General features: G+C 54.0%; 8 protein-coding genes across 12 annotated transcripts in view; 2 read left to right on the top strand and 6 right to left on the bottom strand.

The window, feature by feature from the left end:
• tnnt1 (troponin T type 1 (skeletal, slow)) overlaps nt 1-5,363 on the top strand; it is an 18,196-nt gene extending 12,833 nt beyond the window's left edge. For all 5 annotated transcript variants that reach the window (XM_088923080.1, XM_088923079.1, XM_088923078.1 and 2 more), the window contains 2 exons: nt 1,672-1,712; nt 5,164-5,363. In XM_088923080.1, the coding sequence (XP_088779206.1) occupies nt 1,672-1,712; nt 5,164-5,209 (87 nt within the window). In that variant the 3' untranslated portion in view covers nt 5,210-5,363. The remainder of the gene's footprint in view (nt 1-1,671; nt 1,713-5,163) is intronic.
• Nucleotides 5,364-6,292: 929 nt separating this feature from the next.
• On the bottom strand, nt 6,293-15,078 carry dnaaf3l (dynein axonemal assembly factor 3 like). Its single transcript, XM_088923553.1, has 10 exons — nt 14,997-15,078; nt 14,699-14,811; nt 14,497-14,590; nt 11,569-11,990; nt 9,944-10,066; nt 9,697-9,819; nt 8,854-9,022; nt 8,088-8,202; nt 7,497-7,571; nt 6,293-6,446 (listed from the first exon to the last, which is right to left on the bottom strand). The coding sequence occupies exons 1-10, from the start codon at nt 15,076-15,078 to the stop codon at nt 6,293-6,295; spliced, it is 1,470 nt and encodes a 489-aa protein (XP_088779679.1).
• A 3,869-nt stretch (nt 15,079-18,947) lies between these two features.
• On the bottom strand, nt 18,948-33,690 carry LOC148828975 (synaptotagmin-1-like). Its single transcript, XM_088923074.1, has 9 exons — nt 33,417-33,690; nt 30,050-30,239; nt 22,410-22,585; nt 22,095-22,205; nt 21,736-21,903; nt 21,032-21,199; nt 20,779-20,896; nt 19,885-20,018; nt 18,948-19,319 (listed from the first exon to the last, which is right to left on the bottom strand). Exons 2-9 carry the CDS (start codon nt 30,228-30,230, stop codon nt 19,110-19,112), a joined length of 1,266 nt encoding a protein of 421 aa, XP_088779200.1. The 5' UTR covers nt 30,231-30,239; nt 33,417-33,690; the 3' UTR covers nt 18,948-19,109.
• Nucleotides 33,691-39,656: 5,966 nt separating this feature from the next.
• LOC148828974 (ferritin, middle subunit-like) lies at nt 39,657-41,519 on the top strand. Its single transcript, XM_088923073.1, has 4 exons — nt 39,657-39,928; nt 40,748-40,894; nt 41,017-41,142; nt 41,251-41,519. The coding sequence occupies exons 1-4, from the start codon at nt 39,827-39,829 to the stop codon at nt 41,407-41,409; spliced, it is 534 nt and encodes a 177-aa protein (XP_088779199.1). The 5' UTR covers nt 39,657-39,826; the 3' UTR covers nt 41,410-41,519.
• Nucleotides 41,520-42,860: 1,341 nt separating this feature from the next.
• LOC148828973 (ferritin, middle subunit-like) lies at nt 42,861-45,340 on the bottom strand. Its single transcript, XM_088923551.1, has 4 exons — nt 45,239-45,340; nt 43,489-43,635; nt 43,260-43,385; nt 42,861-43,129 (listed from the first exon to the last, which is right to left on the bottom strand). Exons 1-4 carry the CDS (start codon nt 45,338-45,340, stop codon nt 42,971-42,973), a joined length of 534 nt encoding a protein of 177 aa, XP_088779677.1. The 3' UTR covers nt 42,861-42,970.
• Nucleotides 45,341-48,827: 3,487 nt separating this feature from the next.
• LOC148828972 (ferritin, middle subunit-like) lies at nt 48,828-50,685 on the bottom strand. Its single transcript, XM_088923072.1, has 4 exons — nt 50,414-50,685; nt 49,452-49,598; nt 49,204-49,329; nt 48,828-49,096 (listed from the first exon to the last, which is right to left on the bottom strand). Exons 1-4 carry the CDS (start codon nt 50,513-50,515, stop codon nt 48,938-48,940), a joined length of 534 nt encoding a protein of 177 aa, XP_088779198.1. The 5' UTR covers nt 50,516-50,685; the 3' UTR covers nt 48,828-48,937.
• A 3,700-nt stretch (nt 50,686-54,385) lies between these two features.
• LOC148828971 (ferritin, middle subunit-like) lies at nt 54,386-57,091 on the bottom strand. The gene is made up of 5 exons (XM_088923071.1): nt 56,976-57,091; nt 56,198-56,590; nt 55,203-55,349; nt 54,762-54,887; nt 54,386-54,654 (listed from the first exon to the last, which is right to left on the bottom strand). Exons 2-5 carry the CDS (start codon nt 56,297-56,299, stop codon nt 54,496-54,498), a joined length of 534 nt encoding a protein of 177 aa, XP_088779197.1. The 5' UTR covers nt 56,300-56,590; nt 56,976-57,091; the 3' UTR covers nt 54,386-54,495.
• Nucleotides 57,092-64,327: 7,236 nt separating this feature from the next.
• Nucleotides 64,328-67,075, bottom strand: LOC148828970 (uncharacterized). The gene is made up of 2 exons (XM_088923070.1): nt 66,637-67,075; nt 64,328-66,137 (listed from the first exon to the last, which is right to left on the bottom strand). The coding sequence occupies exons 1-2, from the start codon at nt 67,042-67,044 to the stop codon at nt 65,691-65,693; spliced, it is 855 nt and encodes a 284-aa protein (XP_088779196.1). The 5' UTR covers nt 67,045-67,075; the 3' UTR covers nt 64,328-65,690.
• Nucleotides 67,076-67,131: the final 56 nt, after the last annotated feature.

The following is a 67,131-nucleotide window of genomic DNA, read 5'->3' as shown; positions in this document are numbered from 1 at the left end:
CAGTCAGTGTGTCTGTATTAACCCCTCTCTCTCTCAGTGCAGTGTTAATGTACTGGAGTGTCCAGTCAGTGTGTCTGTATTAACCCCTCTCTCTCTCAGTGCAGTGTTAATGTACTGGAGTGTCCAGTCAGTGTGTCTGTATTAACCCCTCTCTCTCTCAGTGCAGTGTTAATGTACTGGAGTGTCCAGTCAGTGTGTGTGTATTAACCCCTCTCTCTCTCAGCGCAGTGTTAATGTCCTGGAGTGTCCAGTCAGTGTGTCTGTATTAACCCCTCTCTCTCTCAGTGCAGTGTTAATGTACTGGAGTGTCCAGTCAGTGTGTGTGTATTAACCCCTCTCTCTCTCAGTGCAGTGTTAATGTACTGGAGTATCCAGTCAGTGTGTCTGTATTAACCCATCTCTCTCTCTCAGTGCAGTGTTAATGTACTGGAGTGTCCAGTCAGTGTGTCTTTATTAACCCCTCTCTCTCTCTCTCTCAGTGCAGTGTTAATGTACTGGAGTGTCCAGTCAGTGTGTCTGTATTAACCCCTCTCTCTCTCAGTGCAGTGTTAATGTACTGGAGTGTCCAGTCAGTGTGTCTGTATTAACCCCTCTCTCTCTCAGTGCAGTGTTCATGTACTGGAGTGTCCAGTCAGTGTGTCTGTATTAACCCCTCTCTCTCTCTCAGTGCAGTGTTAATGTACTGGAGTGTCCAGTCAGTGTGTGTGTATTAACCCCTCTCTCTCTCAGTGCAGTGTTAATGTACTGGAGTGTCCAGTCAGTGTGTCTGTATGAACCCCTCTCTCTCAGTGCAGTGTTAATGTACTGGAGTGTCCAGTCAGTGTGTGTGTATTAACCCCTCTCTCTCTCAGTGCAGTGTTAATGTACTGGAGTGTCCAGTCAGTGTGTGTGTATTAACCCCTCTCTCTCTCAGTGCAGTGTTAATGTACTGGAGTATCCAGTCAGTGTGTCTGTATTAACCCATCTCTCTCTCTCAGTGCAGTGTTAATGTACTGGAGTGTCCAGTCAGTGTGTCTGTATTAACCCCTCTCTCTCTCTCTCTCTCTCTCAGTGCAGTGTTAATGTACTGGAGTGTCCAGTCAGTGTGTCTGTATTAACCCCTCTCTCTCTCTCAGTGCAGTGTTAATGTACTGGAGTGTCCAGTCAGTGTGTGTGTATTAACCCCTCTCTCTCTCAGTGCAGTGTTAATGTACTGAAGTGTCCAGTCAGTGTGTGTGTGTATTAACCCCTCTCTCTCAGTGCAGTGTTAATGTACTGGAGTGTCCAGTCAGTGTGTCTGTATTAACCCCTCTCTCTCTCAGTGCAGTGTTAATGTACTGGAGTGTCCAGTCAGTGTGTCTGTATTAACCCCTCTCTCTCTCAGTGCAGTGTTAATGTACTGGAGTGTCCAGTCAGTGTGTCTGTATTAACCCCTCTCTCTCTCAGTGCAGTGTTAATGTACTGGAGTGTCCAGTCAGTGTGTCTGTATTAACCCCTCTCTCTCTCAGTGCAGTGTTAATGTACTGGAGTGTCCAGTCAGTGTGTGTATTAACCCCCCTCTCTCTCAGTGCAGTGTTAATGTACTGGAGTGTCCAGTCAGGGTGTGTGTATGAACCCCTCTCTCTCTCAGTGCAGTGTTCATGTACTGGAGTGTCCAGGAAGTAACTGTATCCTCTTTTACTATCTTTGCAGATCAATGTGCTCCTGAATAGAATTACCCACGCCCAGAAATTGTGAGTATAATCTCCACACTACTGATACCACTGACTCTGATACAGTAGTGTATAGAGATTCTGTATCAGAGTCAGTGGTGTATTGATTCTGTATCAGACAGTGGTGGGTGTATTGATTCTGTATCAGAGACAGTGGTGTATTGATTCTGTATCAGATTCAGGGGTGGGTGTATTGATTCTCTATCAGAGAGAGGGGTGGGTGTATTGATTCTGTATCAGAGACAGTGGTGTATTGATTCTGTATCAGAGTCAGTGGTGTATTGATTCTGTATCAGACAGTGGTGGGTGTATTGATTCTGTATCAGAGACAGTGGTGTATTGGTTCTGTATCAGAGACAGTGGTGGGTGTATTGATTCTGTATCAGAGACGATGGTGTATTGGTTCTGTATCAGAGACAGTGGTGGGTGTATTGATTCTGTATCAGAGACAGTGGTGTATTGGTTCTGTATCAGAGACAGTGGTGGGTGTATTGATTCTGTATCAGAGACGATGGTGTATTGGTTCTGTATCAGAGACAGTGGTGGGTGTATTGATTCTCTATCAGAGACAGTGGTGGGTGTATTAATTCTCTATCAGAGAGAGTGGTGGGTGTATTGATTCTGTATCAGATTCAGTGGTGGGTGTATTGATTCTCTGTCAGAGAGAGGGGTGGGTGTAGTGATTCTGTATCAGATACAGTGGTGGGTGTATTGATTCTGTATCAGAGTCAGTGGTGTATTGATTCTGTATCAGACAGTGGTGGGTGTAGTGATTCTGTATCAGAGAGAGTGGTGGGTGTATTGATTCTGTATCAGACAGTGGTTGGTGTATTGATTCTGTATCAGACACAGTGGTGGGTGTATTGATTCTCTATCAGAGAGAGGGGTGGGTGTATTGATTCTGTATCAGAGACAGTGGTGTATTGATTCTCTATCAGAGAGAGTGGTGGGTGTATTGATTCTGTATCAGAGACAGTGGTGTATTGGTTCTGTATCAGAGACAGTGGTGGGTGTATTGATTCTGTATCAGAGACAGTGGTATATTGATTCTGTATCAGAGACAGTGGTGTATTGATTCTGTATCAGAGACAGTGGAGGGTGTATTGATTCTGTATCAGACAGTGGTGGGTGTATTGATTCTGTATCAGATTCAGTGGTGGGTGTATTGATTCTCTGTCAGAGAGAGGGGTGGGTGTAGTGATTCTGTATCAGATACAGTGGTGGGTGTATTGATTCTGTATCAGAGTCAGTGGTGTATTGATTCTGTATCAGACAGTGGTGGGTGTAGTGATTCTGTATCAGAGAGAGTGGTGGGTGTATTGATTCTGTATCAGACAGTGGTTGGTGTATTGATTCTGTATCAGACACAGTGGTGGGTGTATTGATTCTCTATCAGAGAGAGGGGTGGGTGTATTGATTCTGTATCAGAGACAGTGGTGTATTGATTCTCTATCAGAGAGAGTGGTGGGTGTATTGATTCTGTATCAGAGACAGTGGTGTATTGGTTCTGTATCAGAGACAGTGGTGGGTGTATTGATTCTGTATCAGAGAGAGTGGTGTATTGATTCTGTATCAGAGACAGTGGTGTATTGATTCTGTATCAGAGACAGTGGAGGGTGTATTGATTCTGTATCAGACAGTGGTTGGTGTATTGATTCTGTATCAGATTCAGTGGTGGGTGTATTGATTCTCTGTCAGAGAGAGGGGTGGGTGTAGTGATTCTGTATCAGATACAGTGGTGGGTGTATTGATTCTGTATCAGAGTCAGTGGTGTATTGATTCTGTATCAGACAGTGGTGGGTGTAGTGATTCTGTATCAGAGAGAGTGGTGGGTGTATTGATTCTGTATCAGACAGTGGTTGGTGTATTGATTCTGTATCAGATTCAGGGGTGGGTGTATTGATTCTCTATCAGAGAGAGGGGTGGGTGTATTGATTCTGTATCAGAGACAGTGGTGTATTGATTCTGTATCAGAGTCAGTGGTGTATTGATTCTGTATCAGACAGTGGTGGGTGTATTGATTCTGTATCAGAGACAGTGGTGTATTGGTTCTGTATCAGAGACAGTGGTGGGTGTATTGATTCTGTATCAGAGACGATGGTGTATTGGTTCTGTATCAGAGACAGTGGTGGGTGTATTGATTCTGTATCAGAGACAGTGGTGTATTGGTTCTGTATCAGAGACAGTGGTGGGTGTATTGATTCTGTATCAGAGACGATGGTGTATTGGTTCTGTATCAGAGACAGTGGTGGGTGTATTGATTCTCTATCAGAGACAGTGGTGGGTGTATTAATTCTCTATCAGAGAGAGTGGTGGGTGTATTGATTCTGTATCAGATTCAGTGGTGGGTGTATTGATTCTCTGTCAGAGAGAGGGGTGGGTGTAGTGATTCTGTATCAGATACAGTGGTGGGTGTATTGATTCTGTATCAGAGTCAGTGGTGTATTGATTCTGTATCAGACAGTGGTGGGTGTAGTGATTCTGTATCAGAGAGAGTGGTGGGTGTATTGATTCTGTATCAGACAGTGGTTGGTGTATTGATTCTGTATCAGACACAGTGGTGGGTGTATTGATTCTCTATCAGAGAGAGGGGTGGGTGTATTGATTCTGTATCAGAGACAGTGGTGTATTGATTCTCTATCAGAGAGAGTGGTGGGTGTATTGATTCTGTATCAGAGACAGTGGTGTATTGGTTCTGTATCAGAGACAGTGGTGGGTGTATTGATTCTGTATCAGAGTCAGTGGTGTATTGATTCTGTATCAGACAGTGGTGGGTGTAGTGATTCTGTATCAGAGAGAGTGGTGGGTGTATTGATTCTGTATCAGACAGTGGTTGGTGTATTGATTCTGTATCAGACACAGTGGTGGGTGTATTGATTCTCTATCAGAGACAGTGGTTGGTGTATTGATTCTCTATCAGAGACAGTGGTTGGTGTATTGATTTTGTATCAGACACAGTGGTGGCTGTATTGATTCTGTATCAGAGACAGTGGTGTATTGATTCTCTATCAGCGAGAGGAGTGGGTGTATTGATTCTGTATCAGACACAGTGGTGGGTGTATTGATTCTGTATCAGACACAGTGGTAGGTGTATTGATTCTGTATCAGACACAGTGGTGGGTGTATTGGTGCTGTATCAGACAGTGGTGGGTGTATTGATTCTGTATCAGACACAGTTGTGGGTGTATTGATTCTGTATCAGACAGTGGTGGGTGTATTGATTCTGTATCAGACACAGTTGTGGGTGTATTGATTCTGTATCAGACAGTGGTGGGTGTATTGATTCTGTATCAGACACAGTGGTGGGTGTATTGATTCTGTATCAGACAGTGGTGGGTGTATTGATTCTGTATCAGACAGGTGGGCGTACAGAAGCCCCTCTCTGTGCTCTCGGCTGCTGCTCCAGTGTCGCTCTCTCATGCGTTCTCGTCTCCTCCCCCCCATCCCACTCCGGCTGCCTCTCCGGGAGCAGCAAGAAGGGTGCTGGGAAGGGCAAGGTGGGCGGCCGCTGGAAGTAGAGGAAGACGCTCCTCCCCTGGGGAAGATGGGACACCGCCGTCGAGAGCTGCTGCGCTGTCTCTCTCTCTCTCCCCTCCGCCCTGGGCGCGGAGGGCCCCTGCTCTCCCTGTAACCGTCATGTCCGCTCTTCTGCATTAAACTCCGTCATCCTCACGCCCGCGTCTCCCTGGCCTGTATCTGCCGCCCACGGCGCGGGGTTCGAGGAGCACAGGGCCGCCCGCAGGCTCTGCGGCGTGACGGTGTGTTCGCATGTCGGTGCAGAGAGAACCTGCTCGGTCCGAGAGGAACCGGGCCAGGATCCCTCCTCTGTGGGACTGGGACTCGGCGCCTCTCACCCGGACACCCATGGGGCTGTGTCTGCCAGCACCCCAGAGCCACTCTGAAAACCGGGCCAGGAGACAGAAGGCCGGGGGCCGTAGAGAGTTGTTTATTTAGCAGTTTTCTCACACTCGTAGGGGGATAAAACCCGGACGTGTTAGAAAATCGATTCCACACTTTTCCAGCAGGGGATAGAGTGAGACGAGGGAGACGAGAGAGCGAGAGTGAGACGAGGGAGGGAGTGAGACAAGGGAGATGAGGGAATGAAGGAGAGAGATGAGCGAGGGAGTGAGACGAGGGAGAGAGAGAGATGAGAGAGAGAGGGGGAGAGAGGGGAGAGAGAGGAGAGAGAGAGAGAGGAGAGAGAGAGGGGAGAGAGAGAGAGAGGAGAGAGAGAGAGAGGTACAGCTGTTGCCCATGGGGAAGGTGTGGATGGGGAAATCCAGGGTCTTCATTGCTAGGGGCAGTAGGCATACGATACCCACCCTCGCTCACTACAACAGCAGGCGAGAAATGACCCTTTCCAACAGGCAGGTCTGGGTTTGCTCATCTGCTGGCAGGTGGCAGGAGGGAGGAGCAGCCGCCTGGTGTCAACACACACTGCACACGCACTCATCGCCCACTTGGATCCCAGTGGCGCTGTAACTCAACTGACAGACTACCAGTTCCAGTCCGAGTCTGTGTCAACACGTGCCAGGGAACAAGGGGGGAACCACCTGGGGCGTCCCCCCTCGTTTGCGTCCAAGTCCAGCAGGCGACTGACATCACATCCTGCGCGCAGGCTCGGGGTCACGGAGGCGGAACGTGGCGATGACATCACTCTTCTCCCCCGCCGCCTCAAACCCCGCCTCCCTGGCGATGTCAGCCACCCGCTCGGCGAATCCTGTCTCCTGCTCCCTGGACAGGTCCAAGATGTACCTGAGGGGGGGGAGGGGAGGAGGGTTAGACCATGACACCTGAAGTGACAGAGCTTGCTTGGTTGAGTGACTGCAACTATTCTTCTGCAGGGACCACTGCTCGCTGGTCGCTCACTGACTGCTACAACACTTGCACTTCAAGAGACTGAACCCATCCTTCCGTTTTTATAACCAGTTCTTCCAATTCAGGGTCCTGTCCCAGCACGATGGGGTACACCCTGGACGGGATGCTAGCCGATCTCGGGGACACACACAGACACAAACACGCGCAGCAGGGTCAATTCTCCCCGACGCCAGTTCACCTCCCAGCATGTCTCTGGACTGTGGAAGGAGACCCACACTAATACAGGGAGAACATACAGACTCCACACAGACAGCACCCCAGGAACTGAACCCAGGGCCCCCGAGCTGTGAGGCGACAGTTTAACGCCACAAGCCTTGCTGTCCTCCCTCCTGATCGAACATGGAGATGTACACCTGCTGAAAGAGAACGGTTACTTTTTGGGCCTGAGGCGAAGTACGTCTCGCAGCAACACAGAATTTCCGCGGGGGTGGGGGGGGGAGTCAGTTTCGGTCCTGCTGGGCTCCTCCCGTTTGTTAAAACGTTCGGCCAAGGACTCTGCCGAACGCGCTCTTCCCAGAACAAACCGCTTCGGCCTGACTCCCTTGTTCGCGGGGCGCGGGGCCAGGCTGGATCAAACCGAGCCGGTCCTTGAACGATGAGTCCTGTCAGCCCGAGCGCGAGACACACAGATGGCCACCGTGATATTTTTAGCGGAGCAGAGAGACGTGAATTTTTCATGCACACCAGGCCGTGAATAATTCAGCAAGCAGCTGTTTACATTCTATGGGCCATTAGGAAAGTGACAGGTCGTGCTGAACACGCTGTGAGAGGCCCGTGGGGAGGCAGGGGGGCTCTGCAGGGCCCCAGCGCCCTCCCCCATCACTGCACAGGGGCCGCCGCGGAGACGGGGGTCCCAGATTGCGGACGGCCCGGTATGGGACAGCACCAGAGCAGTGCAGGGAGACCTAGAGCTCGGTCTGGACTTACTTGGCCAGCTCCACGACCAGGCTGGCCCCCGGAGCTGCGATCGGCCTCAGCGTCGCCCCCAGCTGGTGCACCATGCTGTGACACAGACACAGAGACGGGCGTGAAGGTCTGGCTCGCCCCCGAGCTCCCGCCACACTCACCCCTCCGAGCCGGAGCGCGGCGGTCCGACATCTTTCACACTCGGCGACACGGACAGATCGTGAGGAACTTCATCATGCAATCCCTAAACACTCATCTGACTCAGGGGTACAGGGGAGCAGGAGTCTATCCCAGCAAGCAACGGGCACAAGACAGGGTACACCTGGACTGGACACCAGTCCATCACAGGACACACACACTCACACCAGGGCCAGTCCATCACAGGACACACACAGACACACACACACTCATACCAGGGCCAATTTTCCCAGAAGACAATTAACCCACCAGCATGTCTCTGAACAGTGGGAAGAAACCGGAGCACCCGGAGGAAACCCACGTGAACACAAGGAGAACATGCAGACTCCACACAGACAGCACCCAGGTCTGGAATTGATCCCAGAGCCCCAGGGCTCCAGCGCCATGAGGCTGAGGGCAGCCAGAGCCACAGACCTGCAGGAGCAGCAGATGATGTGAAACCTCTGTCTGAAGCTCTGCTTCTCGTGCAGCCTGGACACGCTGTCCACTGGCAGGAAAGTGACCTTCACTCTGTCCAGGAGCAGCAGGGCTGGGGCAGAGAGAGAGAGAGGGCATTAACACACAACACAGTGACAGTAACAACAAGAACAGGAGACACACAGTCTGTACAGACACAGCAGGGCTGGAGCAGAGACACACAACACAGTGACAGTAACAACAAGAACAGGAGACACACAGTCTGTACAGACACAGCAGGGCTGGAGCAGAGACACACAACACAGTGACAGAAACAACAAGAACAGGAGACACACAGTCAGTACAGACACAGCAGGGCTGGAGCAGAGACACACAACACAGAGACAGAAACAAGAAGAACAGGAGACACACAGTCTGTACAGACACAGCAGGGCTGGAGCAGAGACACACAACACAGCGACAGAAACAACAAGAACAGGAGACACACAGTCTGTACAGACAGCAGGGCTGGAGCAGAGACACAACACAGTGACAGTAACGACAAGAACAGGAGACACACAGTCTGTACAGACACAGCAGGGCTGGAGCAGAGACACACAACACACTGACAGTAACAAGAAGAACAGGAGACACACAGTCTGTACAGACAGCAGGGCTGGAGAAGAGACACACAACACAGCGACAGTAACAGTAAGAAAGGGGTAACACAGACTCTGTCCAGTATACAACAACAACACAGTCAGAGGTGTCCCCAGCGGCTCACCGTAGTCAGGAGTTTTCCGACTGGCTCCGTGACCGGTTGAAGATTCCTCACCTTCCATGGTACCATCTCGTTGTGCAACACTGGTGTGATCATCAGGGTCACAGACACTCCTAGAGGCCAGAGCCTGGAATAGGGTCTGTACTGTGTGATAGGACACGTCCTGAGCTGTCTGGAGAGGGGGCAAGACAAACACACTGACTGGACACTCCAGTACACTAACACTGCACTGAGAGAGAGAGGGGTTAATACAGACACACTGACTGGACACTCCAGTACATTAACACTGCACTGAGAGAGAGAGAGGGGTTAATACAGACACACTGACTGGACACTCCAGTACACTAACACTGCACTGAGAGAGAGAGAGAGGGGTTAATACAGACACACTGACTGGACACTCCAGTACATTAACACTGCACTGAGAGAGAGAGGTTTTCATACACACACACTGACTGGACACTCCAGTACATGAACACTGCACTGAGAGAGAGAGGGGTTAATACACACACACTGACTGGACACTCCAGTACATTAACACTGCACTGAGAGAGAGAGGGGTTAATACACACACACTGACTGGACACTCCAGTACACTAACACTGCACTGAGAGAGAGAGGGGTTCATACACACACACTGACTGGACACTCCAGTACATTAACACTGCACTGAGAGAGAGAGGGGTTAATACACACACACTGGACGCTCCAGTACATGAACACTGCACTGAGAGAGAGAGAGGGGTTAATACAGACACACTGACTGGACACTCCAGGACATTAACACTAACTACATTAACGACAGTACAATACAAGACGTAGCCACTAGATCACAGCCACGCTGACCTTGGTGTGCTGTCCATTGAATGTTTTGAGCAGTGAGGGCTCGTCAGTCTGGATGCCGAAGGAGATGTAGGGACTGGTCACAATGTCACCCCAGTATCCCCGCACTGGAACACGGTCTCCCTTCTGAGGAGCAGGAAAGGAAAGAGAGAGAGAGAAAGAGGTTGAAATAGACAACTGACACAGCGACATTTTCAGTCACGAGAGAGAAACAAGAGAGGGGAAGTGAGCGCCGATGAAGGCGACCGACATGTCTGAAGACTCTGCCCGACGCCAGGCTGCGGTTGGCCGACTCGTAGATCCCCTCTCTCATCTCGAAGGCCACTCCCTGCTCCCTCCAGCGCACGTACTGCTGCTTACTGATGAGGGAGGCCTGGGACACAACAGAGCACAAGACAGATTACTTCCAGGAGGAGACCGCCAGGCCACAGTCTGATCACAGTCTGATCACAGCCCCAGTGGCGGGGCTGGGGTTACAGCCGTGTCAGTAAGAGTGACTCTATATGAGCCCGCAGTCACGGCCCCAGCGGCGGGGCTGGGGTTACAGCCGTGTCAGTAAGAGTGACTCTATATGAGCCCGCAGTCACGGCCCCAGCGGCGGGGCTGGGGTTACAGCCGTGTCAGTAAGAGTGACTCTATATGAGCCCGCAGTCACGGCCCCAGCGGCGGGGCTGGGGTTACAGCCGTGTCAGTAAGAGTGACTCTATATGAGCCCGCAGTCACGGCCCCAGCGGCGGGGCTGGGGTTACAGCCGTGTCAGTAAGAGTGACTCTATATGAGCCCGCAGTCACGGCCCCAGCGGCGGGGCTGGGGTTACAGCCGTGTCAGTAAGAGTGACTCTATATGAGCCCGCAGTCACGGCCCCAGCGGCGGGGCTGGGGTTACAGCCGTGTCAGTAAGAGTGACTCTATATGAGCCCGCAGTCACGGCCCCAGCGGCGGGGCTGGGGTTACAGCCGTGTCAGTAAGAGTGACTCTATATGAGCCCGCAGTCACGGCCCCAGCGGCGGGGCTGGGGTTACAGCCGTGTCAGTAAGAGTGACTCTATATGAGCCCGCAGTCACGGCCCCAGCGGCGGGGCTGGGGTTACAGCCGTGTCAGTAAGAGTGACTCTAGATGAGCCCGCAGTCACGGCCCCAGCGGCGGGGCTGGGGTTACAGCCGTGTCAGTAAGAGTGACTCTATATGAGCCCGCAGTCACGGCCCCAGCGGCGGGGCTGGGGTTACAGCCGTGTCAGTAAGAGTGACTCTATATGAGCCCGCAGTCACGGCCCCAGCGGCGGGGCTGGGGTTACAGCCGTGTCAGTAAGAGTGACTCTATATGAGCCCGCAGTCACGGCCCCAGCGGCGGGGCTGGGGTTACAGCCGTGTCAGTAAGAGTGACTCTATATGAGCCCGCAGTCACGGCCCCAGCGGCGGGGCTGGGGTTACAGCCGTGTCAGTAAGAGTGACTCTATATGAGCCCGCAGTCACGGCCCCAGCGGCGGGGCTGGGGTTACAGCCGTGTCAGTAAGAGTGACTCTATATGAGCCCGCAGTCACGGCCCCAGCGGCGGGGCTGGGGTTACAGCCGTGTCAGTAAGAGTGACTCTAGATGAGCCCGCAGTCACGGCCCCAGCGGCGGGGCTGGGGTTACAGCCGTGTCAGTAAGAGTGACTCTAGATGAGCCCGCAGTCACGGCCCCAGCGGCGGGGCTGGGGTTACAGCCGTGTCAGTAAGAGTGACTCTATATGAGCCCGCAGTCACGGCCCCAGCGGCGGGGCTGGGGTTACAGCCGTGTCAGTAAGAGTGACTCTATATGAGCCCGCAGTCACGGCCCCAGTGGCGGGGCTGGGGTTACAGCTGTGTACCCCAGAGGGCAGTGTCGTCCGATCTCACCCCCTTGTGGTGCAGCTTCAGCGCGAGGTCCCAGTCGAAGGCCCCCTTCCGGGAGTCGTAGCGGCTGCCCAGGTGCTGCCTGACCCGAGCGTCCCACAGCCGGTCCACGGCGAAGCTGGACGAGCCCCTCCAGAACTGGCACACGCCCTCCAGCTGGTCACGCTCCTTGTACTGGGGGGGACACGGAGGCCGAGGGGCCGGGTGAGAGGCGGGCGGGGAGCTCGCCAGGCCGGCGGACGGGGGGGGCGGGGCCATGCAGACCTTCAGGGCGGTGATGTCCACGTTGGGCAGCAGGGTCCTCGGTCCCGTCTCCATCCCCGTCAGGAAGTGAATCAGATCGGTGCTCCTCTCACTCAGGTACTGAGCTGTCTGACTGCGAACCAGACTGTTGCCATACAGCTCCAGGAACAGCTCTACCTTCTCTGAGAGAGAGAGAGAGAGAGGGGTTAATACACAGACACTCCTAGAGGCCAGAGCCTGGAATAGGGTCTGTACTGTGTGATAGGACACGTCCTGAGCTGTCTGGAGAGGGGGCAAGACAAACACACTGACTGGACACTCCAGTACATGAACACTGCACTGAGAGAGAGAGGGGTTCATACACACACACTGACTGGACACTCCAGTACATTAACACTGCACTGAGAGAGAGAGGGGTTCATACACACACACTGACTGGACACTCCAGTACATGAACACTGCACTGAGAGAGAGAGGGGTTCATACAGACACACTGACTGGACACTCCAGTACATTAACACTGCACTGAGAGAGAGAGGGGTTAATACACACACACTGACTGGACACTCCAGCACATTAACACTGCACTGAGAGAGAGAGGGGTTAATACAGACACACTGACTGGACACTCCAGCACATTAACACTGCACTGAGAGAGAGAGGGGTTAATACAGACACACTGACTGCACACTCCAGTACATTAACACTGCACTGAGAGAGAGAGGGGTTAATACACACACTGACTGGACACTCCAGTACATTAACACTGCACTGAGAGAGAGAGGGGTTAATACAGACACACTGACTGGACACTCCAGTACATTAACACTGCACTGAGAGAGAGAGGGGTTAATACAGACACACTGACTGGACACTCCAGTACATTAACACTGCACTGAGAGAGAGAGGGGTTAATACAGACACACTGACTGGACACTCCAGTACATTAACACTGCACTGAGAGAGAGAGGGGTTCATACACACACACTGACTGGACACTCCAGTACATTAACACTGCACTGAGAGAGAGAGGGGTTAATACAGACACACTGACTGGACACTCCAGTACATTAACACTGCACTGAGAGAGAGAGGGGTTAATACAGACACACTGACTGGACACTCCAGTACATTAACACTGCACTGAGAGAGAGAGGGGTTCATACAGACACACTGACTGGACACTCCAGTACATTAACACTGCACTGAGAGAGAGAGAGGTGTTCATACAGACACACTGACTGGACACTCCAGTACATTAACACTGCACTGAGAGAGAGAGGGGTTAATACAGACACACTGACTGGACACTCCAGTACATGAACACTGCACTGAGAGAGAGAGGGGTTAATACAGACACACTGACTGGACACTCCAGGACATTAACACTGCACTGAGAGAGAGAGGGGTTCATACAGACACACTGACTGGACACTCCAGTACATTAACACTGCACTGAGAGAGAGAGGGGTTAATACACACACACTGACTGGACACTCCAGTACATTAACACTGCACTGAGAGAGAGAGGGGTTAATACACACACACTGACTGGACACTCCAGTACATGAACACTGCACTGAGAGAGAGAGGGGTTAATACAGACACACTGACTGGACACTCCAGTACATTAACACTGCACTGATAAGACCAGTGATCTCTGGACTGTAGGGGTACATTGTGACCCAGACTGGACCGGCAATCTCTGGACTGTAGGGGTACAGTGTGACCCAGCCTGGACCAGTGATCTCTGGACTGTAGGGTTACATTGTGACCCAGACCGGACCGGCGGTCTCTGGACTGTGGGGGTACAGTGTGACCCAGACCGGACCGGCGGTCTCTGGACTGTGGGGGTACAGTGTGACCCAGACTGGACCGGTGATCTCTGGACTGTGGGGGTACAGTGTGACCCAGACTGGACCGGTGATCTCTGGACTGTGGGGGTACAGTGTGACCCAGACTGGACCGGTGGTCTCTGGACTGTGGGGGTACAGTGTGACCCAGACTGGACCGGTGGTCTCTGGACTGTAGGGGTACAGTGTGACCCAGCCTGGACCGGTGATCTCTGGACTGTAGGGGTACAGTGTGACCCAGACTGGACCGGTGGTCTCTGGACTGTGGGGGTACAGTGTGACCCAGACTGGACCGGCCATCTCTGGACCGTGGGGGTACAGTGTGACCCAGACTGGACCGGCCATCTCTGGACCGTAGGGGTACAGTGTGACCCAGACTGGACCGGCCATCTCTGGACCGTAGGGGTACAGTGTGACCCAGACTGGACCGGCGATCTCTGGACCGTAGGGGTACAGTGTGACCCAGACTGGACCGGAGATCTCTGGACTGTAGGGGTACAGTGTGACCCAGACTGGACCGGCCATCTCTGGACTGTGGGGGTACAGTGTGACCCAGACTGGACCGGCGATCTCTGGACTGTGGGGGTACAGTGTGACCCAGACTGGACCGGCGATCTCTGGACTGTAGGGTTACAGTGTGACCCAGACTGGACCGGCGATCTCTGGACTGTAGGGGTACAGTGTGACCCAGACTGGACCGGTGATCTCTGGACTGTAGGGGTACAGTGTGACCAGACTGGACCGGTGGTCTCTGGACTGTGGGGGTACAGTGTGACCCAGACTGGACCGGTGGTCTCTGGACTGTGGGGGTACAGTGTGAGAGTATTAGCCATACCTTGCAGGCCCATCCTACTGGGCGGCTCCAGAGCCAGCGAGAGCAGGAGGAGGTGCCGGGCGATCAGCTCCAGACTGTTCTCTACAACATAGAACTGGAGACCAGGGAGAGGGAGAGGGAGACGTGACCACAGGGCTCTGTGAACTGGGCCTGAGCTGTGTTTGTGGCCACAGATTTGTTCTCGATGTCACCCGCCACTCACATGCAGCGCCGGGCCGCCCGCCCGCCCGGCCACGGTCTTCAGGAGGTGTCGCAGGTCCCCGCTGCCCATCAGCAGGATGCTGACCTCAGCCTGCTGTCCGAAGGCCCCGGGCGCTGGGAGGGAGAGGGAGAGGGAGAGGGGGAGAGTTGGGGGACCGGAGCCACCGACATGACAGCAGGGAGACAGACAGCGGAGCCAGCAAGGAGCCGGAAAGAGAGAGAGAGGATCCAGTAGAGGGAGAGGGAGAGAGGGAGAGAGGGAGAGGGAGAGGGAGAGGGACAGGAAGTGTGTCTCTCACCAGTGTCTATGAGGTCCAGAGCTGGACTGAGGCCCCACCAGGTAATACAGCCAGCGCCCTCTACTGGACTGCCTGCAGACATGCTGACAGCAAACAAAACAAAACAGAGAATCATACAGTGTCCCAGTGTCAGTGACAATGTATGATTCTCTGTTTTGTGTCCACAGCGACACTGTCCCAGACACTAGAAGGTTATTCAGGGACAGAGCTGTGTCCACAGTGACACTGTCCCAGACACTAGAAGGTTATTCAGGGACAGAGCTGTGTCCACAGTGACACTGTCCCAGACACTAGAAGGTTATTCAGTGTCAGAGCTGTGTCCACAGTGACACTGTCCCAGACACTAGAAGGTTATTCAGTGTCAGAGCTGTGTCCACAGTGACACTGTCCCAGACACTAGAAGGTTATTCAGTGTCAGAGCTGTGTCCACAGTGACACTGTCCCAGACACTAGAAGGTTATTCAGTGTCAGAGCTGTGTCCACAGTGTCCACTAGAGTAGAAACACTCAAAGCTTTATCTCTCACACACACACACCTGTGTCCCTTACACTGCCTCCCATCAGCTCACATTGAATTTCTTTTAAGTTTTATTCCATTATAAAAACTATATGTACAAACTACGCTTATATATATATTTCTATTATAAACCATTATATTGTAACGCAACGGGGGCTCAGGCGGGCGCCCTTGCCGCATCTGGTCGGCCCAAAGTATAGGTGGCTCGAACCCGGGACTTCCGCGTCTCTCTGCAGCGACCTAGCCCCGTGAGCTAAAGAGAGATCTCTCTCCAGCCCAGTAGCTGTAGTCCTGCTATCATAGGGAAGGGCGGTGACGTCACCTGCTCTGGTACGCCGGCTCTTACACAGTACCTGACGGCCGTAAGCGTTACACTCTCCCCCGCTTAAATCGCCGTCCCCGGCGAAGGGCTATCCCACCCCGCTTCTGACACCAATGTAACGCAACGGGGGCTCAGGCAGGCGCCCTTGCCGCATCTGGTCGGCCCAAAGTATAGGTGGCTCGAACCCGGGACTTCCGCGTCTCTCTGCAGCGACCCAGCCCCGTGAGCTAAAGAGAGATCTCTCTCCAGCCCAGTAGCTGTAGTCCTGCTATCATAGGGAAGGGCGGTGACGTCACCTGCTCTGGTACGCCGGCTCTTACACAGTACCTGACGGCCATAAGCGTTACACTCTCCCCCGCTTAAATCGCCGTCCCCGGCGAAGGGCTATCCCATCCCACTTCTGACACCAATGTAACGCAACGGGGGCTCAGGCGGGCGCCCTTGCCGCATCAGGTCGGCCCCACACCGTCCGGGGCTCGAACCCGGGACTTCCGCGTCTCTCTGCAGCGACCTAGCCCCGTGAGCTAAAGAGAGATCTCTCTCCAGCCCAGTAGCTGTAGTCCTGCTATCATAGGGAAGGGCGGTGACGTCACCTGCTCTGGTACGCCGGCTCTTACACAGTACCTGACGGCCGTAAGCGTTACAATATCTTAATTGTATCATCTGCTTCTGCGATGGGTTTTGTTTAAATCACTTGTTCCCCTCTTTGTGCGTCTCCTCCACAGGGCTGGCATTAACTTGCGATTTACCAGTAAATAACACGCAATAAAACTTCAGCAAAACTCCACACCACACCTCAGGTCAGTGGATGAAAGCGGGCTGTGCGTGGCACCGGCGTGACTGAAATTAGCCACATACATGGCTGCAGGAAAAATATCACACAAACCCCAAACCTGTTGTTACTCTGGCCACACAGAGAGTTTGGACTTCATTTCACCGACAAACATTAAAAAAAAAAAGCTTCATACAAAATTCACAGGAACACCAGCACGGCCCCACCTCTCCCACGTACAGAGGGGCTTTCAGTCCGGCGAAAATTAACTACAAACACAAAGTCACGAATAAAAACACTAGAAATGACCGCTCACCTGTCGACTCGCTTGTCTTGCGCCCAACGCTAGAGTTAGCGTCTCGCTGCCTGGCAACAACAGGGGGCTTATACTTCCTGAGTGAGGGCGTGACGGGCACGGAGATCGACCAATCATCGTCAAGAATGGGCGAATGCCACGGAACCGGATGGAAATCGCGTTCATAGGAGCGCGGAGATGGGCGGGCTCTGAGGGTCAGCGAAGGTGTGTTACCGTAATTTCAGGAGAAGGGACGCATCTGTAGTGAACTTGAGTCTCAGGGTCTCAAGACTGGCCACAAGGAGGCACTACTGCGCGCTGGAGTTTTTAGTCAAGCAATCCGTCACTTTTTCTAACTGCTTTATTCATTCAGCACGGGGGTCCAGCGTCCATCCCAGCAGGCAAAGGGTTGAAGGTGGGGTACACCCTGGACGCCAGTCCATCACAGGACACACACACCAGGGCCAGTCCATCACAGGACACACACACTCACACTCACACTCACACCAGGGCCAGTCCATCACAGGACACACACACACCAGGGCCAGTCCATCACAGGACACACACACTCACACTCACACTCACACCAGGGCCAGTCCATCACAGGACACACACACACACCAGGGCCAGTCCATCACAGGACACACACACACACTCACACCAGGGCCAGTCCATCACAGGACACACGCAGACAGGGGCCAGTTTTCACAGAAGTCAGTGAACCCACCAGTGTGTCTGTGGACTGCGGGACCAATCCAGCACCATGCTGCCCATTTCTAGTGTCATGTTTTCCTTAAATCCAAGATTCCTGCCCACCACCGCCTGCACAAAGAGATGGTCTTCATTGTTGAAAGGGCTATAGTTTTTGGGGTGCTGTAAAATGTCCTTAGTTAAATGTCACATCTGTGCTCCCAGGCCAGTCTCTATAGCCCACTCTCCTAATCCTGCTCTCCTGTCTGTCCCCCCCGAGCCCGTCCACACTCTAGGGGTGACAGGGCTTCTCCTGCTGAGCCCCCAAGCTCTGGAGCTGTATCCCCAAGGATATCAGAGAGTCTCCTTCTCGAAACTGCTTCTAATCCAGACTCAGCACCTTCTTCTTCAGAAGAGTCTTTGCTGAACTGGTTCTGTTCTTCCTCCCTCTGCTCCTCCTGCACCCACGGCCCCCGTCTCCTCTCCTCCCACCGTGTCGTCTCATCCTGCTCATCTCCTGTATGTTTTTATCGTTGTTGTCGACATTCTGTAAAGCGCTTAGAGAAGCCACCTTTAAAGGCGCTATATAAAATAAAGTTTATTAGTATTATTATGATAGTCCAGCTCTTTCAACAGAGCAAGAGTAAGTCTCCCCTCTGTGTAGTACATATTATTATATGGATGTCTGAGATTGATGACAGGATATTATACAGTAATACTACTATTTGAGATGCCAAGTGCTCTATGAATCAGCTCTTGGTCCACACATGCAGTAAGGCTGCAGGAGGGTGGTCGCTGTGCAGCTCACAGCCGGATGGTGTCTCCAAGGAGACGTGGTCGGACCGCAAGCCCCTTCTCTTGAGGGCGCTCCGGCTCTTCCCCGTTCCGCCTGATTTTCCTGCGCCTGCCTCCTGTTCCAGCCCCTCCCTTTCAAAGCCAGACGCTCCCCCCAGTCTGGGCTCGGCTCTGGGAGACGGGCGCCGGGAGGCCCGCCTACCCGCGAGCCCAGGAGGGGCTTCACCCCGGCGTCCTGACCGTCTGGGTCCGGGGCTGGGGGCGCCTGGCCCCGGTACCCCTTTAATTCCCCCGACCCCTCGCCTGATCCCACTCCGGCTTTTAACTTTGTCTCCTGGCTCTGGACTTCTGCTCCCCCTCTGGGTTTCCCTACGGACTGTCGCCCGGACCACGCCCCCCCCCAGACACCAGCGCACCCTGTTCTTCTCCCAGCCCCACTCCCAGTCCCTCTGGATTCTGCCGTGTGCAGAGGGTCCCGATCGACGAGCTCACGCTGTGCTGGCTGACAGGACAGAGCGTCGTGCAGGAGACAGAGGGAATAAACAGAGGCAGCAGCTCCTGTAGGTCCATAAATAATGATGATATAATATTGAATTACAGGAGGCAAGCAGGAAGTTGGTAATATACAGAAGACTGATACAATGTGATGCTATCGTACTTAAAAAAAAAACACAGGAGTGGAGGAAACCGTTGGCAGGAAGTGGGGGCGGACAGGAAGTGACGTCAGCGGACGTTGCCCTTCAGCGCGACCTCCACTTCCTCCTCGGGCTGCAGCGTGTGCCACTGGGCGATGGGCCGGCGGGGGTTGGCCAGCATGTCCGACCAGTGGCGCAGCTCCGTGCCCGAGGAGTTGCAGCCCACGAACACCTTCCCGATGGCGTCGTTCTTGCCCAGCTTGTCGTAGTCCAGCACGGTGACGACCACCTGCACCTTCTGCAGAGGAGAGAGAGAGAGGGGTGTCAGTGCTCCGGAGAGAGAGAGAGAGAGAGAGAGAGAGAGAGAGGGGTGTCAGTGCTCCAGAGAGAGAGAGAGAGGGGTGTCAGTGCTCCAGAGAGAGAGAGAGAGAGAGAGGGGTGTCAGTGCTCCAGAGAGAGAGAGAGGGGTGTCAGTGCTCCAGAGAGAGAGAGAGAGGGGTGTCAGTGCTCCAGAGAGAGAGAGAGAGAGAGGGGTGTCAGTGCTCCAGAGAGAGAGAGAGAGAGAGAGAGGGGTGTCAGTGCTCCAGAGAGAGAGAGAGGGGTGTCAGTGCTCCAGAGAGAGAGAGAGAGAGAGAGAGGGGTGTCAGTGCTCCAGAGAGAGAGAGAGAGAGAGGGGGGGGGCAGGACTGGGGTGTCAGTGCTCCAGAGAGAGAGAGAGAGGGGTGTCAGTGCTCCAGAGAGAGAGAGAGAGAGGGGTATCAGTGCTCCAGAGAGAGAGAGAGAGAGAGAGAGAGAGAGGGGGGCAGGACTGGGGTGTCAGTGCTCCAGAGAGCGAGGGGCAGGAGTGGGGTTCTGCAGTGTACCTGGATCTGCTCGAAGGGCACCTCGAAGCTGAAGCTCTCGTTGTAGTAGGGGTTCAGCGTGTTCTTCTTGATGGTGGTCTTCTTCTTCTTCAGCCGCTTGCCGCACTGCATGAGGTGGATCTTCACATAGGGGTCTGAGCAGGGAGAGAGAGGGAGAGCATGAACCCCACACCCAGACACACACACACACATACACACCCAGACACACTCACACCCAGACACACACACACACACTCACACCCAGACACACACACACAGACTTCACATAGGGGTCTGAGCAGGGAGAGAGAGGGAGAGCATGAACCCCACACCCAGACACACACACACACACTCACACCCAGACACACACACACACTCACACACACTCACACTCACACAGACTTCACATAGGGGTCTGAGCAGGGAGAGAGAGGGAGAGCATGAACCCCACACCCCCACACACACACACACACCCAGACACACTCACACAGACTTCACATAGGGGTCTGAGCAGGGAGAGAGAGGGAGAGCATGAACCCCACACCCAGACACACACCCAGAGACACACACACACTCACACACACACACACACACACACACACACACACAGTCACACACAGACTCACACAGGCACACACAGTCACACACAGTCACACACAGACTCACAGACTCACACAGTCACACACAGTCACACACAGACTCACAGACTCACACAGGCACACACAGTCACACACAGTCACACACAGACTCACAGACTCACACAGGCACACACAGTCACACACAGACACACACAGACACACACAGACACACACACACACACACACACACAGACTCACACAGGCACACACAGTCACACAGAGACCCACACAGACTCACACAGACTCACACAGACTCACACAGACACACACAGATTACCTGACAGTCCTCCCACGTCCATCTTCTTGAGGTTCTTGGCCTCCAGGATGATGACGGTCAGTTTCCCGGCTGTGGGAACGTAGCGCAGGGAGAAGCAGATATCGCCCAGCTTCTCCTGCTGCGGGAGAGAAGTCAGGACTCAGGGGAGAGAATTTCACACGGCCCCTCTCTGCGCCTCCTTCCTCCTCCTCCTCAGCAGCACTCCAGGGTCCCCCCGTTTTCCCCTGCCTTCCAGCCCCCTCCCTCTCCCTACCTCCTCCTTCTCCGCACTCTCCAGCTCTCTCCACTCCTCGATCAGGTGCCCCAGGTCCACGCTGCTCATGGGCACCTTCACGTCGCCGATGGCGTCGTGCTTCGAGAAACGGTCGAAATCGTACACCGCCATCATCAGCGTCTTGCCGCCCAGCTCCGCGTACGGGACCTGAGACAGACACAGGGATTGACAGGGAACACAGCGAGAGGAAGACAGAGGGAGGGCTACAGGGACTGCAGCTGTGACGGCCAGTGAAAGCCTGGAAGAATGTCACTGTAAGTCTTACTTGTGTAACTTGCATTGTCCCACAAGCCTTAACTCTCCCTGTTTCTGCTCCTGCTCACTGACGTTGAAGAATGTCGCTGTAAGTCTTGCTTGTGTAACTCGCATTGTCCCACAAGCCTTAACTTTCCCTGTTTCTGCTCCTGCTCACTGACGTTGAAGAATGTCGTTGTAAGTCTTACTTGTGTAACTTGCATTGTCCCACAAGCCTTAACTTTCCCTGTTTCTGCTCCTGCTCACTGACGTTGAAGAATATCGTTGTAAGTCTTGCTTGTGTAACTCGCATTGTCCCACAAGCCTTAACATTCCCTGTTTCTGCTCCTGCTCACTGACGTTGAAGAATGTCGCTGTAAGTCTTACTTGTGTAACTCGCATTGTCCCACAAGCCTTAACTCTCCCTGTTTCTGCTCCTGCTCACTGACCTTGAAGTGGAAGGTCTCATTGAAAACGGGACTCAGAGTCTTGCGGTGAACTTTCGTCTCGAATTTCTTCTTCTTGTCCGGCATGAGGTAGACCTTGACGTAGGGGTCAGAGGTGCCCCCGATGTCCATCGCTTGCAGATCCTCTGCTTGGAGAATCCCTACGATCAACTGTGAGAGAGGTGTTTGTAATACAGACACGCTGACTGGACCCCACTGTCAGCTTCCTCCGCTTGCAACAGTGAAACACGCACACAGATGCCGTGACACACGCACACACGCACACAGATGCCGTGACACACACACACACGCATGCACGCACGCACGCACGCACGCACGCACACACGCACGCACACACACACCTGTCCATTCTGAAAATCGTAGTCCAGGGAGTACTGCAGCCGGCCGAGCTTCTCCTGCTGCTTCTCCGAGGCCTTACCGCCTCCGTCCAGATCCTCCACATCGGGCTGCACCTGGGGGACAAACCGGAAAACGGGAAGAGGAATCAAATTCGGCAAAGGCCCTCGGCCCAGACAGGGTGTTGTGAAATATGGTTTCGAAATCCCACGTTTCAGATAAAAAAAAAAATCAGCTACTTGTCGGACTACAAATCCCACCATGCAACATTCAATGTGGCTCCTCCGAGCCTGCAGAGGGCAGCACCCGCATTCTCTCACCTTGTCCACATAGCTGCTGCCCATGTCGTTTGCGTCCTTCATGTTTATCTGAGCTTTCTTCTCTTTCTTCTTCCCTTTCTTCTTCTTCCCGCAGCACTTCTTACAGACACAGAACACGCAGCACAGAACCAAGACACACAGCAGCACCACTATCGCACCTACTGCCCAGAGCGGGACTGAGAGACAGAGAGAGAGGGGTCAATACACACTGACTGGACACTCCAGTACATTAACACTGCACCGAGAGAGAGAGGGGTTAATACACACACACTGACTGGACACTCCAGTACATTAACACTGCACTGAGAGAGAGAGGGGTTAATACAGACACACTGACTGGACACTCCAGTACATGAACACTGCACTGAGAGAGAGAGGGGTTAATACAGACACACTGACTGGACACTCCAGTACATGAACACTGCACTGAGAGAGAGAGGGGTTCATACAGACACACTGACTGGACACTCCAGTACATTAAAACTGCACTGAGAGAGAGGGGTTCATACAGACACACTGACTGGACACTCCAGTACATTAACACTGCACTGAGAGAGAGAGAGGGGTTAATACAGACACACTGACTGGACACTCCAGTACATTAACACTGCACTGAGAGAGAGAGAGGGGTTAATACAGACACACTGACTGGACACTCCAGTACATGAACACTGCACTGAGAGAGAGAGGGGTTAATACAGACACACTGACTGGACACTCCAGTACATTAACACTGCACTGAGAGAAAGGGGTTAATACAGACACACTGACTGGACACTCCAGTACATTAACACTGCACTGAGAGAGAGAGGGGTTAATACAGACACACTGACTGGACACTCCAGTACATTAACACTGCACTGAGAGAGAGAGAGGGGGGTTAATACACACACACTGACTGGACACTCCAGTACATCAACACTGCACTGAGAGAGAGGGGTTCATACAGACACACTGACTGGACACTCTAGTACATTAACACTGCACTGAGAGAGAGAGGGGTTAATACACACACACTGACTGGACACTCCAGTACATGAACACTGCACTGAGAGAGAGAGGGGTTCATACAGACACACTGACTGGACACTCCAGTACATGAACACAGCACTGAGAGAGAGAGGGGTTAATACACACACACTGACTGGACACTCCAGTACATGAACACTGCACTGAGAGAGAGAGAGGGGTTAATACAGACACACTGACTGGACACTCCAGTACATGAACACTGCACTGAGAGAGAGAGGGGTTAATACAGACACACTGACTGGATACTACAGTACAATAACAGTGTTCTATTGGGAACAGGTGTATAGATAATAGAGATCTTGAATCTATGTATAGGTTAAGACAAATGAAAGTGATGGATGAATATATAGGCTTATATGTATAAGCTTACATACTGTATATATAAACATATACTGTATGGAGAGAGATGGGTTGACAGATGAAGTTGTGAAAATAGTTCATTATTGCTCATGAGAAGGGGGAACTGGTTGCTAAGCAGCAGTCTCTGGGGGAGGAAACAGGGCTCCGTTTCCTGGGCAACGCCAGTCCATAGTCCAACTCTGAGAGCCCGCTCGGCAGAGATCGACACAGGCGTCTCCTCAGACAGCGCACAACATTTATCAACAGCAAACCCGCTCTTATATCACAGACACTGCTCTGGTGCCTGCAGAGCAGCACTGCTCATCTGCGCCAGTGCGTCTCCTGTACCTTACTGGAGAATTGAATTAGAAAAGAGGCTTGGATTGGAATTTGACTTCAATCTAATTGTATCCAGACACGGCTAGCTGGAAGCCTATATGTTGTGGGACAGGCCGTGAGATTCACCTCTCAGAGTAGCCTGCCCACCCTGTCTCTTACTGCGCAGCTACACTGCAGTGTGTCAGAGCTGTCCTGAGCACCGCGCCGTGTCTCTCAGTGTGTCAGAGCTGTCCTGAGCACTGCGCTGTGTCTCTCAGTGTGTCAGAGCTGTCCTGAGCACCGCGCCGCGTCTCTCAGTGTGTCAGAGCTGTCCTGAGCACCGCGCCGTGTCTCTCAGTGTGTCGGAGCTGTCCTGAGCACTGCGCCGTGTCTCTCAGTGTGTCAGAGCTGTCCTGAGCACCGCGCCGTGTCTCTCAGTGTGTCAGAGCTGTCCTGAGCACCGCGCAGTGTCTCTCAGTGTGTCAGAGCTGTCCTGAGCACCGCGCCGTGTCTCTCAGTGTGTCAGAGCTGTCCTGAGCACTGCGCAGCTACACTGCAGTGTGTCAGAGCTGTCCTGAGCACCGCGCCGTGTCTCTCAGTGTGTCAGAGCTGTCCTGAGCACCGCGCCGCGTCTCTCAGTGTGTCAGAGCTGTCCTGAGCACCGCGCTGTGTCTCTGTGTGTGTCAGAGCTGTCCTGAGCACCCCGCTGTGTCTCTGTGTGTGTGAGAGCTGTCCTGAGCACCGCGCCGTGTCTCTGTGTGTGTGAGAGCTGTCCTGAGCACCGCGCCGTGTCTCTGTGTGTGTCAGAGCTGTCCTGAGCACCGCGCCGCGTCTCTCAGTGTGTCAGAGCTGTCCTGAGCACCGCGCTGTGTCTCTGTGTGTGTCAGAGCTGTCCTGAGCACCCCGCTGTGTCTCTGTGTGTGTGAGAGCTGTCCTGAGCACCGCGCCGTGTCTCTGTGTGTGTGAGAGCTGTCCTGAGCACCGCGCCGTGTCTCTGTGTGTGTGAGAGCTGTCCTGAGCATGTGTTGGGGGTTGTAGCAGGGGTCCTACAGCCACACTGCCCAGACCAGACCAGAGACTTCTCTACCTCTCCAGTCCTGCAGCTCGTACTACAAGCGCTGCTACTCCTCTAACTCTACCACCACTGGCACCAAAGCCTGCCCCCTGCTACAGACACTGTTCCTGCAGGCCGGCTAGTCACGAGGATCACGAACTCCGACAGCTGCGTTTCAGCACAGCAAGACCAGGAACTTACGTCTGTGCGCGTGATCTGAACAGACCACAGGGCAGGAGTGAGAGGGGAGGAGAAGAGAAAAACAAGAAAAGTGAGGATGGATGAAACCAGGTGAAATGTCATGGAGGACAAAAACACGAGAGAGGTGAAGGACCAGAGCTTTGAAACTGTTACTGTGCACCGGGACTGGGCTGTGTCAGTAAACTCCACACACACTGTCAGTGTCTGATCTCTAGAGCTCTGGGACTGGGCTGTGTCAGTAAACTCCACACACACTGTCGGTGTCTGATCTCTAGAGCTCCGGGACTGGGCTGTGTCAGTAAACTCCACACACACTGTTGGTGTCTGATCTCTAGAGCTCTGGGACTGGGCTGTGTCAGTAAACTCCACACACACTGTCGGTGTCTGATCTCTAGAGCTCTGGGACTGGGCTGTGTCAGTAAACTCCACACACACTGTCAGTGTCCGATCTCTAGAGCTCTGGGACTGGGCTGTGTCAGTAAACTCCACACACACTGTCGGTGTCTGATCTCTAGAGCTCTGGGACTGGGCTGTGTCAGTAAACTCCACACACACTGTCAGTGTCCGATCTCTAGAGCTCTGGGACTGGGCCTTGTCAGTAAACTCCACACACACTGTCAGTGTCCGATCTCTAGAGCTCTGGGACTGGGCTGTGTCAGTAAACTCCACACACACTTTCAGTGTCTGATCTCTACAGCACTGGGACTGGGCTGTGTCAGTAAACTCCACACACACTGTCAGTGTCTGATCTCTAGAGCTCTGGGACTGGGCTGTGTCAGTAAACTCCACACACACTGTCAGTGTCTGATCTCTAGAGCTCTGGGACTGGGCTGTGTCAGTAAACTCCACACACACTGTCAGTGTCTGATCTCTAGAGCTCTGGGACTGGGCTGTGTCAGTAAACTCCACACACACTGTCAGTGTCTGATCTCTAGAGCTCTGGGACTGGGCTGTGTCAGTAAACTCCACACACACTGTCAGTGTCTGATCTCTAGAGCACTGGGACTGGGCTGTGTCAGTAAACTCCACACACACTGTCGGTGTCTGATCTCCAGAGCTCTGGGACTGGGCTGTGTCAGTAAACTCCACACACACTGTCAGTGTCTGATCTCTTGAGGTCTGGGACTGGGCTGTGTCAGCAAACTCCACACACACTGTCAGTGTCTGATCTCTAGAGCTCTGGGACTGGGCTGTGTCAGTAAACTCCACACACACTGTCAGTGTCTGATCTCTAGAGCTCTGGGACTGGGCTGTGTCAGTAAACTCCACACACACTGTCAGTGTCTGATCTCTAGAGCTCTGGGACTGGGCTGTGTCAGTAAACTCCACACACACTGTCAGTGTCTGATCTCTAGAGCACCGGGACTGGGCTGTGTCAGTAAACTCCACACACACTGTCAGTGTCTGATCTCTAGAGCACCGGGACTGGGCTGTGTCAGTAAACTCCACACACACTGTCAGTGTCTGATCTCTAGAGCTCTGGGACTGGGCTGTGTCAGTAAACTCCACACACACTGTCAGTGTCTGATCTCTAGAGCTCTGGGACTGGGCTGTGTCAGTAAACTCCACACACACTGTCGGTGTCTGATCTCTAGAGCTCTGGGACTGGGCTGTGTCAGTAAACTCCACACACACTGTCAGTGTCTGATCTCTAGAGCTCTGGGACTGGGCTGTGTCAGTATACTCCACACACACTGTCGGTGTCTGATCTCTAGAGCTCTGGGACTGGGCTGTGTCAGTAAACTCCACACACACTGTCGGTGTCTGATCTCTAGAGCTCTGGGACTGGGCTGTGTCAGTAAACTCCACACACACTGTCAGTGTCCGATCTCTAGAGCTCTGGGACTGGGCTGTGTCAGTAAACTCCACACACACTGTCAGTGTCTGATCTCTAGAGCACCGGGACTGGGCTGTGTCAGTAAACTCCACACACACTGTCGGTGTCCGATCTCTAGAGCACTGGGACTGGGCTGTGTCAGTAAACTCCACACACACTGTCAGTGTCTGATCTCTAGAGCTCTGGGACTGGGCTGTGTCAGTAAACTCCACACACACTGTCAGTGTCTGATCTCTAGAGCTCCGGGACTGGGCTGTGTCAGTAAACTCCACACACACTGTCAGTGTCTGATCTCTAGAGCTCTGGGACTGGGCTGTGTCAGTAAACTCCACACACACTGTCAGTGTCTGATCTCTAGAGCTCCGGGACTGGGCTGTGTCAGTAAACTCCACACACACTGTCAGTGTCTGATCTCTAGAGCTCTGGGAATGGGCTGTGTCAGTAAACTCCACACACACTGTCAGTGTCTGATCTCTAGAGCTCTGGGACTGGGCTGTGTCAGTAAACTCCACACACACTGTCAGTGTCTGATCTCTAGAGCTCTGGGACTGGGCTGTGTCAGTAAACTCCACTGGAAACACCACATGGACTGGGGTTCTGGTCTCTGGACTCCCTTCTGTGTTATGAATAAGCTTTTCCAGATGCTGTTGTATATTAAATAAAAACACAGGAGTTTATCTGCTCACTGTTGTACAAAGTGAGTATTAAAATGTTGGAGTCCTCCTGCCACAGCATGGCTTCTGATGAGCTTTTCAAGCCATCATTAATCCCTTTGGCCCCACTCCCTGATTCTGACTTAGGTTACCTCGTTAATGCTGATTGGAGTCCCACAATCACTAACTAATCTCAAATCCAGAGACAAACGGTTGATTACCTGCTTCTCTCAGAGTTTACCCTGGTAATGGAACATGTCGATGTCACAGTCTGTGCTTTGACTGTTACACTGTGTATTCCTGTAATTGGAACCTGATTTATTACTACAGATTTGACTAAACTCTGTAACAGCTGCACTGCATAACATTTCTTATAGCTGTCTGAACAGCAGGGTTACAGTGTGACCCAGACTGGACCAGTGATCTCTGGACTGTAGGGGTACAGTGTGACCCAGACTGGACCAGTGATCTCTGAACAGCAGGGTTACAGTGTGACCCAGACTGGACCAGTGATCTCTGGACTGTAGGGGTACAGTGTGACCCAGACTGGACCAGTGATCTCTGAACAGCAGGGTTACAGTGTGACCCAGACTGGACCAGTGATCTCTGGACTGTAGGGGTACAGTGTGACCCAGACTGGACCAGTGATCTCTGAACAGCAGGGTTACAGTGTGACCCAGACTGGACCAGTGATCTCTGGACTGTAGGGGTACAGTGTGACCCAGACTGGACCAGTGATCTCTGAACAGCAGGGTTACAGTGTGACCCAGACTGGACCAGTGATCTCTGGACTGTAGGGGTACAGTGTGACCCAGACTAGACCAGTGATCTCTGAACAGCAGGGTTACAGTGTGACCCAGACTGGACCAGTGCTCTCTGGACTGTAGGGGTACAGCGTGACCCAGACTGGACCAGTGATCTCTGGACTGTGGGGGTAAAGTGTGACACAGACTGGACCAGTGATCTCTGGACTGTAGGGGTACAGTGTGACCCAGACTGGACCGGCGATCTCTGGACTGTAGGGTTACAGTGTGACCCAGACTGGACCAGTGATCTCTGGACTGTGGGGGTTACAGTGTGACCCAGACTGGACCAGTGATCTCTGGACTGTAGGGGTACAGTGTGACCCAGACTGGACCAGTGATCTCTGAACAGCAGGGTTACAGTGTGACCCAGACTGGACCAGTGATCTCTGGACTGTAGGGGTACAGTGTGACCCAGACTGGACCAGTGATCTCTGAACAGCAGGGTTACGGTGTGACCCAGACTGGACCAGTGATCTCTGGACTGTAGGGGTACAGCGTGACCCAGACTGGACCAGTGATCTCTGGACTGTGGGGGTAAAGTGTGACACAGACTGGACCAGTGATCTCTGGACTGTAGGGGTACAGTGTGACCCAGACTGGACCGGCGATCTCTGGACTGTAGGGGTACAGTGTGACCCAGACTGGACCGGTGATCTCTGGACCGTGGGGTTACAGTGTGACCCAGACTGGACCGGCGATCTCTGGACTGTAGGGGTACAGTGTGACCCAGACTGGACCGGCGATCTCTGGACTGTAGGGTTACAGTGTGACCCAGACTGGACCGGCGATCTCTGGACTGTAGGGTTACAGTGTGACCCAGACTGGACCGGCGATCTCTGGACTGTAGGGGTACAGTGTGACCCAGACTGGACCGGCGATCTCTGGACTGTAGGGGTACAGTGTGACCCAGACTGGACCAGTGGTCTCTGGACCGTAGGGGTACAGTGTGACCCAGACTGGACCAGTGGTCTCTGGACCGTGGGGTTACAGTGTGACCCAGACTGGACCAGTGGTCTCTGGACTGTAGGGGTACAGTGTGACCCAGACTGGACCAGTGGTCTCTGGACTGTAGGGGTACAGTGTGACCCAGACTGGACCAGTGGTCTCTGGACTGTAGGGGTACAGTGTGACCCAGACTGGACCAGTGGTCTCTGGACCGTGGGGTTACAGTGTGACCCAGACTGGACCAGTGGTCTCTGGACTGTAGGGGTACAGTGTGACCCAGACTGGACCAGTGGTCTCTGGACTGTAGGGGTACAGTGTGACCCAGACTGGACCAGTGGTCTCTGGACTGTAGGGGTACAGTGTGACCCAGACTGGACCAGTGGTCTCTGGACCGTGGGGTTACAGTATGACCTATCCCATACACACCAGCAGGGGGCACTCTCCATCATACTCACTTGGCAGCTTTCCCAGCTCATTCATGAACTTTGTCTTCATGTGTGTGAAGACATCATGGTGATGGACGGGTCTGGTTTCATTCTGCACGTGTTCAGGAGGCTCTGAAGTCGTCACCTCTGTGTGGTGGAGCTCTGCTGAGCGCCGTACCGCCCTCACCTCCCGTATACTGGATAAGCGCATGACGAAAACCTGACGGAAAATATTCATTATTTAGATAGTTTTCTGAAATGATATTTGTATTAACCCCTCTCTCTCTCTCAGTGCAGTGTTAATGTACTGGAGTGTCCAGTCAGTGTGTCTGTATTAACCCCCCTCTCTCTCAGTGCAGTGTTAATGTACTGGAGTGTCCAGTCAGTGTGTGTGTATGAACCCCTCTCTCTCTCAGTGCAGTGTTAATGTACTGGAGTGTCCAGTCAGTGTGTGTGTATTAACCCCCCTCTCTCTCAGTGCAGTGTTAATGTACTGGAGTGTCCAGTCAGTGTGTCTGTATTAACCCCCCTCTCTCTCAGTGCAGTGTTAATGTACTGGAGTGTCCAGTCAGTGTGTCTGTATTAACCCCTCTCTCTCTCAGTGCAGTGTTAATGTACTGGAGTGTCCAGTCAGTGTGTGTATTAACCCCTCTCTCTCAGTGCAGTGTTAATGTACTGGAGTGTCCAGTCAGTGTGTGTGTATGAACCCCTCTCTCTCTCAGTGCAGTGTTAATGTACTGGAGTGTCCAGTCAGTGTGTGTGTATTAACCCCTCTCTCTCTCAGTGCAGTGTTAATGTACTGGAGTGTCCAGTCAGTGTGTCTGTATGAACCCCTCTCTCTCTCAGTGCAGTGTTACTGTACAGTGCAGATATATTTAACTTTTCCCTAGTCTATTTCTCTACTGTTTCAGCTGCAGTCTTCACCATGGGTCCCTCAGAGACAGCATCTCCAGATTGGATATAATATCACTGACCTTAATCTATGGACTTTGCACTTTAAACTGCACATCTCCCAAGCGCTCTATCTGTGACCTCCACTAATAGGATTTCCAGCCATACTTAGCTGATTCCCTCTCCTTAAGTCAATTAGGGTTCCTTTTCCAGAAACAAGATGGCAAACTGCCTTCAGCTGCGTCACGTCGCTCTCCTGCTTCCGAAACCACAGCCTCTCACGGAGGTCATATAAGTTTATGCCGAAGCAGGGACTTCTCACGGACTACATCTCCCATGGTGCCCTGCGGCTCTGTGCCATGCACCATGGGGAATGTAGTCTGTGTGAAGTCCCTGCTTGTTCATAAACTTATATGACCTCCGCGACAGTTTTGTAATTTCTCAAGTTCACTGTGGATCCAGGCTTTAAATGAGAGTGCAGGAAATGAAAATCCAATCAGAGCATTTTTAAGAACTACTGTTCCCAGACTGCTCCTGGATATAGGAGGTATATGCACCAGCTTAGTGGCTGCAGCAAGGGCTCGTGGGCGATGTAGTTTTACTGTTGTAGTGGAGCAGTATGTAAAGCGAGATGTACATAAGAAACAACAAACAATGCCCACAAAGACGAAGAACCACCTTGCACTCTCATTCTGCAGTGCGAGCTCAGTTTCTGACAGCCTGGTTCTGGTATGATTGGTGCTGTGATCTAATGGATTAATGCACATCTCCCTCTGGATGCCCACTGCAGAAGATCAGCACACAGGAGCCCTACAGTCGCACACCAGCAGTCCACCTGAGCACAGAGACCACGATCCCACCCGAGAGCATCACGGCACCCTGGAGCCCAGCAAGGAGGAGCACAGCTGGAACATGACTCTCTCACAGAGCGCCCCCTCTCCTCCACCCTGACTCTCTCACAGAGACCCCCTCTCCTCCACCCTGAGAGACTCTCTCACAGAGACCCCCTCTCCTCCACCCTGACTCTCTCACAGAGACCCCCTCTCCTCCACCCTGAGAGACTCTCTCACAGAGCCCCCTCTCCTCCACCCTGAGAGACTCTCTCACAGAGACCCCCTCTCCTCCACCCTGACTCTCTCACAGAGACCCCCTCTCCTCCACCCTGACTCTCTCACAGAGACCCCCTCTCCTCCACCCTGACTCTCACAGAGACCCCTCTCCTCCACCCTGACTCTCTCACAGAGACCCCCTCTCCTCCACCCTGAGAGACTCTCTCACAGAGACCCCCTCTCCTCCACCCTGACTCTCTCACAGAGACCCCCTCTCCTCCACCCTGACTCTCTCCCAGAGCGCCCCCTCTCCTCCACCCTGACTCTCTCACAGAGACCCCCTCTCCTCCACCCTGAGAGACTCTCTCACAGAGACCCCCTCTCCTCCACCCTGACTCTCTCACAGAGACCCCCTCTCCTCCACCCTGACTCTCACAGAGACCCCCTCTCCTCCACCCTGACTCTCCACAGAGACCCCCTCTCCTCCACCCTGAGAGACTCTCTCACAGAGACCCCCTCTCCTCCACCCTGACTCTCTCACAGAGACCCCCTCTCCTCCACCCTGAGAGACTCTCTCCCAGAGCGCCCCCTCTCCTCCACCCTGACTCTCTCACAGAGACCCCCTCTCCTCCACCCTGACTCTCTCACAGAGACCCCCTCTCCTCCACCCTGAGAGACTCTCTCACAGAGACCCCCTCTCCTCCACCCTGACTCTCTCCCAGAGCGAGCACAGGAAGAACATACAAGCTCCACACACACAGCAGCCCAGAAGTGCAAGGCAGCAGTGCTGACCGCTCCGGATCTCTCTCCAAATGATGTGTCGGAGTCATTGCGAAGCAATTGGACTGTCATCGCCTCCAGCGTGCGCGCAGCTCAGCAGGAGAGCTCTGCCCCCTGGCAGCCCAGCCTGGCCGCAGTCGTGCCCGGATCCCGGCCGCTCGGGCGCCGGCGGTACCGGTAAACCGGAGCGGTTCATCGCCTTCGTTAGCGAGCGAGAACCACCCGGCGGCGGTTTTCTCAGAAAGGGGGTGTCCTGTTTGTCGACCCCCCCCGCCCCGCGCGCTGCTCGGCCCGCTCTGGGCTGTGTCTCTCGCCCGCCCCACCGTACCGTCAGTCCAGCTGCGACGCCTTCGTGGACCCCGGCTGGCGGACGGATCGCGTCGCTCTTCCCGGCGCGATGAGAATGAGACCGCGCTCCGTCAGCGCCACGGACACACGCCGCCTCCCCGCCGACCCCCGGCGGTTGCTAAGCAGCGGCGCCACTGGGGGGTGCAGAAGGAACGCGGGTCCAGTCTCCCGGGATAAGCACTTAAGTCCCACTGGGCGGTCCGCCAGCGCCCGGCTCTCCGCTCCTAATTAGTCCTCATTAACCAGCGTGTGGCCGTCGTGCCAGGGTGCGGAGAAGCGGATCGGAACGGGGAAACGCGCAGTCAGTCTCTACGCCATGTTAGACTCACCTCCCCCGCGTCCCGCGTCTCTCTGCCCCGAGCGGCTCCGCTGGACTCCCCGACAGCGACGAGCGCACGACCTGCTGACAGCCTGTTGCGCGCAACCCGGGGCCGTGCGGTGTGGTCTGACAGCCCTGCGCCCAGCCTGGCCCCCCTCTCTCTGTCCCTCTCCCTGTCTCTCTTCTCTATCCCTCTCCCCCTCCCTCTATCCCTCTCTCTCTCCTCTATCCCTCTCCCCCTCCCTCTCTCTCTCTCTTCTCTTCTCTATCCCTCTCCCCTCCCTCTCTCTCTCTCTCTTCTCTTCTCTATCCCCCTCCCTCTATCTCTCTCTCTCTCCTCTATCCCTCTCCCCCTCCCTCTCTCTCTCTCTCTTCTCTATCCCTCTCCCCTCCCTCTCTCTCTCTCTTCTCTATCCCCCTCCCCCTATCCCTCTCCCCTCCCTCTCTCTCTCTCTCTCTCTTCTCTATCCCTCTCCCCTCCCTCTCTCTCTCTCTTCTCTATCCCCCTCCCCCTATCCCTCTCCCCTCCCTCTCTCTCTCTCTCTCTCTCTCTCTCTCCTCTATCCCTCTCCCCCTCCCTCTCTTTCTCTTCTCTCTCTATATCCCGGTCCCTCTCTCTCTCCCCGTCCCTCTATCCCTCCCTCTCTCTCTCCTCTCTATCCCCCTCCCTCTATCCCTCCTTCTCTCTCTATATTCCAATCCCTCTCTATCCCCCTCCCTCTATCCCTCCCTCTGTCTCTCTCCGTGCGCAATTCACGCTCCACGCCTCCGTGCATCTGCGAGGCGCACGTCAGCAGCACCTGTCCTCTCCTCTCCTCCTCCTCCTCCTCTCTCTCTCTCTCTCCCGGAGTCTCGCTGTCGGGTCCACCGGGCCCGGACCGGCGCCGCTGTCACCTGGGCCGCCAGGGGGCGGAACCGGTGTCGCGCATCGCTGAGCTGCAGTAACAACAACAACAATAATAATCATCATCATCTTTATTTATAAAGCGTCTTTCAAAGTGTCTTCTCAAAGCGCTTAACGGAAAACGTGCGCCAGGCGAGGAGACAGCAGATTGACTCAATCACAACCAGTCAGCAGGGGCGCACAGAACCAGCTCAATAGGAGCCCTCTGAGGAAGAGCGTGTGGAGTCCGGATTAGAAGCAGTTTAGAGAAGGAGACTCTCTGATATCCTTGGGGATACAGCTCCAGAGCTTGGGGGTGCAGCAGGAGAAGCCCTGTCACCCCTAGAGTGTGGACGGGCTCGGGGGGGGGGGCAGACAGGAGAGCAGGATTAGCAGAGCGAAGGTTGCGAGGTGGGGAGCAGGGCGATCGCAGCTCAGACAGGTACTGAGGCGCCGAGCCACGCAGAGCCTCACAGGCGAGCAGGAGGAGTTTGAAGTCGACACGAAACCCGACTGGAAGCCACCTGCTGGTTTACACGGCAGCTCGAGCCTTTGCTTAATTAAGTGCTTAATTGAACGACCGGGTCGCGAGTTTTTTTTTTCTGCTGCTCGGAAGCGGGAGATTTATTTTTTAAACTCTTCATTGTTTTATCTGCCCCCAAACTGCAGCTTAGCGACGTCTGATAAGTAACTTAAGATCTGGGGGCCCCCGCCTGAGCCCACGACCCCGCTCTCGCGCTTCGTGACAAAACCCCGTTTACTGTCCTGTAACAGCTCCGCCCGGGGTCAAAGGTGGACCCCGACACACGGCCTCCTGGGTTTTAAAGGTCCTCGGGGTTTCACGAGCCACTCGGATATCGGGGCTGTCAGGAGGTACGGTCCTTGCGCCCGCGCTGATGGCCAGCCCACGCGCTCGACCTCTCTTCCGGTCGGTCGGTCCAATTAAGCAATTAAAAAGATCTGAAGAGGAATCAATATCGTTATCATGCACCCTCCTCTCTCTCTCGCTCTCTCTCTCTCTGTCTGTCTCCCGAAGAGAGGTAGGGGAGACACAATCCGATTAAGTAAGAGGCAGAGAACAAAACACGTTAGAGATGAGTCATCTCTCTGTCTCTCTCGTATAAGACACGGCGTGTCTGTCGGTCTCTCGGGCTCTCTCGCTACTCCTCTGTGCTCCCTGGTGTGTCAATACTCCCGTGTCACAGAATCTGCGAACGCCGTTAGTCCAGGGAGCCACTGGGGATCCTGAATGGCTCTGTGCTGCCATCTAGCGGTGGGACCAAGACCTTCTTCAGGTGTGCCGAACTCTGAAACGGTTCGAGACACAGCGCTAGGTGGCAGACGTGTAAAGATAATGAGAGCTTGATGAACCGCGATAACGAGCCGACTTCGAATTTTATAAGAATGGATACTATACAACCTGTGGCTCATCAGACTGCTCTCTTGAAGTCTGACTGACAACACTGTCACACCTGGAGCGGATCAGACTGCTGCGCACTGGGAGTCTGACAGCACTGTCACACCTGGAGCGGATCAGACTGCTGTGTACTGGGAGTCTGACAGCACTGTCACACCTGGAGCGGATCAGACTGCTGCACACTGGGAGTCTGACTGACTGCACTGTCACACCTGGAGTGGATCAGACTGCTGCACACTGGGAGTCTGACAGCACTGTCACACCTGGAGTGGATCAGACTGCTGTGCACTGGGAGTCTGACTGACAGCACTGTCACACCTGGAGCGGATCAGACTGCTGCGCACTGGGAGTCTGACTGACATCACTGTCACACCTGGAGCGGATCAGACTGCTGCGCACTGGGAGTCTGACAGCACTGACACACCTGGAGTGGATCAGACTGCTGCGCACTGGGAGTCTGTCTGACAGCACTGTCACACCTGGAGCGGATCAGACTGCTGCGCACTGGGAGTCTGACAGCACTGTCACACCTGGAGCGGATCAGACTGCTGCGTACTGGGAGTCAGACTGACAGCACTGTCACACCTGGAGCGGATCAGACTGCTGCGCACTGGGAATCTGACAACACTGTCACACCTGGAGCGGATCAGACTGCTGCGCACTGGGAGTCTGACAGCACTGTCACACCTGGAGCGGATCAGACTGCTGCGCACTGGGAGTCTGACTGACAGCACTGTCACACCTGGAGCGGATCAGACTGCTGTGCACTGGGAGTCTGACAGCACTGTCACACCTGGAGTGGATCAGACCGCTGCACACTGGGAGTCTGACAGCACTGTCACACCTGGAGTGGATCAGACCGCTGCACACTGGGAGTCTGACAGCACTGTCACACCTGGAGCGGATCAGACTGCTGCGCACTGGGAGTCTGACAGCACTGTCACACCTGGAGCGGATCAGACTGCTGCGCACTGGGAGTCTGACTGACAGCACTGTCACACCTGGAGCGGATCAGACTGCTGTGCACTGGGAGTCTGACAGCACTGTCACACCTGGAGTGGATCAGACCGCTGCACACTGGGAGTCTGACAGCACTGTCACACCTGGAGTGGATCAGACCGCTGTGCACTGGGAGTCTGACAGCACTGTCACACCTGGAGCGGATCAGACCGCTGCACACTGGGAGTCTGACAGCACTGTCACACCTGGAGCGGATCAGACCGCTGCACACTGGGAGTCTGACAGCACTGTCACACCTGGAGCGGATCAGACGGCTGTGCACTGGGAGTCTGACAGCACTGTCACACCTGGAGCGGATCAGACTGCTGCGCACTGGGAGTCTGACTGACTGCACTGTCACACCTGGAGCGGATCAGACTGCTGCGCACTGGGGGTCTGACTGACAGCACTGTCACACCTGGAGTGGATCAGACTGCTGCGCACTGGGGGTCTGACTGACAGCACTGTCACACCTGGAGCGGATCAGACTGCTGCGCACTGGGAGTCTGACTGACAGCACTGTCACACCTGGAGTGGATCAGACTGCTGTGTACTGGGAGTCTGACTGACAGCACTGTCACACCTGGAGTGGATCAGACTGCTGCGCACTGGGAGTCTGACTGACAGCACTGTCACACCTGGAGTGGATCAGACTGCTGCACACTGGGAGTCTGACTGACAGCACTGTCACACCTGGAGCGGATCAGACCGCTGTGCACTGGGAGTCTGACTGACAGCACTGTCACACCTGGAGTGGATCAGACCGCTGTGCACTGGGAGTCTGACAGCACTGTCACACCTGGAGCGGATCAGACTGCTGCGCACTGGGAGTCTGACTGACAGCACTGTCACACCTGGAGTCAGGGGGACGAAGGATGAGTCAGCACCTCGGCCCCTGGACCCCGGCGAGCTGAGTCATGCTGCCGCCAGCCTGGCACAGCCAGGACCCGCCCCTCTGCCAGCGCGGCACTGCTGGGAGCAGAGACAGGGCTCTGGCTCAGAGCTCACACTGGCTCAGCCTCGGCTCTCCGGGAGCGTGACGCTGTCTCAGCGCTTGCCTCCCTGCCTCACCATGACTCAGCATTCCCCAGCCTCACCAGCGCCGTCGCCCGGTACCCCAGTCCCGGACCCCACCCCCCACCCCCCCGGTGTGGCTGCAGGAGCTGGTGGGGATTATGGGATGGCGGAGGGGCAGCTGACTGGGCCGTGTGATGTCACTGATGTCAGGCAGGAAAGACGGGCTCTGGTTCCGGTCCAGTCAGAAACTATATGGACCCTGCAGGCCTGCACTCTGACGCCCCATGTCAGCGCGGGTTAGAGGTTCGATACCAGTCCCAGGAGCACTGGAACTGGGGCGCCCCTCTCGAGGCGGGGGCACATACAGGCGAGGTCTGTCCACATGTGGAAGACCGGGTGAGATGAGTCAGGACTGTGACTGTGTGCAGGAGAGGCACCCGAGACAGCTGACTCTCCGCAGCTGAAGCCTGTGCTGTAGACCCCGAGTGTTTTCTCCCAGAGGGATCAAGCAGATTGCAGGATCCTCCTGTCCTGTTTGTGTGTGTTTGACAGGCTTGTGCCTGTGGGTGTCCTGTGCCCTGTGTGTTTCTGCGATGTGTTAAAGTCTCGCCTACAGGTACTGTACACAAGGGAAAGTGTAACTGCAGTCGAGTGGCTCCACAGCCGAAACGTTGTGTATCTCCTCTTCTCTTTTCAGCTGGAATTAACCTTTACGTGTTCCTATACATGTTGAGTGCAGGAGGAAACCCTGACTCTGTGCTCTACTCCAGCTGCTTGAATAGAGATCTCTGTCTCCGAACCTGAGTGAAGACCCAGTTTTCTTCGACAAAGATATAATATCCTAGTGCTGCAGTGGAGCTGTGAGCACTATCAGAGCTCTCCCTGTGAGTCACACTGAGCTGCGTCTCCCACAGTAGGAGTCCTGGCTGAAACACGGTCCCCTCCACCCTGGGACTGTGACACCCAGCCTCACCCACACCTGCTCACCTGCTGCCTGTCCGTGACAACACAGCTCCTCTGGGAGATGAATAATTGATCTCGGCTCGAGCTGCTAACGAGAAGAACAGCAGATAATGAGGAGAGATCATGACTCACACGGAACAGTGCGATTCATTCTGCCAGCAGGACAGAGAGGCCACAGTGTCAGAAAGAGTCTGCTGTCTTGGTTCTGCTGTAGAATTATTCATGAATCATATTAATCATATTGTCCATTGGATTGACATTATTGTCATTCTGAGGAATTACTACACTGTGACAGAATGATTTACTGTGGTAAATCCTGCACTATGTAGTAAACGTAGAGTTTTGCTTTCCTTCAGTGGACTGAGACAAGTTTTGAGAAGATAAATTAAGAAATTTCTTAGAACAAACTTCTCCAGGTCACAGAAGGAAAACTCATGTCAGCACGTCCGATAAGCATCTGCTCAATCTGGAAGATCTGCCCGTGAGACAAATCATGGAATTCAGGAGTGTGAGGCAGCACAGCCGGATCCAGCGAGTTCCACTGCGATCAGACTGTACAGATAAGATGTTTGTCACGACTCTGAAAAACAACAGCTCAAGAACCAGTGCTGTGTGCTTCCCCGATTTTAAAGAATTCGCCTTTAAGCTTAGTCATGGATTGTGAGAGATCGTGCGTGGGGCTGTGACGAGCACAGATCAAATGATTGCTTTAACAATTCTGAGGAAAGACGGGTCCATATCGGTCTGTACGGTACAGAACCGCCGTGCTGTAGCAAAATCGTCTCCACAGCGCTTCCGCGAACTGCTCGATAAACACTCTGACCTCATCCTCCTACCAGCGGCTCCGGTTTCTGGAGCAGAGCCACACCCCCTAGTCCCCGCCCCCTCCTCTGCTCAGTCCTCTCATTGGCTGACACAGAAATGCCAAGTCATGAGCCACGCCCACCCAGTCAGAATATAAATTGGAGCTTCGCAGGTCTCGGCAACAGCTTGAAGATCTTCAGGAGTTCTTGCTTCAACAGTGCTTGAACGGAGCTTCTGTGCCTCTTCTCCTAGACATCCAGAGCTCAGCCGGTCTCGTGACATTCCAGTCCAGCCTTGTTCCGATCTGCGTCTGACCGACCAGCCCACAACAGCAGCGATGGAGTCTCAGATCCGCCAGAACTACAGCCGGGATTGCGAACTGGCCATCAACCGCATGATCAACATGGAGTTTTACGCCTCCTACACCTACCAGTCCATGGTGAGTATCTTCCCTGTGTCTGGTGTCTGGTGTCCGTGCTGGGAGACCGCAGGACAGCCGTCTGCTCCGCTCCAGGCTGCGCAGGGCTCTGGAGTCGAACCCGGGGCCGGGGACACAGCAGATGGCAGAGCTGGAGCCGGAGCCGGAGCGAGTGACCGTGTGTGTCACCTGTGCTCTCCTGTCCCTCTGCGAGACGAGCTCTGTGCTGCTTGTGCTCCTGACTGGTGCTGGAGGCAGAGACTGGGGCAGCAGGCTGTGTGTCTGAGAGACGCGTCTCTGAGTGGTGCTGCTGTTCCAGCGCGAGCAGGTCCTCTAGGGGCAGCTCCTCCTGCTGCAGTGTTCCCTCAGCCCCGTGTTTCTGCTGCTGGTGTCCCTACAGTGCAGTTCAGGCGCTGTTCAGGGCGCCACTGGCGCTGCCTCTGTATTGGGGGTGTCCAGCCAGGCTGGGGACAGACACACCCCTCTCCTCTCCAGCGCAGGTCGGGGAGACGAGACTCGCGGTCAGCTGCCCTCTGGAGGACTTTGTCCCCGCTGGTGTGATGACTGAGCAGCTCCTCTCTGATCCCAGTGGGACTGCGGCCAGGCTCCCAGCTCAAACACACACACACACACACACACCCAGCGCGGCTCAGCTGTGTGACCGGAGGGGTGCTGAGCTGACCCGGCTCCTGACACTGGGGTGCTCAGGACTGGGGTGTCTGGGGGCGCTGAGTCTCGGGCCGAACGAGCTCACTGGACTCTCACAGCGCAGTGACACTGCTGTCCGTCTGACTCCGGAGTCTGTGTCTCAGCACCTCTCCCTCCCTCTCCCTCTCCCAGGCTTACTACTTCGACCGTGACGATGTGGCCCTGAAGGGCTTCTACAAGTTCTTCAAGGAGAACAGCGAGGAGGAGCGGGAGCACGGGGAGAAGCTGATGGCCTTCCAGAACAAGAGGGGCGGCCGCGTCGTCCTGCAGGACATCCGGGTCAGTGCGCCTGCAGTACAGCGGTCACACCACAGGGGGCGCCAGTGAGCCCGGCTGCCCACTGCTCACACCGAGATGCTTGAACAGCCAGTGTCTGTATTGACCCCCCTCTCTCTGCACAGAAGCCGGAGCGGGACGAGTGGGGCAGTGGCCTGGAGGCCATGCAGGCTGCCCTGGAGCTGGAGAAGAAGGTCAACCAGGCCCTGCTGGAGCTGCACAAGCTGGCCTCCGACAAGGTGGACCCCCATGTGAGTGTCCTGCTCCTGTCTCTGGGTGGGCGCGGTCAGGAGCCGGTGTCCAGTGGGCTGCGGTCAGGCCTGCTCACCCCCCTCCTCTCTCTCTCTCTCTCTGTCCAGCTGTGTGACTTCCTGGAGACCCACTACCTGGACGAGCAGGTGAAGGCCATCAAGAAGCTGGGCGACCACATCACCAACCTGAAGAAGATGGGGGCGCCCTCCAACGGCCTGGCCGAGTACCTGTTCGACAAGCACACCCTGGAGGGGGGCAGCAGCTAGACCGCCCAGGGGTCCCCTGTCCTGAGCTGCAGTGGCCTGTGTTCCCTCAGCTGGGGCCCATGTGTCTGAGACAGGAGCTGTGCACAAGAGCTAATAAAGAGCTGAGCTGAGCCTGCTGCTGCTGTCTGATTTGTTGGGGCTCCTGGGGGGGAGGGGTGGGGTTCTGGGAAGAACAGGGGTGCAGTCGGTCAGTCAGGGTGTTGAACAGGGTGTGTACTGCAGGTCCTTCACTGAAGATCCAGACTGAGTTCAGACATCTGTCAGTCCTGCTGCGTGCTGTCTGGTCACACTGGGCTGGAGCTGTGGGTTACAGGATCATATACTGTACACACACCCCGAGCTCCTCTGTACCCCAGCCCTGTGACACTGCGAGGCTCGCAGTAATACAGACCCCTGTATAGTTTCAAATAAAGATTACACTTGTGGTACTATGACTTAAATATTAAAAGTTTCGTAGACAACTTGCACCACACATTCTAAGCATGAAACGGGAGAAAATGACCACAGATCAGCCATATCCCTGTGGCTCCAGCATGGGAGCCGGTGTGGAACTGAAACACAACCCATTTCACATGTGACAGGGCTCTGGGATACCACCCCCAGCAGCACCACTGCAGACAGCCCTGCGGTCTCCCAGGACAGCTGCACGCCTGGCACCAGGCCGACAGCAGCTCCTCCTCGAGACAGAGGCCTAGAACACAGGGGCAGGAAGCACCACCTAACCTTGCAGGAAACCTGCCTCAGGCTTAACGCTGCCCGCTGAACTCTGACCCAGGGCTCAAAGCCAGAGCTACACTGACCCTGCCCGCTGAACTCTGACCCAGGGCTCAAGGCCAGAGCTACACTGACCCTGCCCGCTGAACTCTGACCCAGGGCTCAAGGCCAGAGCTACACTGACCCTGGCCGCTGAACACTGACCCAGGGCTCAAGGCCAGAGCTACACTGGAGCTGCTTCAAGATGAGCAAGCTCCTTGAGGTGCCTTGTCACAGTGCAGGCTTGAGTCAGCAGAAAGACGGGGAACCACAGTCCTGACATGAAGCCCATGCAGCTGGTGTGCAGAGCTGTAGCTGCAACTGCAGTCTAAGGTTCCTTCCACATCTACCCACACAATCGGCCCGTTTCAGTTTCGGCTGCAATTTACTTCGAGGTCCTCAGTTTTCAGAATAGATTTACAAAAATGAGTAGGCATCCTTGTGTAATTAAAATTAGACACCAGAGAAAAGGTATGAACACGTATACAAAGCACTGTACACACCAACCCACTGACATCACCCCGAGCTCCTCTGTCCCCCAGTGGTGAGGCATTGGGGGTACCACTGAGAAACCCAGCACAGTAAGGAACAGTGTGTATTAATGTATAATACTGTCCAGTGTCAGTGCACCTCTCTGTACACTCTCACTGACCGACTGGACCCCAGGAGCCCCAACAAATCAGACAGCAGCAGCAGGCTCAGCTCAGCTCTTTATTAGCTCTTGTGCACAGCTCCTGTCTCAGACACATGGGCCCCAGCTGAGGGAACACAGGCCACTGCAGCTCAGGACAGGGGACCCCTGGGCGGTCTAGCTGCTGCCCCCCTCCAGGGTGTGCTTGTCGAACAGGTACTCGGCCAGGCCGTTGGAGGGCGCCCCCATCTTCTTCAGGTTGGTGATGTGGTCTCCCAGCTTCTTGATGGCCTTCACCTGCTCATCCAGGTAGTGGGTCTCCAGGAAGTCACACAGCTGGAGAGAGAGGGAGAGAGGGAGAGAGGGAGAGAGGGAGAGAGGGAGAAGGGGTGTGAGCAGGCCTGACCGCAGCCCACTGGACACTGGCTCCTGACTGCGCCCACCCAGAGAGGAGCAGGACACTCACATGGGGGTCCACCTTGTTGGAGGCCAGCTTGTGCAGCTCCAGCAGGGCCTGGTTGACCTTCTTCTCCAGCTCCAGGGCAGCCTGCATGGCCTCCAGGCCACTGCCCCACTCGTCCCGCTCCGGCTTCTGTGCAGAGAGAGGGGGGTCAATACAGACACTGGCTGTTCAAGCATCTCGGTGCATCTCTAGCGCCCCCTGTGGTGCAGTGGCAGTACTGCAGGACTCTAACCTTGATGTTCTCCAGGACGACGCGGCCGCCCCTCTTGTTCTGGAAGGCCATCAGCTTCTCCCCGTGCTCCCGCTCCTCCTCGCTGTTCTCCTTGAAGAACTTGTAGAAGCCCTTCAGGGCCACATCGTCACGGTCGAAGTAGTAAGCCTGAGAGAGAGAGAGAGGGAGGGAGGGAGGGAGAGGTGTTGATACACAGAGGGGCCACAGACACCAGACTCTGGGGCAATATTTCTCATAAGAACAGCATGAAAGTCAGCTGGGTGAGCTGAATGCCCTCCTATCTGCATCAAGGCAGCGATGGCATTATCCTCAATATGGCTGGGGAGCCTGTTCCAGACTCCCACCACCCTTTGTGTAAAGACAACGCCCATCACCATGGTTTCCACACTGCTTCCAGTGCCCTGCCCATCCTGAAGAGATCCACAGGGTCAGGTCCTCTTGTAGTCCTCTCTTGAGAAGAAAGGCTCCGTTCCTCCAGCCTGTCAGTGTGGGACACCCCTTTAAACAACCCGATATTTCTCTGTGCCGATCCAAGAACAGAAAGATTCCTGGAACATGGCAACACTGAAATACGCCATGAGGATATTCACAAAGGATTACTGTATTCCACATTAACAACACGCCTCCATTTCAGGTCCCTGTAGTGCGATCCACAGCAGTTTGACATTTTCATTTACACTCTCCTCTCCTCGAGACGTGCTGGAATTCCAAACTCCTCCATCTTCAAGAACCCTTTTCCACCCAAACAATCGAGAGGGTTTGCTGCTGCCATCCACCTGGACGCTCAGACTGGTCACCTAACCTCTAAAATCTTTCACGGTTTCTTCACAGCCTCTACAGGGGCCACTAATTCTCCACTTAGGAAGGACTCACTAGTTCACCAACCTTACCAGAGGCTAAATCACTGATCTGCTCCTGAAAGCACAGGGAGACCCCTGCAGTACCCCAGTACATCAGTAAGCCAGTTTCTGAAGTACAGGGGTCCAGGGACAGAGCCCTGCAGTACCCCAGAAACTGCCTCACTGATGTACTGAGGTACAGGGGTCCTGGGACAGAGCCCTGCAGTACCCCAGAAACTGCCTCACTGATGTACTGAGGTACAGGGGTCCAGGGACAGAGCCCTGCAGTACCCCAGAAACTGCCTCACTGATGTACTGAGGTACAGGGGTCCAGGGACAGAGCCCTGCAGTACCCCAGAAACTGCCTCACTGATGTACTGAAGCACATGGGTCCAGGGACAGAGCCCTGCAGTACCCCAGAAACTGCCTCACTGATGTACTGAAGTACATGGGTCCAGGGACAGAGCCCTGCAGTACCCCAGAAACTGCCTCACTGATCCAGTGAGGAAGAGCAGGGGTGTCCTCATACAGAGCTGTACTCCTTACCACACCCTTGTCTGTACTCCACTGCGTACCTACCATCATTTGAAAGTGAACTGCATCAGAAGTCTTCTGAAGCTTTAAAGAAAACACTCAGTTTTGCATTAGTCACTGCTTATTAAAGGACCACCAGCATCGCTTAGTGTGGATGGAGAAGATCTTTCAGACTTTCCCCTCCTTAGAATCCATTTCTAAACAGACCCCTCGAGTTCAGTTCTAGATCACCGATTAGCCTTACATGTAATAGAACTCAAAAGTACTAATTAATCATCTGAAGTTACACACACACAAAGAGGTCGAAAAGCGAGCCCTTCTCCAGCCAGTCCGGGTCAGGTCGTGCTTGAGGGGAGGGCAACGGGGAAGACACTCACCACGGACAGGTAGTTGTAGGAGGAGTAAAACTTCATGTTGATCAGCCGGTTAACGGTCAGCTCGCACTCCCGGTGGTAGTTATGGCGGACCTGAGACTCCATCTCCGGCGATCACGGCAGGCTGGTCAACGGAAATACAAAAAAAAACCGGGACAAAACAGAAACGTAACAAACCACGTTTGATCGGGTTACGAAAAAAAAATTACGATGCAGCTCCACCCGACCACTGTGAAAGCAAGCACGCCATCTGAGAGCCAACCTGGAGACGGCCGTATTTATACTCCGGATGTGCGATGGGCGTGGTCAACCACCCCGCGGATCCGTTTCAACCAATGAGTGACCTGCATAGAAGAGCGAGCGGGGAGGGGAGGGCAAAGGGGTGGGGCTTGGTTCCGGAAACCTGGGATACGGGGGGGGGGGAGCGAGAGAAAGGGGATGACGTCACCTCGTTTATGAACTTGCAGTATTAATATAAGTAATAATAATAATAATAATTGCTTACACTTATATAGCCCTTTTCTGGACACTCCACTCAAAACGTTTTACACGTAATGGGGATCCCCTCCACCCCGACCAGTGTGCAGCATATTAGTACAAGCGAGTTTGCTGTTCCGTGGTAGAACTACCTTACCCTACTGTAGATTAAATTATTGCTTTAAAAATCCATATAAATTATACCAGCGTCTATATAAATCATACCCCCGTCTTTGTACTTTTGAAAATTGAATATGTAAAGCACGTTTGAACATAATATAATTAATACTTGATAATAATATATGTGTACAGAGCGTACTTATACGTGTCATTCAGAGGTGTGGCTCCTAGCACAACACAGTAGTTTGAAATATGTAACTTGAGGATCAGGAAATGACATTTCTGTCAATTTCTATGACCTCTGCTTCGTAGCGCATTTCTATTTTAAAACTGACCTCGCTGCTACAACATGGCTGGGCTGCTTGTTCCACACCCCCGCCACGCTTTGTGTAAAGAAGCAGTACTAGTAGTGGTGGTAGTAGTAATAAAAATAAAATTCAATTGGAAAACTTGTGCTTCACTGTAAAACAAACTGAAAGAGCTGTCAGGGGGTTTCAAAACAATAACTAAGGAGGAAACTGGATAAAAAAGCTGAGCTCAGAGAGTTTATAGCGCCGGGACTGGATAGGCCTGTAGGTAGAGAGGGGTTTAAGGATCTTTAAGTCAACAGCTGCAGCCCCCTGCAGCTCCCAGCTCACAGCCCCCTGGAGCCCAGCAGTGTGGGCCTGGCCAGTACCTGGAGGGGAGACTCCTGGGAGAGCTGAGGCTGCTGCTGGGAGAGGTGTTAGTGGGGCCAGCAGGGGGCGCTCACCCTGCAGTCTGTGTGGGTCCTAATGCCCCAGTATAGTGACGGGGACACTACACTGTAAAAGGGTGTCGTCTTTCAGATGAGACGTAAACCCGAGGTCCTGACTCTCTGTGGTCATGAACAATCCCAGGGTGCCCCTCGAGAAGAGTCGGGGTGTCACCCCAGTGTCCTGGTCAAACTCCCCCCTGGCCTTTACCCCTCATGGCCTCCTAATAACCCCCCTCTCTGAACTGGCTCCATCACTCTGCTCTCCTCCCACTGAGAGCTGGTGTGTGAGAGAGGACTGGAGCATCATCCAGGTGGGGGTGCAGGGGATCCCCTTGAGCTGTACAGCGCTCTGAGTGGAGTGTGCAGGCAGGCGCTGTGTAAGTGTGAGGATTCCCAGAGACAGCAGCAGGGGGAGCTGTTGCATCATTTCAACATTTCCTGGGCGGTTTTCTGTTAGTGTTCCAGAGAAAAAGGCACGTAAAACTGATTTAATTAAATTAAGCATTGAACAAATATGCTAACTTCGTGGATGAAATAAAGTAGTGCCTCAGTGTTTCAGCTCAGTGAAGTGTGGGCAGAGAATAATACATGGAACAGAGGTTCCTGCATAATTCAGTCTGCATTAATAAAATATTTAGAACAAGGGCCATAAGAACAAACGCAAGCTTACAAGTAACAGGAGAACATTTGGCCCATCTAGCCTGTTTGACAGTTAGTAGTTATTTGATCCCCGGAGCTCACCCAGCTGTGTCTGGAGAGAAGCCAGGGTATCAGCTTCAACCACAGGGCTGGGCAGCTTGTTCCACCCCCCCACCCCCCTCTGTGTACAGAAGAGCCTCCTGTCCTGACTGGAGGAGCTCACCCAGCTGTGTCTGGAGAGAAGCCAGGGTATCAGCTTCAACCACAGGGCTGGGCAGCTTGTTCCCCACCCCCACCACCCTCTGTGTACAGAAGAGCCTCCTGTCCTGACTGGAGGAGCTCACCCAGCTGTGTCTGGAGAGAAGCCAGGGTATCAGCTTCAACAACAGGGCTGGGCAGCTTGTTCCCCTCCCCCACCACCCTCTGTGTACAGAAGAGCCTCCTGCCCTGACTGGAGGAGCTCACCCAGCTGTGTCTGGAGAGAAGCCAGGGTATCGGCCTCAACAACAGGGCTGGGCAGCTTGTTCCACACCCCCACCACCCTCTGTGTAAAGAAGAGCCTCCTGTCCTGACTGGAGGAGCTCACCCAGCTGTGTCTGGAGAGAAGCCAGGGTATCGGCTTCAACCACAGGGCTGGGTAGCTTGTTCCACACTCCCACCTCCCTCTGTGTAAAGAAGAGCCTCCTGTCCTGACTGGAAGAGCTCACCCAGCTGTGTCTGGAGAGAAGCCAGGGTATCGGCTTCAACCACAGGGCTGGGCAGCTTGTTCCCCACTCCCACCACTACTACACTGTTTTAGAACCGGTCACACTGGGCCAGTGGGAGTTAAACACTCTGTATCTCTTTCTTTAGTTCAATCTATATTTAATCATAGAAAAACAACAACAACCACAAATAACAACTTGTTTTGAACTTTCTGAGATTTTCCACTCAGAGTCCATGAGGACTGTTCAGAGAGACGGACTCGTTATCTGTTGTTCTTCTCGTTAGCAGCTCGAGCCGAGATCAATTATTCATCTCCCAGAGGAGCTGTGTTGTCACGGACAGGCAGCAGGTGAGCAGGTGTGGGTGAGGCACTGCAACTACAGTCCTACAGCAGCACTGCGACACTATGGGCTTCATAAACGTCACCCCGAGCTCCTCTGTACCCCAGCACTGTGACACTGTGGGGTTCATACACACACCCCAAGCTCCTCTGTACCCCAGCACTGTGACACTGTGGGGTTCATACACACACCCCAAGCTCCTCTGTACCCCAGCACTGTGACACTGTGGGGCTCATACACACACCCCGAGCTCCTCTGTACCCCAGCACTGTGACACTGTGGGGCTCATACACACACCCCGAGCTCCTCTGTACCCCAGCACTGTGACACTGTGGGGTTCATACACACACCCCGAGCTCCTCTGTACCCCAGCACTGTGACACTGTGGGGCTCATACACACACCCCGAGCTCCTCTGTACCCGACTGAGTCTGTACTCAGTCTGGATCTTCAGTGAAGGACCTGGAGTACACACCCTGTTTAACACCCTGACAGACGGACTGCACCCCTGCTCTTCCCAGAACCCCACCCCTCCCCCCCCAGGAGCCCCAACAAATCAGACAGCAGCAGCAGGCTCAGCTCAGCTCTTTATTAGCTCTTGTGCACAGCTCCTGTCTCAGACACACGGGCCCCAGCTGAGGGAACACAGGCCACTGCAGCTCAGGACAGGGGACCCCTGGGCGGTCTAGCTGCTGCCCCCCTCCAGGGTGTGCTTGTCGAACAGGTACTCGGCCAGGCCGTTGGAGGGCGCCCCCATCTTCTTCAGGTTGGTGATGTGGTCGCCCAGCTTCTTGATGGCCTTCACCTGCTCGTCCAGGTAGTGGGTCTCCAGGAAGTCACACAGCTGGACAGAGAGAGAGAGAGAGAGGAGGGGGTGAGCAGGACTGACCGCAGCCCACTGGACACTGGCTCCTGACCGCGCCCACCCAGAGACAGGAGCAGGACACTCACATGGGGGTCCACCTTGTCGGAGGCCAGCTTGTGCAGCTCCAGCAGGGCCTGGTTGACCTTCTTCTCCAGCTCCAGGGCAGCCTGCATGGCCTCCAGGCCACTGCCCCACTCGTCCCGCTCCGGCTTCTGTGCAGAGAGAGGGGGGTCAATACAGACACTGGCTGTTCAAGCATCTCGGTGTGAGCAGTGGGCAGCCGGGCTCACTGGCGCCCCCTGTGGTGTGACCGCTGTACTGCAGGCGCACTGACCCGGATGTCCTGCAGGACGACGCGGCCGCCCCTCTTGTTCTGGAAGGCCATCAGCTTCTCCCCGTGCTCCCGCTCCTCCTCGCTGTTCTCCTTGAAGAACTTGTAGAAGCCCTTCAGGGCCACATCGTCACGGTCGAAGTAGTAAGCCTGGGAGAGGGAGAGGGAGGGAGAGGTGCTGAGACACAGACTCCGGAGTCAGACGGACAGCAGTGTCACTGCGCTGTGAGAGTCCAGTGAGCTCGTTCGGCCCGAGACTCAGCGCCCCCAGACACCCCAGTCCTGAGCACCCCAGTGTCAGGAGCCGGGTCAGCTCAGCACCCCTCCGGTCACACAGCTGAGCCGCGCTGGGTGTGTGTGTGTGTGTGTGTGTGTTTGAGCTGGGAGCCTGGCCGCAGTCCCACTGGGATCAGAGAGGAGCTGCTCAGTCATCACACCAGCGGTGACAAAGTCCTCCAGAGGGCAGCTGACCGCGAGTCTCGTCTCCCCGACCTGCGCTGGAGAGGAGAGGGGTGTGTCTGTCCCCAGCCTGGCTGGACACCCCCGATACAGAGGCAGCGCCAGTGGCGCCCTGAACAGCGCCTGAACTGCACTGTAGGGACACCAGCAGCAGAAACACGGGGCTGAGGGAACACTGCAGCAGGAGGAGCTGCCCCTAGAGAACCTGCTCGCGCTGGAACAGCAGCACCACTCAGAGACGCGTCTCTCAGACACACAGCCTGCTGCCCCAGTCTCTGCCTCCAGCACCAGTCAGGAGCACAAGCAGCACAGAGCTCGTCTCGCAGAGGGACAGGAGAGCACAGGTGACACACACGGTCACTCGCTCCGGCTCCAGCTCTGCCATCTGCTGTGTCCCCGGCCCCGGGTTCGACTCCAGAGCCCTGCGCAGCCTGGAGCGGAGCAGACGGCTGTCCTGCGGTCTCCCAGCACGGACACCAGACACCGGACGCAGGGAAGATACTCACCATGGACTGGTAGGTGTAGGAGGCGTAAAACTCCATGTTGATCATGCGGTTGATGGCCAGTTCGCAATCCCGGCTGTAGTTCTGGCGGATCTGAGACTCCATCGCTGCTGTTGTGGGCTGGTCGGTCAGACGCAGATCGGAACAAGGCTGGACTGGAATGTCACGAGACCGGCTGAGCTCTGGATGTCTAGGAGAAGAGGCACAGAAGCTCCGTTCAAGCACTGTTGAAGCAAGAACTCCTGAAGATCTTCAAGCTGTTGCCGAGACCTGCGAAGCTCCAATTTATATTCTGACTGGGTGGGCGTGGCTCATGACTTGGCATTTCTGTGTCAGCCAATGAGAGGACTGAGCAGAGGAGGGGGCGGGGACTAGGGGGTGTGGCTCTGCTCCAGAAACCGGAGCCGCTGGTAGGAGGATGAGGTCAGAGTGTTTATCGAGCAGTTCGCGGAAGCGCTGTGGAGACGATTTTGCTACAGCACGGTGGTTCTGAACCGTACAGACCGATATGGACCTGTCTTTCCTCAGAATTGTTAAAGCAATCATTTGATCTGTGCTCGTCACAGCCCCACGCACGATCTCTCACAATCCATGACTAAGCTTAAAGGCGAATTCTTTAAAATCGGGGAAGCACACAGCACTGGTTCTTGAGCTGTTGTTTTTCAGAGTCGTGACAAACATCTTATCTGTACAGTCTGATCGCAGTGGAACTCGCTGGATCCGGCTGTGCTGCCTCACACTCCTGAATTCCATGATCTGTCTCACGGGCAGATCTTCCAGATTGAGCAGATGCTTATCGGACGTGCTGACATGAGTTTTCCTTCTGTGACCTGGAGAAGTTTGTTCTAAGGAATTTCATTCTTTATCTTCTCAAAACTTGTCTCAGTCCACTGAAGGAAAGCAAAACTCTACGTTTACTACATAGTGCAGGATTTACCACAGTAAATCATTCTGTCACAGTGTAGTAATTCCTCAGAATGACAATAATGTCAATCCAATGGACAATGTGATTCATAAATACAGTAATTCTACAGCAGAACCAAGACAAGGCCTCTCTGTCCTGCTGGCAGAATGAATCGCACTGTTCCGTGTGAGTCATGACCTCTCCTCATTATCTGCTGTTCTTCTCGTTAGCAGCTCGAGCCGAGATCAATTATTCATCTCCCAGAGGAGCTGTGTTGTCACGGACAGGCAGCAGGTGAGCAGGTGTGGGTGAGGCTGGGTGTCACAGTCCCAGGGTGGAGGGGACCGTGTTTCAGCCAGGACTCCTACTGTGGGAGACGCAGCTCAGTGTGGAGCTGGGACTCACAGGGAGAGCTCTGATAGTGCTCACAGCTCCGCTGCAGGATATTATACTGCTGTAACTACTTATAATATCCTAGAACTGTAACTACTACTGCTACTACACTGCTACTGTAACTAGTGCTATGACACCTGTTACTGCAGGTACTGCTGCTACGCTACTACTATAACTACTATTACACTGCTACTACAACTCCTGCTACCACACCGCTGCAGCAGAGCTGGGGGACCGCCTGGTGAGGCTGGGGAACAGAGTGCTGAGTCACGGTGAGGCAGGGAGCTGGGCGCTGAGTCAGCGTCACGCTCCAGGAGCCGAGGTGAGCCAGGGTGAGGTCAGAGGTCACACAGCACTTCACACCTGGGCAACGTCAGCAGGGCAGCGGACTGTGTGTCTGTGTTGAAGAATATCTGCTGACTGCAGGGAGCTCCAGTCATCAACAGGGCTCATCTGTCCCTCAGTCTGAGAGCTCCTCTTTCACCTCCTATGAAGAGAGAACAACTTCACTGCCACTGTGCTTTTTTCCCTGAGTGGGTCGACCCCCCACCTCCTGAAGACAGTCTCTTCCCCAGGAGATCTCCAGCCCCTGTCCCAGAAGTTCACAGCGCAGACAGGCTGTCTCCTCAGGGACCCTGTCCTCCGAGATCATTCCCAGACGTTGATCTGCGCTGGCGTGTAGGAAGAGGGCAGCACACCGGCACAGGGTCAGTACTGCTGCCCCACAGCCCTGGGGCTCTGGGTTTGAGTCCACACCTGGGGTGCACCTCTGGGTGCTCTGATTGACTGTTGAAAATCTGATAGATTCATGGGATTATTTTAGATTTGATGGTGGCGTGTGTGTCTGACGTTGTGCCCTGTGATGGACTGGTGTCCTGTCCAAGGTGTATCCTGTCTTGTGCCCATTGCTTGCTGGGATAGACTCCAGCTCCCCTGTGACCTCAGTGTGGCTACCAGACTGTCAGTGATCCTCCCAGGTCTGACCGATCAATAGCTCTGATGGGCTAAGTGTCCGAGGCAGAGCAGCTGTAGGCTGGTTGTTCACAGGTAAGACTGAAGATGAGAGGACATTCTGTCTAGTTTGTTTGGCAACCAAAGATATTTTGGCGGCCTCTAGTGGTCAGACTTGGAAACTACATCCTTATTCGTGCTCTAAATACACGGGCACTCAGTGTGGTAAAGCACAGCTCTTCCAGACAGTTACTACAGTAAATCACAGTATTGTCACAGTGTGGTAAAGCACAGCTCTTCCAGACATTTACTACAGTAAATCACAGTATTGTCACAGTGTGGTAAAGCACTGCTCTTTCAGACATTTACTACAGTTTGAGGATTGTGACGGGGACACTAGACTGTAAACAGGCGCTGTCCTTCAGGTGAGAATTAAAACCGAGGTCCTGACTCTTTGTGGTCATTAACAATCCCAGGGTGTCTCTCGAGAAGAGTAGGGGTGTCACCCCAGTGTCCTGGCCAATCTCCCCCCTGGCCTTTACCCCTCATGGCCTCCTAATAACCCCCCTCTCTGAACTGGCTCCATCCCTCTGCTCTCCTCCCACTGAGAGCTGGTGTGTGAGAGAGGACTGGAGCATCATCCAGGTGGGGGTGCAGGGGATCCCCATGAGCTGTGAGGAGCTCAGAGTGCAGTGTCCAGATATGCAAGAGTGAGAACTTCTACTACAGTATTGTCACAGCGTAGTAAAGTACAGCTCTCACATTTACCACAGTAAACCATGGTGCAGTCACAGAAAGAGTCAGAGGTCGCGTCGTCTGTAGCCCTGTGGGAGCTCTCAGATGTCCTGTGCAGTTTGACAGCGGGAGCCATGACAGCAGAGAGAAACCCGGACTGGATCGCACTGCTGCACACTGGGAGTCTCCCTGGAAACACTGCTGCAGAACGGGAGTCAAATCTTCCACAGGCATCCGTTACATCATGAGACTCGGCTCATATCACACAAACATTTCCTGCACCACACAGGGAACCGGGCTTTGACATTCTGTAAGAGGAGGGATGATCCAGGGTTGAAGCAACCGGAGTTTCCCTTGGCAGCCAAAGTTACTTTCGCCCACAGGGAAGCGATCCTCCTGGCAGTGGGACTTGAGTAACTCCACACCCCTACCACCCTTGGTGTAAATGACATGGACCTGGAGTCGCAGCACAAGGCCACTTCCTGCATCAGACCGGACAGCCCCATGGAAACTCCCAGCACACTGCTGCACAGGAAGTGAAACTGCTGACCGAAGGGGAAAGAGAACAGGTCCCACAGAGCCGGGCAGACAGCTCACAGAGGGAACCGATCTGAGCAGACCTGGTACTGCTGAACACAGCACCCCAGGAACAGCCTGGTAACCCATCTTCTACAGCTCAGTGCGACGTGTGAAAATCCCCCAGTCTCACCCCTGGGGTACAGAGGAGCTCGGGGTGTGTGTATGAACCCCACAGTGTCACAGAGGAGCTCGGGGTGCGTGTGTATGATCCTGTAACCCACAGCTCCAGCCCAGTGTGATCAGACAGCACACACCAGGACTGACAGATGTCTGAACTCAGTCTGGATCTTCAGTGAATGACCTGTACTAGAAACCTTGTTCAACACCCTGACTGACCGACTGCACCCCTGTTCTTCCCAGAACACCACCCCTCCCCCCCAGGAGCCCCAACAAATCAGACAGCAGCAGCAGGCTCAGCTCAGCTCTTTATTAGCTCTTGTGCACAGCTCCTGTCTCAGACACACGGGCCCCAGCTGAGGGAACACAGGCCACTGCAGCTCAGGACAGGGGACCCCTGGGCGGTCTAGCTGCTGCCCCCCTCCAGGGTGTGCTTGTCGAACAGGTACTCGGCCAGGCCGTTGGAGGGCGCCCCCATCTTCTTCAGGTTGGTGATGTGGTCGCCCAGCTTCTTGATGGCCTTCACCTGCTCGTCCAGGTAGTGGGTCTCCAGGAAGTCACACAGCTGGACAGAGAGAGAGAGAGAGAGGAGGGGGTGAGCAGGACTGACCGCAGCCCACTGGACACTGGCTCCTGACCGCGCCCACCCAGAGACAGGAGCAGGACACTCACATGGGGGTCCACCTTGTCGGAGGCCAGCTTGTGCAGCTCCAGCAGGGCCTGGTTGACCTTCTTCTCCAGCTCCAGGGCAGCCTGCATGGCCTCCAGGCCACTGCCCCACTCGTCCCGCTCCGGCTTCTGTGCAGAGAGAGGGGGGTCAATACAGACACTGACGGAGGACAGGAGCTCCTGCTGGTCTGGACTGTCAGCTGTCCCCGAGTGGGGAGCACGAGTGCCCCCCGCTGGACGAATCAGACTGGATTCTACACTACAGTGCCTAAATAATTACCAGCATGACTCAGGAGATGATCAATACTCATTTCCAAATCCTTGCTACTTTACAAGAGGGCTAGATTAGGACCTGCAAGAGCCGGTGTTTGAACGTGGGGGCAGTGGGCAGCCGGGCTCACTAGCGCCCCCTGTGGTGCAGTGGCAGTACTGCAGGACTCTAACCTTGATGTTCTCCAGGACGACGCGGCCGCCCCTCTTGTTCTGGAAGGCCATCAGCTTCTCCCCGTGCTCCCGCTCCTCCTCGCTGTTCTCCTTGAAGAACTTGTAGAAGCCCTTCAGGGCCACATCGTCACGGTCGAAGTAGTAAGCCTGGGAGAGGGAGAGGGAGGGAGGGAGAGGTGTTGATACACAGAGGAGACAGACTCCAGAGCCTGTAATCTGTGGTTAGACAACAGGAGGCACAGGGCTGCTGTTACAGTGGCTCTGAGCCCTGCTGGGATGGAGCTTAGTCAGGGTGGGAGGTCGACAGAGCAACAGCGGACAGAACAGCCCCAGACCGACGTCCCCCCCCTCTGTCCTCTGTAGAGCTCCGCGCCCCTCTGTTCACACAGCCGCGTGTGTTGTGTGTGCTGGGCGCTCCAGCCCTGGCCGCAGTCCCACTGGGATCAGAGAGGAGCTGCTCTGTCATCACACCAGCGGGGACAAAGTCCTCCAGAGGGCCAGCTGACCGCGAGTCTCGTCTCCCCGACCTGCGCTGGAGAGGAGAGGGGTGCGCCTGTCCCCAGCCTGGCTGGACACCCCCGATACAGAGGCAGGGCCAGCGGCGCCCTGAACACCACTGATAACAGTCATTAGCACGAGTGAGCTCATCGAGTCCCGGTCGTGTCGCGCACTGCTCAGCGCAGAAGGATCAACACCGCGGATAGCTGCAGGGTGCGTTACTTGATCTCGTCTAGGCGACGCCAGTGCAGCCCCACAGGGCACAGGGGCGCACAGCGGAATAAGCCACCCCCCTGCCCTCCCCGACCGGACCCCTGGAGCAAGCGGACCCGGCTCAAGAGCCTGTTGACCGCCCTCGCCAGCAGAAACAGACCCGGGGTGGGGGGCTGTTACTCACTACCGAAAACAGACCAGCTTGCGAGATCCGGTCCAGGGACCTGCACCGGGTCCCCCCCCCCGGCAGTCCTGTAACTCCCGGCCCCAGGGAAGATACTCACCATGGACTGGTAGGTGTAGGAGGCGTAAAACTCCATGTTGATCATGCGGTTGATGGCGGCCTCACACTCCCGGCTGTAGTTCTGGCGGATCTGAGACTCCATTGTTGGCGTTTAGGGCTGGTCGGCGTAAGGATTCAACGGGGAAAAAAAAACAAGAACGTAGAGGAAGTAGAAAAAATAAATCTATGGATCACGAAGACAGAAGATGCGAGGAAGCTCCGTTCAAGCACTGTTGAAGCAAGAACTCCTGAAGATCTTCAAGCGGTCTGAGGGGGTCAGGCTGGAGGCGGCCATATTTATAGGCAGAACGTGTGGGGGCGTGGCGCGTCGCTTCAGAGAGAAGGGCCGACCAATTAGACGCCGGAACAGGGCAGGGGGCGGGGTCAAGAGGCCCTGAAACCGGAGAGGAAGGGCGGGGAGAGACAGTAAAGGTGACGTCAGCTTGTTTATGAACTTGCTGTATTAGCAGAAGCGTGTGGTTCCGTGCGATACTGTATTGTCTGGTTTTACAGATAATTGCGGCACTGGCTTTCCTTAGGTTATAGCACTGCTGTAAAGAATCCGGTATAAAATATGCCCCCCCGTTGCGTGTTCCCTCGTAATCCAGTACCTGAGCTGTAGACAGTGGCTCTTGTAAAAAGGGTTTGTCAACGCCATTTTAAAGGAATAACTGAATTAAAATGCGGTGACCGTAGTCCCATCTATATGTTTGTTTATTAGGTGTTTATGCATTTCTCTTTAGAAACGAATGCTGAAGTTTGGTGACAGCTGGACTTACCTGCGATTTTAAATGATTTGAAGCACGGTGTCTTGTTCTTAGACACAGACTGTGTTCACGCAGGAATGACAAAGAGTTTCTGTTGTTTCTCAAACCGCCATATTTAGTCCAGAGTGCGTGTTGTGTTTACTTTCAAGTGACCTTTAACGATGACATTTCTCCGCAGGGAAATAGTCAAACATAACAGTGGAGTTGTTATTTCTGACAAACGCATTGTTTGGTCAATTTGACCCCAGTGAAAACCTGCTTGATCTGGGTGTCCTTCATGATCTGTCACGCAGGTAGACTTTGGTAGATTAGAAGTGTGATCTGAAGGAGTAGGCAATTATCAGAAATGCTGACATTCGAGAAAATCCCATGAAATTTTCCACTATCTCCGGAAGTAGATGATTTTTTTATTAACCATTTTCATCACAGTTTTTTTGTATAGTGATGCATAGCTCTTACATTTACTGCAGTAAATCACAGTATTCTCACAGTGTAGTAGAGCACAGCTCTTCCAGACATTTACTACAGTAAATCACAGTATTGTCACAGTGTGGTAAAGCACAGCTCTTCCAGACATTTACTACAGTAAATCACAGTATTGTCACAGTGTGGTAAAGCCCAGCTCTTCCAGACATTTACTACAGTAAATCACAGTATTGTCACAGTGTGGTAAAGCACAGCTCTTCCACACATTTACTACAGTAAACCTGGTATTGTACAGTGTGGTAAAGCCCAGCTCTTCCAGACAGTTACTACAGTAAACCTGGTATTGTCACAGTGTGCTCCGGGCACTGGAGAGGGGTTGACAGGCGTTATGAAGTAGCTGTGTATGATAAAGAGAGGGAGGAATCCAGTGAAATCATCCACTGAGCCAGGTTTACTGTGGTTTACTATGGTACACGTTCAGCATGACGGCTGTATAGACTCAAGGTCAGGCGGGCCTGGTCCCGCTGGCGTCCTGCGTGATGAGCTCGTTGGCACATCCTGTAAACACTCGGATCGCCCTCCCCCCCATCCTGAGGGAGCGTGACTCCTGACTCTCGCTTCCTCATCGCTGAGGGGCGGAGAGACCAGCTCAGCGTGACACAGCACTTCTGAGTGCCGAGTCAGCAGCTCCAGCCACGCCCCTCGGCCACCTGCCACCTTCCACAGAGCTGACATCGGCCAGATCACCACCGCCTCACGGAGGAGGACCGGTCGCGTTGCCCCAGGACTGCAGCACACATGGGGGGCTACCCCCCCCCCCGACTGGACAGCTCTCCCTCCCGCAGATCGGGGCACACCCCAGTCCCAGTCCAGGATGAGCCCTGAGCCAGCAGGTCGAAAGGCTCTGAATTATCTCACTGCGAGCAGCAAGCACGTGAATTATTCACTAATTTAAGAATCATATAGAACCACAATCTGAGTCCTCTTCATCCATCAATAATCTACACGTGTCCCCGATAATCAGAAGCAGGTGATCCAGAAACCTACACGACTGGGGCGTCTGAGTTTAAACAAATCCCTTCATCAGATCTGATTCCTAATCTTTAGAAACAGGTGACCTGTAAGACTGACTGGACTGGGGTACCCCAGGACCAGGGCTGGAGACCCTCTGATTTAGGGGTGACCCACAGGACTGACTGGACTGGGGTACCCCAGGACCAGGGCTGGAGACCCTCTGATTCAGGGCTCGAGAGGAACCTGAGGAAGTGTGCACGCCGTGTCATCATCAAGCGCACGCCGTGTCATCATCAAGCGCCTCGACACTTCTAGAGCAGACAGTGAAGGAGACAGGCCGAGGCCCGGATGACAAGAGAGATTATTCCCAATCTGTGACGTCCTGGGAGGAATGGATTGTACGGCTGTACTGGGAGTTACTCCGCGTCTCACCTGAAGAATCCTCCACAGCCAAAAAGTTGTGTGTCTTCTCTTCTCTTCTCAGCTGGAATAACCCTTTACCTGCTGCTGCGCAGCCAGCCCGGGCCGACGCAGCCCCCTGCTCGAGCTCCCCTGCTAGGTGCCTTGCACTGTGTGCAGTTTGGGATTTTGTGTGTTTTACTCCGCTGTGATGCACACTGGTGTGCAGTAGATCGCTCCTGGGCTCTGTGTTGTAACGTGCTGGACGCGGTGGGCTCAGCAGAGCGCACCCTGACTGTAGCCCACAGTCTCCACCGCGTCCAGTGACTCAGCACTTCACCCTGTGCACCATGACTCAGCACCTTGCCTGCCCCATGGTGTCTGACTCACCTGGAAACTTCTTGTCCCTCCTCCTGTTCCAGTCATTAACACGAGCGGATTGGATCTGCTGGCCTGCTGTACGTCAGATTTCAATTGTCTGTCGATCAGCAGTCTGAGACGAGGTTATGAAAGACCCAGCGCGGACAGAAGCTATCGGACTCTGGTGCTCAATCACTGGTATCAGCTGCTGCCCTGTCCTCCCCCTGACCAGAGCCTGCGGTCAGCTACTGATCAAGACCTGATCGGCCTCCAGGTCATTAATGCACCATCGATTGAGAGAAGACAGAGGACGAGCTGGATATGAAGGGATCAGGCAGCTTGTGCCCAAGCAGACAATGTGTCCTGACGTGTTGTTACTCTGTCCATGATAACGAAGTAACATCAGTCTGTCCCTTTTCAAACTGCTCTGTCCAGTGCCGGCTCACTGGGGAACTGGCGTCTATCCCAGTAAGCAATGGGTGAAAGGCAGGGTACACCCTGGACAGGACGCCAGGCCATCACAGGCCAAATACTGACACACACACACACTCACACCAGGGCCAGTTCATCACAGGACACACACACTCACACCAGGGCCAGTCCATCACAGGACACACACACACACACACTCACACCAGGGCCAGTCCATCACAGGACACACACACACACACACACACACACGAACACACACACACACACACAGAAAAGAGAAGTAACTGGGTCTAGCTCTGACGCTCGCTGTCCTGGTGGTGTGTCTTGTTTATGGAGCAGAGGGATCTGTGCAACAATGACTCAGCACTTCCTCCGCTCATTCCCAAGCCACGACTCAGCACCTGCCTCCACCCCCCCCCCTGCCACTGCTCTCCTGGAGCTCGGTTGCCTGGCAACCTCGGCGCTCCCTGCCTTTGTCTGCAGGGGAGGCAGTGATGATGGGATGGCAGGCAGGGCCCAGCGGAGTTGCCCCGGACGACGCAGCCTGAGCCGGGGGAAACCAGTCGGAGCCGGTCTGGGCCGCAGCGAAGGCGCTTTGGCACTGATCATGTGACAGGGGATGCTGTTGGTGTGTGTGTGTGCACTGAGGAACAATCGTACTTAATTGCCCCTAATTACCAGCGGAAAACACCTGAGACCACAGCACGCTTTTCTAAATATAAAGAGCAGGCGTGTTGACTGATTTATTGATGAGGAACGCAGTGAGTGAAGGAGCCATTTTCGACCCTAAGGGAATGCGTCTTGAGCTCATAAACATGTGAGACAAACGACAACAACACAACACAGCAACAGGACAGGACTGCAATACAAAACAACACGTGACATCACCCCTCAGTCAGGAACCTGCCAGTTCCACGAGGTCACAGAGCAGACAGCTGTCTTGTAGAGTCTGAAAACAACTGTATGACAAGAAGATCCCTACCTGCAGACATGTTTTCACTGCTCAGCTGTCGAGTACTTTGAGGTGTTTTACTCACAGCTGTACTGGTGGGACCAGCAGCAGTGCCAGTAGCTGCAACTGTAGTAGCTGTGGCTGTAGTAGCTGTGATTGTAGTAGCAGTAGCTGTAGTAGTGGGTGTAGCAGCAGTAGCTGTAGTAGTCGGTGTAGTACCAGTAGTAGCAGTAGCTGTAGCTGTAGTAGTGGTTGTAGTAGCTGTAGTAGTGGGTGTAGTAGCAGTAGCTGTAGTACCAGTAGTAGCAGTAGCTGTAGCTGTAGTAGTGGTTGTAGTAGCTGTAGTAGTGGGTATAGTACCAGTAGTAGCTGTAGTAGTGGTGGTAGCAGTAGCTGTAGTAGCAGTGGGTGTAGTAGCTGTAGTAGCAGTAGCTGTAGTAGCAGTGGTTGTAGTAGCTGTAGCTGTAGTAGTGAGTGTAGTAGCTGTGGGTGTAGTAGCAGTAGCTGTAGTAGCAGTAGCTGTAGTTGTAGTAGCGGTGGTAGCAGTAGCTGTGGTCATATATACTGTAGTGTAGGTGTGAGATATACTGCTCCTAGAGTCACTCTGGATACAAGAGTGTGTGGAACTGTTGACTCCACATGCTGGAAGGGCTGTAGTAGTGGGTGTAGCAGCAGTAGCTGTAGTAGTCGGTGTAGTACCAGTAGTAGCAGTAGCTGTAGCTGTAGTAGTGGTTGTAGTAGCTGTAGTAGTGGGTGTAGTAGCAGTAGCTGTGGTCGTATATACTGTACTGTAGGTGTGAGATATACTGCTCCTAGAGTCACTCTGGATACAAGAGTGTGGAACTGTTGACTCCACACGCTGGAAGGGCTCGTTCTTGCTGGTCTCTACTGCAGGAAGATCTTGTCTGGACTCAGGCTGGCCACACGCTGGAAAACATCCTTACTTGGTGTGGAGTGTCCATAGCAACGCCTGATGCAGTGGTCTGTTATGATTTCCGTGGCAACAGCTCTCCTTTGGGACCTGGATAAGTGCTGTAGGTTCTCGTTATCTCACCCTTTGACCCCGTGACCCCGTGACCCCGCAGGCGCCATCATCTCACATGGGAGACAGATCAGCCTCTCAGCTGGGTCGCAGAAGGTCCAAGACCCACTTAGAAACAGCCGAAGAGAAAAGGGACACTCTACCTTTCCACCCCAGACGTGTTATATGTCGTTCAATCACAGTGCCGAGGGCGCGATCGGTGTTTTTATGAGCCGCGATCGGGCTGTCAGAACCGGACCTCCCGGAGAATCCGTGTGGAGTTCAAGGACATGGACCGGTCAGTAGCACAGCCCGCTGCTGCCTCAGGCCTGCTGTACAGCGTTCTTTCCTCCTGCCCAGGGCGCTCGACTCCCAGGAACAAGCCAGGTGGGCTTAGAGCACCACCTGCTGGACACTGGCTGCAACACCAGCGAGCGACCGAGAAGTCACTGAGGCCCCAGTCTGCCCCAGGTCACTTCATAATAATAATAATAATAATAATAATAATAATAATAATAATTCCTCACACTTACACAGCGCCTGTCCGCACACCCCACTCCGAGCTCCTCACAGCTCATGGGGATCCCCTGCACCCCCACCTGGATGATGCTCCAGTCCTCTCACACACACCAGCTCTCAGCGGAGCTAGAGTCACGAATCATCGTCCACAGCGCTCCAGGGGCTCCTTGGATCAGTTAAGGAGTCGGCTAATTAACAGGCTGCGGCAGATATGGGGGTCCCCTAAGGCTTTGACCCCCCCCGTACCCCTAGACTGAAGCCCCAGCCTGGGCGAGGCAGGAGCGTGAGTCAGTGAGCCAATTAACAGCCGCCGTTAATTACCATGGTTACACCCACTTCCGCTCCAGCGGGGATGAGAGACTCGGTCCGCGAGGGACCCGCGGGGACTCAATTAGCGGCTCGTTAAGACCCCGAACGAGACCTCATTCATATTGGACCCCTGGCCTGTACCCATCATGGCCTCCTAATAACCCCCCTCTCTGAACTGGCTCCATCCCTCTGCTCTCCTCCCACTGAGAGCTGCTGTGTGAGAGAGGACTGGAGCATCATCCAGGTGGGGGTGCAGGGGATCCCCAGGAGCTGTCCAGATATGTAAGTGTGAGAAATTAATATTGCCACTACTACAGTAAACTACAGTCACAGTGTGCTCATTACCTGTAAAACTCTTTGAGTGGAGTGTCCAGAACAGCGCTATACAAGTGTAATTAATTCATCGATTCATTAATTCGACTTCCCTGTCGACTGATCGATGAGCACCTCGAGGTCGGGGGCCAGTGGAGATCGCGAGCGCCTGTCCCGTTTCTCTTCTCCTTCTGCTGCTGCTGTTTCTCTGTCCGGCTTCAATCCGCAGATTTCCCCCCCCCCCCCCCTCGACGTTTTCAATTTTCCCACACACGTGTTCGTCCTTTTCGTTAGCGCCCGGATCCGGTTTGCGCCCTGAACGCTCACCCGCACGGAAAGGCGCTCTGTCAAGGAAACACTCACCGGCATCAATTCAGTTCTTGCAGAGGATTCCCCTCCTGCAGGGCCGTGTCGGACACAGCACGGTCCGCCGCGCTTTCCTGACCCTGCGGGGACGCGCTCGCCTGTCCCGGCCGTGTCTTCGGCTCCCCCTGGCGGCCGGTGCCCTGTCAGTGCGCACAGCTCTGCTCGAGTCACCCGGAGTCCTCCGTGTGAACCTTAAGGGCAATTGAGGCGCGCTGAAACCCAGACACACTCAAATGGCGTGCATTTCTGTATTTTTTTTTTTAGAGAGATGGTCTTCCGTGGTAAATACCTCAGCTATAATAATAGCAGTGCGTTGCGCGCTGCATTTTGTTTAAAAGAGCGCGACGAAAGCGGCCCAGCCTTGTTACAACCGCCAGAAAAGACCGGCGCACGACGAAGGGCACAGCGCGGTACAGGCCGAAGCCCGGGCTCAGACGGGCCCGGAAGGCCCAGAGCCGATACCCGTCGTGCCCCCAGCAGAGCTGCACGGAGCCGCCCGGTGGAGGAGCCCAGACTCGGGCTGGGCTGAGCCGAGCCGAGCTGGGAGAACAGAGGGAAGATTGGAGCCGGTGCGAATCTGCACGTCGGCTCATGAGAGCACAGGCACAGCAGCGCTACAGACTGCATTAGTTCACGCAGTTCAGGTAGGGAGCCGAGGTCTGCCGAGGAACAGGTAAAGATTTGTTCGCTGCTGGAAAGAGAAGAGAGAAAACACAACGTTGTGTTTCTTCTCTTTTCAGCAGGGAGCAAACCTTTACTTGTTCCCCAACATGCTGTCCCTCTATTCCAACAGCAAGAACCAGGAGATGTGCAGCAGAACAGGTCCAATACGAGCTACACTCAGTGTAGACATGGCTGTATTACAAGAGCAGTGTTCACCCAAATCACTTGAAAGAAACAGATCGATCACCCTTCTTGTTAATAATTGACTTTTCTCCTTTTTATTGATGCATGTTAAAAGTTTGAAAGAACAAAACAGCTGTTGCTGTGACACCATCTGGTGAAGAACCTCGTGTCTGAGTACACAGCACTGTAAACTCCAACCGGATATCTTATAACAATACAGTAGAACATCCTGTTACAACAGGAGCTACAGTCCCAGTACAGTAGGACAGTCTGTTACAACAGGAGCTACAGTCCCAGTACAGTAGGACAGTCCTGTTACAATAGGAGCTACAGTCCCAGTGCAGTAGAACAGTCCTGTTACAATAGGAGCTACAGTCCCAGTACAGTAGAACAGTCCTGTTACAATAGGAGCTACAGTCCCAGTACAGTAGAACAGTCTGTTACAATAGGAGCTACAGTCCCAGTGCAGTAGAACAGTCTGTTACAATAGGAGCTACAGTCCCAGTGCAGTAGACCAGTCTGTTACAGTAGGAGCTACAGTCCCAGTGCAGTAGACCAGTCCTGTTACAATAGGAGCTACAGTCCCAGTGCAGTAGGACAGTCCTGTTACAATAGGAGCTACAGTCCCAGTGCAGTAGAACAGTCTGTTACAATAGGAGCTCCAGTCCCAGTCCAGTAGAAGTCTGTTACAGTAGGAGCTACAGTCCCAGTACAGTAGGACAGTCTGTTACAGTAGGAGCTACAGTCGCAGTGCAGTAGGACAGTCTGTTACAATAGGAGCTCCAGTCCCAGTACAGTACAACAGTCTGTTACAATAGGAGCTCCAGTCCCAGTACAGTAGAACAGTCTGTTACAATAGGAGCTACAGTCCCAGTGCAGTAGAACAGTCTGTTACAATAGGAGCTACAGTCCCAGTACAGTAGAACAGTCTGTTACAATAGGAGCTACAGTCGCAGTGCAGTAGGACAGTCCTGTTACAATAGGAGCTACAGTCCCAGTGCAGTAGAACAGTCTGTTACAATAGGAGCTACAGTCCCAGTGCAGTAGAACAGTCCTGTTACAATAGGAGCTACAGTCCCAGTGCAGTAGAACAGTCTGTTACAATAGGAGCTACAGTCCCAGTGCAGTAGAACAGTCTGTTACAATAGGAGCTACAGTCCCAGTGCAGTAGAACAGTCCTGTTACAATAGGAGCTACAGTCCCAGTGCAGTAGAACAGTCTGTTACAATAGGAGCTACAGTCCCAGTACAGTAGAACAGTCTGTTACAATAGGAGCTACAGTCCCAGTGCAGTAGAACAGTCTGTTACAATAGGAGCTGCAGTCCCAGTGCAGTAGAACAGTCTGTTACAATAGGAGCTACAGTCCCAGTCCAGTAGAACAGTCTGTTACAATAGGAGCTCCAGTCCCAGTACAGTAGGACAGTCTGTTACAATAGGAGCTACAGTCGCAGTGCAGTAGGACAGTCTGTTACAATAGGAGCTACAGTCCCAGTACAGTAGGACAGTCTGTTACAATAGGAGCTACAGTCCCAGTACAGTAGAACAGTCTGTTACAATAGTGATTATTCAGTAGCTTACAGGACTTGGTGTCTACAAGAACAGCTCCAGTTCTGAAACATTGGCGAGTTCGATTTTTAAAGAACGTGGAGCCTGATCTTTCCCCATCTTTCGGTTTTAAAATAAAAGACAAATGGATGAAATTAAAAAGCAATGCTCAGAAGTCTGCTCAGGGGAGGACCCCTCTTTGATCCCCGCGCCCTGAAACGGCTCGCTACCCCTCCACACCCATGCTTTGAAATAATGGGCGAGTTTCTGGAGCTTTTGGTGTCTCGCTATTGTTGGTGTCAGACTTTCGAAACTCACCAACAATTTCATCTGAGGGTACGGTCTTGAGACCTTGTGGATATCTGTTTTCATTTGTTTTTTCTTCTTTTTGCGGACGTGCGTTGTCGCCGGTTTGCGGGTTTGCATCGTCGCCTGTTTCATCTTTCCTGTCCGTCGTTGCTTGTACATGTTTAAACACATTCTTCTCAATCTCATCAACGACCTCTGTGCATTGCGCCTCAATTAAACTCCTAACTCTCTGCTCCTGCGTCTTCCTCAGTTTCTTCTCCTTCTTTTTCTCGTATCTGTCTTCAGGCTGTTTGCGACAGTTCCAGTACAGAACATAGCCAATGTAGCCGACAGAGAGCAGGAAAACCAGGCACAGTCCTGAGACCTGGAAAGCAGCACAAGACAAAGACAGATATTCATGAGGGACATCTAACCCTGCTGTGTCTCCTGTCCCTGTACCCCTGCAGTGTCTCCTGTACCCCTGCAGTGTCTCCTGTCCTTGTCCCCCTGCTGTGTCTCCTGTCCCTGTAGTCATGCAGTGTCTCCTGTAGCCCTGCAGTGTCTCCTGTACCCCTGCAGTGTCTCCTGTCCCTGTACCTCTGCAGTGTCTCCTGTCCCTGTACCCCTGCAGTGTCTCCTGTCCCTGTAGTCATGCAGTGTCTCCGGTACCTCTGCAGTGTCTCCAGTCCCTGTACTCCAGCAGTGTCTCCTGTACCCCTGCAGTGTCTCCTGTCCCTGTACCCCTGCAGTGTACCCCTACTCTGTATATCTTGTCTCTCTCTCCCATTTAATTGGAAATAATGAAACTATTGAAGTTGCAGTCAGAAGTGTCGGGATCTGTCTCTCAATGCCCCTGACTAAAAGGACTCTGTCTATGTACTTACCCTGGATATAAGCTGCAATCCTTTCTCCTTGGGTAGATCCAAGTTGACTGTTGCATTTTGAGCTGCACTGGTGCACTGGGAATTGAGTAAGCACGCAACGTATTTGCCATCAGTCAGCAGTATCGCGAGCCAGTACAGCGAAGGACAGAGGTACATCAGGACTTTGACTTTTTCCTCGCACAGCCCTCTCAATATGGGCTTCTTGTGCAGGGCGAGGAAGAGGGCGGTGAAGCACACGGCCGGGCCGATGAAGTACGCAGTGATGAAGAACACCATCAGTTCACCGCAGGTACAGTCAAACACCTTCTTCATCAGGAGGTCCGCTATCTGCATCACGACCGCCAGTGACAGCCCGCGGATCAGCTTGATTCTGGTCAGCTTGCCTTTACCAGTGAAGAGATTCTGCATCTTGACACGTCGTGTGAGGACAGTGTGTGAGGTCTCCGTCTCTCTGGGCACACTGACATCTGTCTGCAGATTCCCACCTGTCAGGGA

This window comes from Atractosteus spatula, chromosome 8, assembly GCF_055471065.1.
Source record: "Atractosteus spatula isolate fAtrSpa1 chromosome 8, fAtrSpa1.hap1, whole genome shotgun sequence".
In the NCBI taxonomy this organism is placed as follows: Eukaryota; Metazoa; Chordata; class Actinopteri; order Semionotiformes; family Lepisosteidae; genus Atractosteus; species Atractosteus spatula.
Note: the sequence above shows the minus strand (reverse complement) of the source record. Positions and strands in the feature narration are given on the sequence as shown.

Bases quoted from the DNA above. Each gene is read 5' to 3' on its own strand.
- LOC148828973 (XM_088923551.1), bottom strand. From the start codon at position 45,340: ATGGAGTCTCAGGTCCGCCATAACTACCACCGGGAGTGCGAGCTGACC. The intron at 43,636-45,238 runs GTGAGTGTCTTC...TCTCTCTCTCAG, and splicing joins CCTACAACTACCTGTCCGTG to GCTTACTACTTCGACCGTGA. The intron at 43,386-43,488 runs GTTAGAGTCCTG...CTCTCTGCACAG, and splicing joins TCGTCCTGGAGAACATCAAG to AAGCCGGAGCGGGACGAGTG.
- LOC148828972 (XM_088923072.1), bottom strand. From the start codon at position 50,515: ATGGAGTCTCAGATCCGCCAGAACTACAGCCGGGATTGCGAACTGGCC. The intron at 49,599-50,413 runs GTGAGTATCTTC...TCCCTCTCCCAG, and splicing joins CCTACACCTACCAGTCCATG to GCTTACTACTTCGACCGTGA. The intron at 49,330-49,451 runs GTCAGTGCGCCT...CTCTCTGCACAG, and splicing joins TCGTCCTGCAGGACATCCGG to AAGCCGGAGCGGGACGAGTG.
- LOC148828971 (XM_088923071.1), bottom strand. From the start codon at position 56,299: ATGGAGTCTCAGATCCGCCAGAACTACAGCCGGGAGTGTGAGGCCGCC. The intron at 55,350-56,197 runs GTGAGTATCTTC...TCCCTCTCCCAG, and splicing joins CCTACACCTACCAGTCCATG to GCTTACTACTTCGACCGTGA. The intron at 54,888-55,202 runs GTTAGAGTCCTG...CTCTCTGCACAG, and splicing joins TCGTCCTGGAGAACATCAAG to AAGCCGGAGCGGGACGAGTG.
- LOC148828970 (XM_088923070.1), bottom strand. From the start codon at position 67,044: ATGCAGAATCTCTTCACTGGTAAAGGCAAGCTGACCAGAATCAAGCTG. The intron at 66,138-66,636 runs GTAAGTACATAG...GCTGCTTTCCAG, and splicing joins GATTGCAGCTTATATCCAGG to GTCTCAGGACTGTGCCTGGT.
- LOC148828974 (XM_088923073.1), top strand. From the start codon at position 39,827: ATGGAGTCTCAGATCCGCCAGAACTACAGCCGGGATTGCGAACTGGCC. The intron at 39,929-40,747 runs GTGAGTATCTTC...TCCCTCTCCCAG, and splicing joins CCTACACCTACCAGTCCATG to GCTTACTACTTCGACCGTGA. The intron at 40,895-41,016 runs GTCAGTGCGCCT...CTCTCTGCACAG, and splicing joins TCGTCCTGCAGGACATCCGG to AAGCCGGAGCGGGACGAGTG.
- LOC148828975 (XM_088923074.1), bottom strand. From the start codon at position 30,230: ATGCGCTTATCCAGTATACGGGAGGTGAGGGCGGTACGGCGCTCAGCA. The intron at 22,586-30,049 runs GTGAGTATGATG...TCTGTCTCTCAG, and splicing joins TGAGCTGGGAAAGCTGCCAA to TCCCGCTCTGGGCAGTAGGT. The intron at 22,206-22,409 runs GTGAGAGAATGC...TTTGTCCCCCAG, and splicing joins GCAGCAGCTATGTGGACAAG to GTGCAGCCCGATGTGGAGGA.
- dnaaf3l (XM_088923553.1), bottom strand. From the start codon at position 15,078: ATGTCTGCAGGCAGTCCAGTAGAGGGCGCTGGCTGTATTACCTGGTGG. The intron at 9,820-9,943 runs GTCGGTCGCCTT...CCTGCTCCTCAG, and splicing joins CGGGCAGAGTCTTCAGACAT to AAGGGAGACCGTGTTCCAGT. The intron at 9,023-9,696 runs GTCAGCGTGGCT...CCCCCTCTCCAG, and splicing joins TCAATGGACAGCACACCAAG to ACAGCTCAGGACGTGTCCTA.